Here is a 72,089-nt window from a genome sequence, read left to right as displayed (position 1 = left end):
GCCAGCTAAAACATTGTTTGACAAGAAGTTGCCATGTTTCAGCAAAATAAAAGAGAACCGTTGACTGCGCTGGCACGCTAATAGTGTCAAAAGTTTAATGATGAAAATGTAAGAACACATCGCGGTCCATTTACGTGCACGTTGCATCACTTAAGTTAACTGTAGCTCGACCGCTTTGGGTCGTTCGCTGGCTGTCTGACTGTGTTTGTGTGTGTGTGAGACTGGTAGCACTATGTCACCTGGTTGGACAGGTGTCATTGAATTTTTGACATTCGTGGTTTGAATTGCTATTTTGCAGATTTTAAAAGGGTACACAGCAAGTGTTGTTGTTTTTTAGTTAAATACAAATTTTATTTTTAAATTTCGAATTCCTTTTGGAGTGATCACATATGGTGATATTGCGAAATTCGGACTAAGTATTTGAAAGCATGCTGAAAAAAGCTGGGTTGTTTTGATTGGTTCTATAACTCAGAGAGCTGGAATAATTGTAATAGGAAGTAGCGAGGTTGAATGTCTTTCCGAAACAATCATCAGATATGAGTCTTCAGAAAAAAGTATGTTTTCAGGGTCCATCTTTACTATTACCCCTCTTTGCTGACCTAAAACTACCAGTATAGTCCAAAATTGGTCATAGTTTTAGTTGACTTGTCTTACTGCGAACGATTTCGCTTCTATGAATTTTCAAATAAAACACTGAAATGGGAAGCTTTGAGTTTATAATTGAGTCTTTTCATAACATGAGTGTGAGTATTGGTAAAGTAGAAGAAGTAACCAAGTAAAACCAAAAAAAAAAAAATTAAATTCAGAACGATGAACTGAAACTGTAGCTTCATATCCATTAGATGATTGGATCAGATCGTAAAAATTCGGGTTCCACATGATAGGTAAAAACATCGGTGGGTGCCCCCGGGGCAGTAAGCTTCTTCAATGGTGGGTAAAAACTTAGGGGGAAGGTTGGTGGAGGAATCTACTGTCGGGAGATCTCTATCAACTACAGTTTCAGACTTCCTGACTATTGCTGTGTCTTGCAGGCCGAGGTTACAGCCATTAAGGTAACAGTTAATTTACTGCTCCGTAGTACAGATCGGTGGAATGGGAGCGGATCAAATGATGTTCTCTTGCGGTCTCACTAAATAGGCTTCACGGAAGCTTGGTCAGCGCTGGGACACAATCGGTACATGCGCTGTCGCAAAAGCCTTTTGGCCCAAGGTCGATGGCTAAAGATTATTATTAAGCATATACCCAACGTTATGAAATGGCTTTCAAGATAAATTGTATCGAAGCCACAATGGATTTTTTTTTATTTTGTCAAAAAACTAATTTATTTTCGTTCTGTGAGTACACATCCCTTTGCACGAACTTTTATCAAACTATAGCGCTACAGTCTTACAAAGCATTTGCGCAAGAAAGCATAATTCAAGATGCCGCCAAATTGATACCAACTCATCACACAAAAGATGCCTTCAGCGGTGCGCTTATAGAGACCCATAAGTAAGTATGTATGTACGAAGGTTTGTCAAAACCTTATCGCGAACATCTCGTTTGCCAACGATGAGCGCAAAATATATGCGTAAGTGATCTGCATGTCTCCATATACAAGTGAGCCAGGTGTTGACAAATATACCAAAGAAATATGATGTCGCGGCATGTCAAGTAAACCACACCTGGCATAATCAACGCTGTGAAGTAAGATGGCGTGGATGTGAGCCCAAACGTAGACACCGACAAGCTAAAAGGTAAAAAAAAGTAAATACTCAACGCAGCGCGGTTGATGAGCCAAGCCGCGTGGCAGCTAAACCGAGACTTAAGATAATATCATTGCATTTGTTAGCGGAACCGCCTCCAAGCACGAAGTAGGCTCAAACACAGGCTGGCACTGATACTTGATTACAAGCGAGGATTTGCCTACAAATTTGTTAGAGTCTCCTTAAGCGCTTTTACCACGAAAATGCGATATGTAGCATAAATATGTGTCTGCAACACACTGCATGTCAACAGGCGTCTGCATTTGCGCATGCGCAGAACTAGATCAGCGCAGTGAGATTATCGATCGATCGCATTTGCTGTGAGAGAAAATTGATATTTTCCTCATGCTTTTTGTGCACATTTCTTCTACGCCGCATCACTTTGCCAGCTACGCTGTCTGCTGCGTTGGCTGTGCGGCTAATGATACGTTTGGTCTGTGCTCGAATTCTGCTCAATTGCAATGCAACAAATTGCGGTTGACAAACCCCAGCAAATGGCATTCCATTTCGGGCTTCATTGGTTTTGGTTTACTGCAGACAACATAAGAGTTTGTGAAATGGGCAAAAGTAAGAGGCGTTTACAAGGCTGTGTGTGTGTGTAGACGTCGTAGAAAATATTGTATTATTGTTTCGCTGTGTAAAGAAAACCAAAAATTGATTTTAATCAATTTCTAGGATCACTCCTTGTTTCTACGCTCCTTCACTCTATTCTTTATTGCCACAATACCAATACAATCTTTTGTGGTTAGCATTTGCTAAAAGTGCTTTGCGGCTCACATGTGTGTGTGTGTGTGTTTGTTTGTGTGATTTTGTCACACACAAAGCCTTGCGGCGAAGATAGGTTTGGGTAATGGCTCTTTGGATAGATGTATTACGAGCTGCTTTGACAATCACCAAGCCTTCGGGCCGCTCATTTCCATAGGTATGCCTTACACATACAATATCTACATGTGTGCTGTGTGCGTTTGGGCGAGTTTGTTGATTCTCATCAGCATGCGGCCATTGTCAGACCCTTTGTCACAACGTCTGGCCCTTTGCATCTATTGTTCTATCACTTATCGATCATTAGATCTCGTTGCTTGCGACAATCCAAGTTTTTTTTCTGTTTTTGTGTGTTTTCTTGTTTTGTTTTGTGGCGCACATAATTTTTTCCTCAACTATTATTTCATCGGTTTTGACAATATTCTTGCCGTTGTTGCTCCTGCAGCAATTCGCTTATTGCTTGTTTGTTATTTATATGCCTCTTGTTCTACACACATATATCATCAATTATTATGTAAGTTTTTAATTTGTTTCCCTTGGCCTTTGCATATGAGCAGGGGCCCATTTCATATTGGCTTACTTGTAGTGGTTATTTTCGGTCAGTAGCTCACGTTTCCAAAAATTGTTTCACGGAATTCCTCGCTCGCTCCTTGCCAGCCAACGTTGGTCAACTAGTTTTGTACGAAATATGTTTGTTGACATGTTGTATTATTTATTTGAAAGGACAATCAACGCATGATTAAATATTGGACATTGTTCGTGCTCGGTTTTGTATGCGTTGCCGAATTGATGTGGCATTGTTTTGGTTATAAATGTTTTCCGTAAATTGCTGGTTACTTTATTGTCGTTGTAGAGTACTTTTATGCGTTTGTTTTGTGTTTTGAGTGCTTGATTTAAGGCTTGACGTTGTTTGGACATATTTTCGCTTTGTTCGTCGTAGTAACTACTCACTTATTATTTTATTCTGCGTACTCGCGTGTGTGTGGCGCTTAGTGTTGCATGCCACCCGGTAGTTCTCTATTGATGTTATGTGTGGAAAGGGATTGTGAATTTTCAGCAACTGAGTAGGGAAATAGCGAAATTATACCCACTTCGGTGTTATATTAATTACTAGTAGCTCTATTTCGGAACACTACTATAAATGATATTTCAAAAAAATAACACATGGCTAATGGATATCCCTCTACAACTCTAGACCTGTACCACGTTACTGGTGGCTTTTCGAACAGTGAAAGTTAAAGCAGAAAAACATGGAAGGACGATGTCCCTTGCCATAACAATCGGGTCTACGTAACCGGAAAGGACCCGGAATTTTTATCCGACCAACTAGCACCAGTTGGAGATTCCAAGTGAAGCCAGGTCCTTCTGGTATTTGAGTGGAGGTCTTCCTCTTCTTCTTCTTCCCCCGGCGGGTACTGCATTGGAAACTTTCAGAGCTGAAGTGTTTTCGTTCATTCGGACGACATGACCTAGCCAGCGTAGGAACGGTGGTCTAGGAACGGAAGTCGTGAGCTGTGTGAGCCATATACAGAAATCTAAAATGGTATGAAATAAATTATTAGTAACTGCATCGCCAGAAAACGCATATTTTCTTTAATCGTTAATCGCAATCTGTAATACTCAGCTGGTTTATGAACTCTATAAATTGTATTATAGACCATTTACTACTCACAAACTGCCTTGAGAAATTTTCCAATATTTCGCTAAGCTCTTAATAAATATATTATGCATTGAATGATAAAACATTTTAAGTATCAAGTAGAAAATATCTGCGTACATATGTTTCCTTCTCTGAAATCTGTTTGAATAGCTATCAGCCTCAAATAATAATACTACTTTGAATAGAAAGCGATAGACAAGAAATTCATCGAGATTCTTATCAAGAACAGCTGTATTGTAAAGGTTATCAAAATCTCACATATTCTATTTTAAAACATATTATTAGCGAGGAGATCAACTCTTACCTTCGACCATATGCTTTGCCTCTCAGAACGTATGAACACAGTTCGTTTTGAATATGCAGTGAGCAGAAAGTGCAAAGAACAGTTGTTAAATACCACAAGAGCACGCAATTTGTGGTCTCAAACAATAGTTATTTGTAGTGTGCTGATTATTCAAGAAACACAAGTTCTATATGAATAAATTCTGAGCTCAACATGTGCAAGCGCATCTTCAGATAAACTCGTATGTGCTCATCTCCACATGTTAATCCGTTGCTGGTGTCTCAAATAGCGGCTTTGTGACAAACAACAGTTTGCTTTTTATCTAGATTTCCAGCGTGTAAGGAATGTTTTGGCATTTGCTTTCAAGGAAAGTGAAATTCCAATGTGAAATGTGTGGTGATAATCAGGCAAGTGAGCTGTTAGATTGGAAGATACGGCGACTCATGTGCGGTGTGAATTGTCAAATGAAGTGCAGATGTGAACTTTTCCGGTTAATGAGAATGTCATATGTTGTTTTTAGAAAGATTATTTTTGTATGAAAGCAGGGGCTTACGAACTGGTTGTCATTCGTTGAAACAATGGCTCCCAGAGATATACACTCGTTTTTGAAATACATTTTTGTGTTTGCCAAAAAAGTCTAGTGTAAGTTTCGATACGAAAGGAAGATGAAGTGGTGTATAGTACATAACCAGCTTCACCAAAAGATATCTGAAACATAACTATGTCGGATTTTACTGATTTCTAGCACATAAAGGTTAGAGAAACAGAGCACAAAAACACCGAAGCTTAAAAACCGTTTTAAGATGTATTTTAGTCATAATATTTTCTATGAAAAATATTGTAAAACTGGTAGTTTATCAAGGATAGATAAACACATCTAAATAAATTTTCAAAATTTGTTTCTTATATTTCACAATTGCTCTCATTTACGCTCTTTTGCGGCCTTTCAAGCTTCAAATATCCAACTCATGCCTGTCCCAAGCACAAAAGTCACTTGAATCCATCACTTCTAAGTGTGAAGCGGTATTTGTGGCTGTTCGCCTACACTTAAGCTATAATTACATACATGTACCACATACGTGCCACTTGAGTTTGCCACATTTGGGGCAGGTGTCAAAACAATTTGGCACAAACGAGACAAGCTACACAAATTTAGGCGAGCAAAATTAAGCAAGTGAAAAGTAAAGACCAAGCAAATAACTCAAATCGTAAAAAAAGTACTTCAGCAATGGAATGAAATGCAAAAACCTGAGAGCGGCGAAATCATATAAATGAACTGTCTGCGAACCGGCAGTTGAAGGCAATAAAAAAGTGAGGTTAACGATGGCTGTATCCACGCGGCAGCATCACAGCTCCTTCAAAATTTATATTTAGCGCTTTCCTGTTACTTCGAGCGAAGTGCTGGTTATATAATTATAGGCAACACCTTGAATACGAGTAAGGTGTCATGATATGTGTGGCAACAACGCCGACAAAAGGTTTTTTCCATACGCACAGCAGCTTGCTTTAAGTAAAGATTTTTTGTAATTTTTTTTTATTTTTATTTTTATTTTTTTTTCTGCTGAATGAGTTTCGAAAAGCGCGCTGCGAGTTGCAAGTGCATACGACTGTGTATGGGTGTGAAGGTACATTAAAAATACAGCTAATTTACCGACAAGGCGCCAACGTTAATTGCCGGTTATTATAGCGCAGGTGAAAAAAATAACAATAACAACGGCATCGCACCGAAAAAAATTGTTTACAGCAAACGAGATGAGCTGCGCGTTGTAAAACCGAAAATATACCCATTTCCAACAGGATCATGTCGGCGAAGGTGTGTTGTTGTTGTTGATGTAAAAATCGTAATTGTTGTTATTCGAAAATACATTTTAATTATAGCTTTTGACCTAGCCACAAATGTAATAAACAACCTTGCTGCATAACAGATACATGCCTCAACAAGTGGCTAGGGCAGGTCAGACAAAAAAAATTATTGTGTCAATTTTTTCTTGATTACTCAAAACATAACGCCGTTACCTGTAGTTGTTGCATAAAGTTTCAAGAACACTTCCTCGTTTTTATTGTTATTTTATTCAAATTGTTGCACTATTTTAGCAGTGCTGAAGCGTCGCTGGCTGCCGTTTAACGCCGCATGACTTGGCACCTTACGCTTTGCGGAGCGAATTCAGAGCACTTGACGCGCGGCACTATTTTTCAGCGCCTACCCGAACAGCGGGGGTGCTACGCCACAGGTGAATGTTGACTTTGAATAGTAGTTGTTGCATTTTTAATATTCTTGGTATTGTTGTATTTATAGTTATCTTGGCAAGTTTTTCCTGTAAGGGAAATGCAAACTCATCATTAAGGGGCGTTAACGCAATTCCTCAACCTGCGCGCTCCGACTACCTTATCCCTTGTAGGTACTTTCTCATGCATGGCTAGCTGATTGGCATAAGCAGGAAAGTGGAATGTATAATGCGCGCATAATAAGCAGTTATATTACAGTTAAAGAAACAATCAATTACATTAAGTATCAGCAAGCGCATTTAAGTCATTGGAACCTGCCTAACGGAAGCCAGCAAATGTAAGAGCAAAGGCGCCGATATTGTAATTGCTCCCTCTACGTGCTTGCAACACTTGTTGCGCAGCAGGATGTGGCACCTTCTTCCTACGCACGTTGCTAGAAAGGTTTCCTCACTGCGTTGGCGTCAATTTCTCCCCATGCGGCCGCTGAAAGGCATGAAAATTTTACACTTTGAAATGTTTCAGCTGCAGTTTTGAAATTTTTCTTGGTTTGATTGGGTGCAGATTTTCTTAAAGGATGAAATTAATTTGATGTTGAAATAATTATAGACAGATTGAGGGGCTTAAAGGTATAAAAGTATGCCTTTTCAATCAACTAACTGAAAGTAGTCATGGCTTTGAACACCGTCGAGCATAGAATAACACTTTTGGACATTGGAGCATGATACATACTATTTGCGTCCACAACTAAGATTTTTTACTTATTTTATGCATTCATGCAGCGTTATATGAAAAGAGGAAGACTTTTCAAAAGGATTTTTTATTAGCATCCTCAGTAAAGTTTTTCAAATCTAACAGACTTTAGCCCAGCTGCGCTTCATACCAAATTTGGGATGCATGAATAGAAAGGATAATTTTTGCCAGAGATTTATTCATATCTTAGAGAAAAAAATCCAACAAAACATATAAAACTTATTAGCTTATTGGTGATGTACGTATATTACCACATATTTTTTGCCAGACAATTTACTTGGAGAAGTTGTTCAGTGTTAAATCTTATTGGATTTGGCCGGAAGCTGAAATTAAGTAAGACAAAAAAAAAGTTAACTTCAGTTCATATAATACCCTTTACAAATGCAAAATTTCCTTACAAGAACTTTGTTCAGTCAGTTTGTATGACAGCTATATGCTATAAAAACTTCATCAGAACTATTTCTTCGGAGATTAAGCAGCTCTTTTAGGCAATAATTCATGCTGAATTTCGTGAAAATATACGTACCTCATCAATTGAAAAAGCTTTCCACACAACCACCGCATTCCGATCGTTCAGTTTGTATGATAACTATATGATATAATTATTCGATCTGAACCATTTCTTCGAAGATAGCACAGTTGCTTTAGATAATAACTCATGCAAAATTTCGTGAAGATATCTCGTCTAATGAAAAAGTTTTCCATACGACTACTTGATTTCGATCGTTCAGTTTGTATTGCAGCTATATGCTGTAATAGTCCGATATAGGCTGTTCCGACAAACTAGCAGCTTCTTGATGAGCAAAGGTCGAGTACAAAATTTGAGATCGATATCTGAACAACTGAGCGATTAGTTCGTATATATACAAACGGATCAACGGACGGATAGACAGTAAGACAGACGCATGGATAAATCGACTTAGCTTGTCACGCAGATCATTTACATTTATACTTAATATAAAAAAAAATAAGTTAAATTTGATTAGGAATAGAAAAAGACTTTTTCGACTACCCAATTTGATAGCTGACGTTATCTTTTGGATCTCACAAACATCGTGACAAATTTAATATGCCCTGTTCAGTGCTCAGAAGGCTGAGTAAAAAAAAGAACTCTCTTAACATCCAAAATCAAAAATTACCACAATTAATTAATTCACTCTCTGGTCTTGCCTTTTCTTGTTTCAAAAAAGTAACGAATAACTTCCAACTTGCGTGTCAATGCCAGCGATAAGCCAATCCACGAAGTAATACATATGAGCGTGCGGCCGAGAACTTTCAGTGCCAATTTCTATCATCAAATTTCAGTGCATGCCATGTCAGAAAGCATTAATTTATTCACATGCCAATGCCAAAAGCGTTGAAATTGAAGTTTGGCTTTAAAACGAAATGTTGCTGCATATATCCATATATCGGTTTACAAGCTTAAGTGGCGCGCATGTGTCGCATGTGCTGGCGGCCAACAAACAAAGCTTACATAAGTAAATAAATATAAGAGTGCAATTGCACAAGTAGGCTTGGCAAGTACCCAATCGAAGGCCATTAAAAATGGTGTTGCCTGCTGATCTGTATCGCAGGGTTTGAAAAAAGTCGAAAAATATATCCAAATGCATATAAATGTGTTGCCCAAGCTGCAGACTTGCACCCATTTTACATATTCAATCATTTAAATGTCACTTGCATTAGAGCCCAACCAACTGTCTACACTGCTTGTCACCCACTAATCGAAAACCCTGCCTCTAGCTTACTCTAATCATTTTTTATGCGCTCGTTTATTTACATAAAAGCTTGTTGTTGTTGTTTGTGTTTTTATTCACTCATACGTCATCGTTTTTTCGCCGCATTTACACTAATTACAATATCAAATATTTGAACTTTTTAATTTAGATTGATGACATAAATTTGTCTGCCCGCGAAATCCGACAAATGGAAATGCCACGACAAACATTAACTCGGGCGGTGCGTTTGCCTTTGTAGCTGTGAATGCTTATACATATAAGTATTTATATAGTAAATGCTTGTAAGCACAATTTTGAATGTGTTTTGTCTTTTTATGGGTTATCCACACCCTTCCATGGTGTTGCTTCGCTCAAATGTCTATTAGTCATGTGGAAAAATATGATGAATGACTTTGGTGGCATTTCGAATTTTTACGATCATCAAAAGCCAACAACAAGCGCAGCAACAGTAATAACTGCTTCGAAGTGTTGCGGGTGTTGGAAATTGAATTCAAGTGTGCGACAAGCGTATGTCAGCGGTGACGCAAAGCGGAAACAATCATAGCAGCATGAAGGAAATACATAAGTGATAAATGAGCAAGCGACAGAGCAGCGCGTGAAAAGCAGAAAAGTCTGCTTGCCATAAAAGCTTAGAATTTATGAATATTTAAGGCGAAATCAAAAGAGCATGAGTTGTAAAAATGTACTATGTTCTGGCAAATTTACTAAATTCTTTCGAAATGGTGTCACTTGAAGAGCAATGGAATACTCATTTCGAATGCGATATTATTATTGGACAATTCCAGAAGCCTTTGAAAATCATAGAAAATAAACAAATGCTTAAAGGATAAAAAAACAATAACAAACCTTAAACGAAAACTAATGTATGTATGGTCGATCTGTGGTCAAAAAACGTTACGGAAGGCCGTGTTTGAATTTGTAAGGGCTTAAAACGGTTTATCTCGATTTGCGGCAAAACTACGTGTCCTAAAGAAAATAGTTGTAAGGAAATATTGTAGCTGATGAAGAGTTATATAACTTTTGTATATTAACTTTGTTTACATAACCCCAAAATTTATGTTTAAAATTCATTTAACCAACCTTTGGGTTTTTTTATATTTAGCTGATACAAAAAATTTCTTTCTTTCAGGATATTTGGTGTATCTAAAATAGAAGTATGATGAGTTGAGTCAATTTAGTCATGTCCATCTGTCGGAACATACGTGAACCAGATCCTCAATTTTTGAGATGCCGCTCTGAAATTTTGCTCACGTTCTTTTCCCCCCAAAAGCTGCTCTTTTGGGACCAAGTGCTTGTACGGAAAACCTTTTCATTTGACGAGATATCTTCAAGAAATTTGACTTGACTTATTGCCTACGACAATGTTTCAGTCTCCGAAGAACTTATTCAGACCGGATCACTATATCATATAGCTGCCTAAATGATCAAAAGCAAGCACCTGCGAGGAATATTTTGTTTATTGGCTTCGCTGCAATCACGTATTTTTATGTTTCGTATACCTACCGTGCCTCGATGTGATATGATTTAAAAGTCATGAGGTGACCTCAGGGGAAACTGGCTGTCAGCTGGCTCTATATAAGTAAAGAAGGCATCGTTCTGGCCAGTACTTAGGTGATTATTCTGCCTCGATGTGTTTTGGTGTGGAAGTCGTAAGGTGACTTCACGGGAATTATTTAGGTGACTCACTTGCCTTGATGTGATGTGATTTAAAGGTCATGAGGTGACCTCACGGGAAACTGGCTGTCACCTGGCTCTATATATGTAAGTCAAGCGTGTCTGGTACTGCTAAGGTGACTCTTTCGCCTCGATGTGTTTTGGTGTGGAAGTCGCAAGGTGACTTCACGGGAAGGTGGCTCTATATAAGTAACGTAGTTTTGCCGCATCGAGCTTGGCCAGTGCTTAGGTGACTTTTGTCCTTCAATTTGATTTGATTTAAAATTCATGGGGTGACCTCACGGGGTAACTGGCTGTCACCTGGCTCTATGTAGTGACTGGCCAACGGTTAGGGAACTCTCACGGGTCGATGTGTTGTGATGGTAAAGTCATGAGGTGACAAAGGTTGTTGACTTAGCAAAATCTAAATAAAGGTTGTGAACTTGGCTAAATGTAAACAAAAGTTTCATTGACCTTAAAGAATGTAAACAAAATGGTCATTGACCTTAAAGAATGTAAACAAAGGGGTCATTGACTACAAAAAAATATTATTACATTATTGAACCCAAATGTAAACAAAGGTTGTTGACTTTGCTTAATATCAGCAAAGGTTGTGGATTTAGCTAGATATAAACAAATGGGTCATTGGCCCATAAAATGTAAACAAAAGGGTGTCTGAACTTGGAAAAATGTAAACAATAGGGTCAATAACCTCATAATGTAAACAAAGAGTTGAGATTCATGGTTCATGGTACCACTCTATACATATGTATATAGTATACCAACATTTTCCATCGATTTCGCTTTCACTTCTCTATTCATCCAAGTCTATCCTCGCAAGTTCCAGTGAAGGGTATTAGAATAAGGCTGAAGATTTGAAGTGTACTTCGTGTTAAGGTTTTTTGTTGGAGATGTTATATGTTAACTGAAGGAATTTTCCAGTAATGAGTCGTTTTCGATTTGCTTAGTGGTTTTATTAGAAGCTGATCCTCTAAGAAAAACACTGCGAAATCTGAACAGTGTAATAGTGTTCGTTCAGAGTTTGAATATGGAACATATCCACTCCTAAACTTCTAAATTTTGCACAGTTTTATTTCAGCTTACATCCTTTGTAATATAGTTGAGAATTTCTGTATAAGTTCCAATAAGAAAATCAAAAAATAATAGGAAATGAAGCAAAAATTTAAGAGTAATAAACTCAGCTTTCACTTTGCTTCTCTGTCTAAAACTAAACTTGTATTGAACTTTATTAATGAGAGTATGTGTCTAAAGATTTCGAATCACAAAAAAGTCATCAAAAATCTACAAATAACTAATCATGCCATATTAAGGATATATAAAGCACCTTATTAAGCCATCAAAGAAGAAGAAAACACCTTACTCAACCTCACTTCTCATAACATCTACTTTCATTTATACTTAAGCCATACTTCTCTTTATTCTCCATGCAGCCGATAATCGCCTAATTTCCTACATATGCCATTGATGAGGCAACGCAAAGATCTCAAAAGCAGGTGCTTCAACGCTAATTCCATGTGACAGCTATGAAGTCCTGCTAGCAAACAAAAAAAAATAGAAAATTGAATAAATTGAATTCCACTACAACTAATCAGCTCATATAATTTCATATATGCAATCGAAGATAGACCCACATTAAGGATTTGAAGGAGCATAGACAAGCAAGTAGGCAAAAAAAATATATAATTCGATCAATTTGGAAAACAAATTCTACCACTAATGAGCAACAAATTCCAACAAAATGTCAACGAGAGGTAGCTGAAGACAAAGCAAATAAGAAGGACATAAAAAATAAATAAGATGATCATATAACTAATGCATTATAATACGGTAGTGAATGCCTCGGTGAATCCAAAAATGTATACATAAGTATGTGTGTTTGTTTGAGCGCCCGAAATAGAAGCAAAGTTCATAACAAAAGCGAGACACGCCAGCAGCCATCGCAATGCAGCGCAGGATAGTGTGCTTATAGCAGCGAGAAAAGTGAATTTATTCAAGTAAAATGACAACAATTGGAGGATTTTATGCTTACGCTTATGCTTGTCTGTATGTGTGTGCGTCCTTTATGTCCGACATCAGCTGCTTAAAAAACTGTCTTGACAAAAAGGTGCATAAGGACAAATGTGTACAGGTAAAGCAAGCGCATTTTTATTTCATATCAACATTTTATTTATTTTCGTTTTCCTTTTATATATTTCATAACAACAACTAACACTATGGAGCAACGTGTATGAGAGTAAGCTGCTGCTGATCGTATGTGTGGTCTTTAGATGCCGAAAACCAAGCGATGTATACAAATTATATGCCATAATACGTGGACGAAAGGATAAGAGCGAATAAGTAGCCACATAGAGACACGCCAACTATGTCAACACACAACGAAAACACACATGTATATACACATATGTATATGTATAATACATGTAGGTATAAGTCCACAAGCATTGCAGCCACGACCTTATATCGCTATCAAAACCACTGACCATAATGATTACGTCAAGCAGGCGGAGGATCACTGACTACCGTGTGGATATCTAATAATAAACTGTAGGAGTAGCCAACCACAATGACTACACAGTGGCTAAACTAATGATGACACACATTTCATAACGAAATGCTGTCGAGTGTTTCATGTGTATGTGTGAAGGAAGTGTGTAATAAAAAGTATGCAAAGGAAATACAGTCAAGAAAGTAAGGCAGTGAGTTTTGAGTTTAAGACACGACAAAATGTGAAGATGTGAGCCACAGCATCGCTTTATGACTCTTCTTAACCACGAAAAGACACTAGTCTTGTTAGCTCTAGACTACATTTTTATATAAATGCATCGTTATGTACGTGTGCCGCTGTGACGTGACGTCCAGTCACGCTTCGTATTGAATACGTTTTATTAGCAGTGAATATCTACGAACACATAAACACTTGTAAGAGCACTAACAGGACTTACTTAAGCACTTTGGTACACTTTCTTAAGCATACTCGGCCATGTCACACACACACCTACACTCTCAGTGCTCTCTTTACTTTCTTATTAGCAGCGTGTATTTACTCGTCTTACTGCACGCTGTCTTGCTCGACTTCTAGTTGGCCTAGTCAGTGTACTTATGCGTTGGTGTGTATGTAAGTGTTGTTGCTGCTTCGCTTTCGGTTATTTTGGACACAAATAACAAATAGTCCTGAGACACCACAGCTGCCTCAACACGAGCTTTTGGCTGTGTTTATTTGCCAGTACACATGTGTGTGGGTGTTTCTAGTATGCTGACCAATAAAATGCATAATAAATGCTCATGAATGTGTGGCGCATTTAGTCCTTCGTCTACAACAAACATATCATTTCATTAAGTTGTTATCCTGTTTATGAAATTATGAGTGCTTAGTGTATAAATTTGTGTTTTTATTAGTGGTGCACGAGTGTTTTCTTAGACTAGGACTTCAATTGGTTAACGGAAGACGTGACGCTTGATTTTCTTCTCTTGTTTTTTCTTGTTGTATGTAGTTGTGATGAGATTGGTTCCGAAATTGTTAATATTTTGCAGTTCGATGGAATAAACCAAGCTCTGAGTGTCACTGAGGAATTCAAGTCCTGTGTAAGGGAAATAAATTAAAAGAAAAGCTGTCGTTAGGTGGCGCTGTAGTGGAGATCTTGAAAACTTTCCTATGTATGAAAAACTTTCTTGAAATTGGTTCCTTGCTATCTAGGGACTGCGATTACTGCCACCTTACGGAACTTGATAATTACAAGGTTTTCTCAGCTTCCCAGAAAGCTTATTAAATTAGTCTTCAAATCGCACATTATGTATTTCAGCTCTTTTGACCGATCAGGATATAAATTTCTAATTAATTTAGTACATAATCGGAATCGCAGGAAAAGAAGCTTGAAATCAGTATTATAGGTATTAAGGAAACAAACTGGAAAAAATAATCCGATAGATTACACAGACCGTTTTGACAGCTGTTTCATCAAATTTTCCCCCGAAATTCGTCTGAGCGTCGCAAGGCTTTTGAAAAGCTTTTTTGTTAATGAAATCCTCTCTTAGATATAATACAATATTGACTGTCAGGAAATCACACTGTTTTTGACAGCTGTTTTACCAAATTTTACCCCGAAATTCAGGTGAACGCCGAAAAGCTTTTTCATTATTGAAATCCTCCCTCGATATAATACTGCCTCTCAGGAAAGCACACCTTTTTTGACAGCTGTTTAACCAAATTTTACCTCGAAGTTCGGTTGAACGTCAAAAAGCTTTGAAAAGCTTTTTCATTAATGAAATACTTTCGGAGATATAATACTGACTGCCAAGAAATCACACCGTTCTGACAGTTGTTTTACCTCGAAATTCGGTTGAATGTTGAAAAGCTTTTGAAAAGCTTTTTCATTAATGAAATCCTTCTAAAAAATAACAGAAAATCACACCGTTTTGACAGCTGTTTAATCAAATTTTTACTTCGAAGTTTGGTTGATCGTCGAAAAGCTTTTGAAAAGCTTTTTCATTAATGAAATACTTTCAGAGATATTATACTGACTGCCAGGAAATCACTCGGCTATGAAGTTTATGCTGATATAAGTAATATTAGTGAATACTATATCGCTTGAGCAGCAGAACTTCACCCACAGTGTTGACGAGCTTACGAACTTGTGATTTGAAACCCTTGGAATATGTTATCTAAGTGAAGCTTAGCGCAAATTTATTTCCCAAAACCTGCACTACCTTGTGAACCTGTATATAATTTCACTTATCATCCGGTTTTTGTAAGCAGCTTACGCTTGTTACGTAATCAAGCAAAGTTTGTAAGTTTTTGTCATGTTTACCCCCCAACATTAATCCCCACGATGCCCACACACACGCACACAGTTATCAGCAGCAAATTATCGAAACCCTCACAGATAGTTGCATGTCAACTAATTGTCCGGGATTTGAAAAACGAAATACTCGTCAGCATGCGCTTTTGAAGCTGTCAAAAAATGTCGCTATACGCTTTGACAATTGAGGAAAATCGAAGCGAGCTGTCCGCTGGCACAAGCGCTAAGCATAGAAGCTAAAGCCAGCCACATTTAGGAAAACCACAGCAAACATTTTGAAATGATTATGCACATGAAATGTTGAATTGTTTAAATAGCCATGCAAGGCATGTGTCTATATGCATACGAGTATAAGCCGTTACGTACGATTTTCGGGCATTTAACGGGATGATGGATTACATTGCTGACTTTTGGGCCACTAAGCAGCAACCGGCAACACACGATGAGGGATTGACTGGTATTAACAACAACAACATATACAATATATGTATGTTGTTGTTGTTCACGCGCATAATTTACGTAATCGCCGCGCACAACGTTTTCGTCATTGTGCTGTCACTATTTGTCAAATCAGTCAGTCAGCGAGTTAGTTTTGATAGTTTGTGGCAATTAGTTACAACTACGTATGTATGTATTTGTGTGTGTGCGTGTACGACTGACAGCAATTGCACTTGAAGCTGTTAACAATCTCCGAACGTGCTGCCAGTTGTTGTTGCAATAATAATTGTATGCCGCTGTTGGTGCTGTCATTGGCGACAGATTATAACGATTTCGCTTTGGACTTGAGTGGGGGGCAACAGCATCAGTCAGCAAGCAACATTAAATAAATGGCAGCATTAACAGCGCTCGTCAATTTTATGTATACGAGCTTTTATATATATATGTACATATCTGCGTATATACACAAAATTTTGTTGATAGCATTGTGGCATGTTCTAGTTGAGTTTTAAGTGCTCTAAGCATTTTATGTGCGGCCTTTATGATACTCATTGCAATTAATACCAATTTGTTGATAATTGTTCATCAAAAAAGCTGGTCTATTTAGAACAAAGCCGTGAACATATGTTGTGGCTAACTGTGTCAGTGATGACTACTCCATCATATCAACACATAATGATGTGACGCCCTCAAATTCGGTGCGCTAATAAATGATTGCGGTAATGTGACTGCTGCTGCCTTTGTCACAGTTGCGCTGAATTATAGGTTGTGCTATTTTACTATTTTTATACACTGGTAACATACTGTAGTGAGTATATTTTTTTTGTAGTATACCTAATAATATAATTTTGGATCTTATAGCGTGCTTTTTGCTCAGTTTAATAAGACGGAGGCGAGTTGGCCAAAGCTACCCGAATTTAAGCGGAAACTCTGTTCAAAAACTACTTTTTCAAAATCTTCATCACTCTACAATTCTAAAACCACACCCTATATATAATGTCTTATCTTATAGAGACTGCCTTTGCGATTAGAAGTCGACGGCTATGAGCTCTGTAATACTATATGCTGCTACAGTATGGATACAGGCACTAGACACAAAGGCGTATGCCAGACCAATAGAGGCGGTGCGTAGACTCACGATAATAAGAGTAACAAGTGCTTTCCGAACAAAATCCAGCGAAGTATTTGAAGTACTAACCACCCACAGACAACCATTCTCGAGATTATATGAGCTAGCAGCGTGAATTAGAGAAATCAAAAAAAGAGAGGTAAGAAAGAAGAGCATAATTATATGGCAGCAACGGTTGCAAACGTCAACCAAAGGACGGTGGATCCACAGGCTTATACCTGACATCCATACGCGGATAACTAGACAACATGGGCACCTGGATTTCCACCTGACCCAAATATTAAGCGGGCATGGGTGCTTTAGAAGCTATCTATACAAATTTCAAAATGACTTCAGTCCGTATTGTTCGAAGTGTACGGAGTTAGAAACTGCATTTGGCGGTAGTTTAAGGTGAAAAAAAGGTATGGATCTTATGTGGCAGTCCTCTGATAAGAGGAAGGCAGTTCGCGAAACGGCAGCTTCCACTAAGACTAAAGACATTTACAGCAGAATAGGCGTCAGTCCGTCCGCGCTATAAAGGAGACGTAAAATGTCTTGACATTCCCACGAGCTAACATCTTATCTGGTGGTTTCGTGGGAGAGTCTTGAGTTGGCAGTAGATTAGACTTAGCGGATTAAAGTTCCTGGTTTTCCAGACTTTTTTTTATACGAAAAATTGTTTATGCCTTGAACAGGGTATATTAATTTTGCCACGAAGCTCATAACACCCAGAAGGAAACGTCGGAGATTCTATAAACATATACATATATAAAAATGATCAGGTTCATTTCAATCCAAACCGAATTCTTGTTTGGAAATTTTTTAATTATGAAGGGTATAAACGCTTTTTCTTATTTTAATTAATTTTAAATTTCCAAAAGTATTTTCAGTTCGGTTCCACTCAATTGCAATTTTTCCTTACTTATTTGCTCTATATTTAGCAATTCCCTTTAATTTAGTTCACAGCACATTTTCACACTCTCCACACAATGAGCCATTCGTTTCGCTAGTCACTTTATTACGATTCGCTCACTCATTAATGCATACTTCTATTCATTAGCTGCATATTTCGTTTGTACTGATTGACTTTTACTGCTTTTACTAATTAGTGTAAATTGTACTAAATTTTGCTATGTTGCATGACACAATTGCTACGCTGATAAGCACATACATATACGGTATAGTTGTAGATGTGTGCGTGCTTCGTGTCATTCAATTAGTTGCCATGTTTTGCGTGTTCTTTTGGGACGACATCTAGTGACCTCCTTCTGCATTAAATGCCACTCTAATAATTATTGCAAAAGTCCAATAAGAATTTGCGGCATTCTTGTTATTACACACATACTTATCTAACTGAATCAAATGGATTCTAATTAGAAATGAATAGTTACAAGGTCAAAGATCAGAAAATATTCCATTTTTCTAATATGAAATTAGGTCAAGTAAGAAGAGATTTAAAATTCTTTCAACCGAAAATTTAATTTGTCACTTTGGTACTTGTTTATATAAACATAATAAAAAATATTTGCATGTCAATATTAGTTGACACACTTCTACAGCAATATTTTTCTAAAATTTTGTTTTAAAAATGAAAATATTAAATATATCATAATATGCACTTCTAACTTTCCTAAAAAAATTTTAAATTTGCCGTCTAGCAATTTCCCACAATTATTTTTAAAACTTTTGAAAGTACGCTTTTCCATAAGTATTTACATACACACATTCAAGCATCTGCACATCTTCATGTTGGCAGCAATTTCCGAATCAGTTTTCACCCAGAGTTGACAGGTAATTTTGAAATATTCCCACAATTTTCTGATTATCCAAAATGCACGTAGTTAGACAATTATTCAATTTTCACCAAACGACACTGAACGTAAATTTTGAATTTCAGGCGATTACCTGGGAATTATATAATTTGAAAATGGTAGCTACGTGCGGTTAATTTTTGTTTGATGAAATCTATACATGTGGTTATGAAAAAATTATGTGAAGAGCAGCAATCTAGATTTAATTTTGTTTTATATTATTTTTAGAAGATATTTTATGATAACAATTTAGCAGGACTATACCCTCATAATATATTTATATAATCGCTCGAACACTGTAACCAAATAGAGCCAGGGCAGATGTGAAAGGAATAATGGTTGGAGAGATTTTCGTATAAGAAAAGTAGAGAGGGAGTCAATAGCCTTTTTTTGACAGATCACGTGTGAGTCGTGTCAAGCTGTCATGTTGTTTTTGTTCAGTACAGTTTGTCATTTTATCATGGAGGGACTTATGTCTGAACAACGTTTATCAATCCTTCAACTTTATTACGAAAATTCACGATCTGTAAATAATGTGTTTCGCGAGCTTCGTTCACCTTACTGAGCGTACTATCTGCGCACTAATCTTGAGACCCGGCATACATTAATAGATAATATTCGATCGAATAGACCACGTCCAGTATGCAGTGAAGAATATAAAGCAGCCGCAGCTAAGAGTGTATACGAAGACCGTGGAGCGTCGATTCAGTGGTGCTTCCAACAACTCGGACTGACGTATGGAACGACTTGGCGCATTTTACCGCGAGATCTTAAATTGGAAGCGTACAAAATACAGCTTGTGCAAGAAATGTAGCCGCTCGATCTTCTCAAGTGACATCGCTTCGCTCCAAGTTCCAAGAAAATTCGACGTTTTCGAGCCAAATTTTGTTCAGCAAAGATACTTTTTTCTAGCTCAATGGGTATATAAACAAGCAAAATTGCCGCATTTGGGACAAAGAGCAAACCTGAAGAGATTCAAGAGCTGCCATTTCATCCCAAAAAACAACGGTTTGGCCTGGTTTGAGAGCCGATGGAATCATTGGCTCATATTTCTTCAAAAATGGTGCCGTTAAGAACGTAACCATCAGTGGTGACCGTTATCGCGCCTTGATAACCGACTATTTGATGCCTGAAATTGAAGCTTGTCATGTTGGCGATATTTACTTCTAACAAGACGGTGCTACTACCCACACATCGCATCAATCAATGGATTTATTGAGACAAAGCTTCGGTGAACAGATAATTTCACGTTTTGATCCAGTCGTTTGGCCACCAAGATCGCGTGCTATCACATCGTTAGACTTTTTCTGGGGGAATATAAATCCAAAATCCAAAGTCTTCAGTTCATGGAAAATTGGACTTAATGGATGGACCATCTGAGACGTAGCCGCCGCCAACATTTGAAAGAGATAATCTTCAAAAAATAAATGCTAAAGAATGTTCTTTCGAACGATAAGTATGAGGTTATGTTTCTTTGTTTTTTCTTTAAAAAAGTAGGGAACTTCGAAGTGGATTTCCCTTTATAAGTAGTCATAAGTAAATATACATGTTTTAGTAATGTATAAGACATAAAATTGTCTTTCTTTTTTTTATAAATATTAGTTTATATTAAAGTTTTTCTATTAAAGACGTATACTGATATAATGTTACAACTGTAGACAGAATCTTAAGATTGAAAAATGTTCTAAGCTAGGTAGTTGTTTGTATTTCCTACTTTATTCAAATACTAAATACAAAATTCTTTCACTAAGATCACATACTGCTGGCTTAGCTGGCTTATTATCTCATTTGGTTGAATGAACCGCACCGGTAGCCACACCCAATGGGGCAGAGGAAGCAAAGCACAGCCAAAAACGTTGCACAGATACACCTACAAACAGACTAGAAGATATTCTAAAACTTTTACCTAAGTATTTACATACAACTATAAGCATATTTAAAAATTCATAAAATTCATTCAAAAGCCAGCAAAATAATTTTCTGCACGCACTCAACCAAAAAGCGTTAATTACACTTGATTATGGCTGCGAGTGAATGACTGACTGACTCATGTGCTGTGCTAGAACCACATAGAAATAGGGTAAAAGCATATAAATCAAAAATACTACAAAAAATTGGCAGCCACGAGTACAATGGGCGAATACATATTTCAAGCTGCAGCATTTTCGTTGTTTACACACATGCTTACAAACTGACTTGCTGGCGGCTTCGGAGCTTTGAAGTTGCCAAGCAGAGACACACCTCAGCAAATAGCTGGCATAATAAATAATAGAAAAATATGAAAATTCGTGTGACTATCAACACAAACAAAAGCAACAACACAGCCAATAATTAGTGGTTATTACTTTTACGCGCAATTATCTAATATTTTAGAAACAATCTAAGCTGCAGAACGCCTTTAGAAAGTTGGACTAAATAAAAAGTAAAAACAAGAAAAAACGTTAACTTCGGTTGTACCGAAGCTAATATACCCTTCAGAGGTGCATTTCTTTTAGTAACTAAGTATGTGTTCAGTTTGTATGGAAACTATATGCTATAGTCAACCGATCTGAACATTTTCTTCGGAGATTACATTGTTGCTTTAGGAAATAATATATACCAAATTTCGTGAATATATCTTGTCAAATGTGAAAGTTGTCCATACAAGAACTTGATTCCGATCGTTCAGTTTGTATGGCAGCTATATGTTTTAGTGGTCCGATATCGGCAGTTCCGACAAATCTGCAGCTTCTTGAAGAGAAAATGACGTTCGCAAAATTTCAAAACGATATCTTAAAAACTGAGGGACTAGTTCATATATATACAGATAGACAGACAGACGGACAACAGACGGACATGGCTAAATTTAGATCATTTATATATATAATAAAGTCTCCGACGATTCCTTTTTGTTACAAACTTCGTGACAAACTTAAAACCCTGTTCAGGGTAAAAAATATGGAAAATCGACGCATTCACACGCTTGCGCAGCGGCAATTCATAGCTTATTGGCAGCGAATTGAACGGATGTTGTAGACTTTCGAATTGAGTGCAAACAAATTTAATATATTTTAGAGAAGGCGCGTCTAATAGATTCTAAGTTAATCACCGGCGCGTTTTTGGCTAAAGTGCGTTTAAAATGGGACCACCTTGGTTGTGTGGCATTTGTATGCTTTTCTTGTAAGTAGAAAATTGATAAAAATATAATTTCGAAAGTATAAGCGCTGACTACTGCATAACGAAAAGATGCATATGTGCTTTCATAACAACAAATTAACCTTTCTAAAATCTCGAAAAACAGTTTGTTTCGGTTCATTTGCCTATAGCTGGTCTGGTCTGGACAATATCAAAAGCATTTCAAGATTCACTCACCAACTTGTAGTACTGAAAAGCTTACTACTTCGGAGGATGGTGCCATGTGTAGAAGTTGACGCAAGTGAGAAAAGTTCTCTGAGCTCCATTCACTTTGGATTGGCCAGGAAAAATTCTTTTACATGTGGCTCAAGCAGCTCCCAACTTCCGGTCTTAGTCAAGGTATTCTCTGGTTAGCCAAAATCATCCATTTAAAGGCGAGCTAAAGTGAAAAGGCGAAATATTATTCGCCAGGGTTGTGCGCTGGGTTTGGGATCCGCCACATAGAAAACATCACCAGTAAAAAAAAACAGTCACGGCTGAAAGTTCAAATACGGCGGCGAACAACTGATAAGGAGCATGCATCAGCTTCTTTGCAGAATATTGTCGGACGAAAGCATGCTCGACGATTGGTGTTTCAGTATGCTCTACCCGATCCATAAAAAATGAGATCACGCAATCTGCGCCAACTACCGTGGGATAAGTCTCCTCTACATCGCTTGACTGAAGCCCACAGACAACAAACTGATAGGACCTTATCAGCGTGGCTTTGGATATGGAAAATTTACAATCGACCAGATTTTCGCCATGCCCCAAGTGTTGGAGCACAAACGTGAAAGGAAGATCTGCACACACCACCTCTTTGTCGATTTTAAAACTGCCTCAATGCCGCTATTTCGAAAAAGTCTTTTCGTATTTTGTTAAATGTAAATTTCATATGTCGTATTTTTATACATAAAAAAAATAAGTTCAAGTTTGATTAGAAATACGAAAAGTATTTTTTGACTATCTAATATTTCAATTTGAGAAGAAAGATCTGCTTGCATTTTTTCGCCTGTCAACAGTAATATATTTATTTCGCCAGCTCTCAACGAAAAATCTGCATAATGGAAGTACAAAGTAAAATTGTAACAACAATAAAGAATAATTTCAAGTAATTTTGGCACACACAAACATCACTCAATTTGCAAACTCTTTCGTGAGTTGAGGCCCAGCACGCACCCTATATGCCACATACCGCATGCCATCTGCCAGCCTTCAACAAAGTCGTCAGTTCCAACACTTTCTACACAATTTTGACGTGGCTTCGCATATTTGTGATTTTTTCAAACAAAAAACTTCGCTTCCCTTTCTAAAAGTCCTTATTTTTGTTGCCACAAATAGGTATGCATCTACGTTGCACTCACTCTCACTTTAGACACTTTCGCTGACTTTACTTTGGCAACTAGTGTTGCTGTTGTGATTGTTTGCATTGCTCTTGTTGCTGTTGCTGTTGCTATTTCCCAGCTAATTAGTATTGCTTTGTCAGCATGTTGGCACATGATGAGAAGACGAAAATTTTACACTAATTGTTTGCACCAACGTTTTTGTATATTAATTGCCTGACTCGTAGCTTCGTCGATGTGCCCCAACGCAGTGGTGCACGTAATGTGGCAAGTTGCATGCCACCATTACTGTCGTGACACCATCACACATCAAATGCCAAATGGCAGTGTTGGCATGTGGTGGCAGGTTGCCAGTTTGGTGGCAGAAAATTAATGCAGCGCAGTTGGCGAAATTTAACGTTAAATTTTCTGGTCTGACTGCGGCAATTTGTGTAATCGAATGCAAATACATAGACAATGAGGCGTCTAGCGTGCATTAAGACTGTATAACGTGAAAGAAAGAAAGCATGGCCTGGTGGGAAGGAGCTGCTCATTATTATATTGTTGAAAAAATTCTTTCAAAAATTTTCAGTTTTCCATGATTTGCAATTTTTAGAAAATTATTGTGGGAAGTCTTGGTCTCAGAAGAGCGAAATATATTTTCAAATAATTACTTGTTTCCAAGAGCGATACAAATTTCTCCACAGGTCTCTATTACTAAGCTATTAATTGTGTATAAATGAGTTGAAATTGCCAAGAAATCAAAAGCAAGGCAATTAGGTTGTGGTAGACTCAACTAATTGCTCTGGAAGTTCAGCACTATTAATCGTGAGTCGTCCGTAATAGAGCGCTTGCATATGTGAATTTCATTTAATGGCGAATGTTGTTCGTTTTTACAGAAAATTGGCTCAGGAAGCCAGAGAAAAGTGAATCCGTCTGCCCAAAATGTTAGAAGAGGAAGGAAATACGGCTTAGGTTAATTCAAAAAGACTTAATTCGAAGCTCTACATTGAATGGACTATCTTAGGCTATCCAAAAAGTATATAATCTTCTAAAGCGTGTTACTTTTCAAAAGAGAAGATTAGTACTTCTACAACAACATAACATCCCGTCACGGAAGGCATTCATCGGAATAGCTTGCTTGAGTTCCCTTTGTCGTCTCAAAATGCTTGCTTTTCATCAGCGTTTTCAGGCTAGGAAACAAAATAAATAGTCCGGGGGCCACATCTGTATATATATACAGATACCTAGGCGGCTCTAAGGTCACTTTGAGGGTTTCGCCTAAGTTGGTGAAATAATGGTTTGATCTCTTAGTGGATCTGACGACTTATAATGAGTATTGTAGAAACTGTCAGGAGATGGAAGAAGAGGAGACTATCAAACATTTTCTTTGAGATTGTAAAGCTTTAAATAGGAAAAGAGTCATAACTGTCAGTCGAGGGTTTCTCGACGTCGTCTCGGAGGTTGCTCAGATAAAACTTTTGACGATGAAGTTCTTCAGAAGCATGGGATGGTTTAGAGAGTAACCAATAGTGTGCGTGGACTTTTTTTCCGGTGGTGTCACAATAGGCCTCCTAAAGGCTTAGGTGTGTCGTGAGACAACCACTCTACCTACCTATTTTGGATTGATATACTTAGTCTTCGACTATTTGAAACTCCGTCGGAGGATTTGAAAACCTTAATGAAACTCATTTGAATGAGAAAAATATCAAGCCAGTTTCTTTTAACATTGTTGTAACACCGCTAGATGGATTTACATCTCAACTTTAAACTGAACACCCAACAGCATCTAAATGGAATCAAACGAAGCAAATTTGCCCGTACTGTTAACGAAGTCAAAACCTTTCTTCGGGTCCACTTTAATATTCCTACATCAATCTTTGTTTACTAGATTTCCAAAGTATTGTGTTTAATATCCTTCTGCAAAAACTCTGAAATATTCATAAATGTGTGGATAGACCTTTACTATTCTTACTTAGATTTTTAGCCTGTTGCTGTTTCTTATTTTGATACTTCATATCGCAAAGCGACAATATTTCAGCGAAAAGCAACTCACACTCGAATAATTTATTTATCTAGAGAGTGATATGCAACATCTATAGCTGTTGAGTATACTTGACACTTTTTAGACGCAAGCACAGCGTGGAATGGGATTATGATGAAGTTCATATGTGGCAAAGTAAAAACATATGTACATTTATATACTTGTGGATGTTGTATGCAGCGCTCCACCGAAAAAAACAAGAGCCTCTCGCGTTAACAACACACATTTGTCTACGTAAAGTTGGGAGCTTGCGGTTTACGCTGACAAAGTTGGGCAGAGAAATGGAAAAGTCAAAGCTTGTAGGGGGCCTGAGCGTTGTGTGAGCATGCAAACAATATGTTTCCACGCACACACATACATGCGTACATGTGTAGCAATCAGCGCATATGTTGATTGGCATTTAAAAAACAAGTGATGATATAAATCATTTTCAGCATCGCGCACTCTCCTGCCAGCCAGCAAGCGCGGCGGCGAAAAACCGCCAACGAAAACGGCAATCATGACACATGCGATACGCGACTGCGGATGCCACCGAAGCTGTTGATGCTTTTGTTGATGGCTGTTGATGTTGTCATATGAGTATCGCAACCAACGTTGTTGTTATTTTCATTACTGTTGCTGCCAACGAATTCAAGTAGTATGTAGCTGCCGCTTCTGCTGCTGTTGCTGCAAGTGCGGGTGTCAATTGCATATTGTGTCAAAAATGTCAAATTTCGTGAATAACTAAGTGAGATGGTGGTGTGAGTGAGCCTGTGAGTGACAAAGTGTTGAAAGGGCGAATTCCCACTGAGGGCTTAGAGTATGCTAAAGCAGTATATTTCACGCCCCAGTAGCACGTTTTAAGAGATAGAACATGAATAAAAAAAATATGTTTACTGGGCAGTAAGGGAACGCTGATTTTATAGTAAACAGTACAGCATTCACTAGTGGACCTCCACTTACACTATTTGAAAAAAGTCTTTGGATTGTTTTGAAAATACGAAATTCCTCGCTGAACCTTGCTGCCGTATCAATTAACACCAAACTCCACTCTATTCCACTTATTTTAATTATAGAAGCGTGGCCGTACTCCAAAGAAAGACTTTCCTTCTTCTATTATCGCTTATCTGGTACACATTAATTTGTACTTACATATGACTCTTTGTATGCAACGACACCGAAATTCGATACTTATACGATACACACCCCGCTGAGTCTTCACACATATTTATATCTCTACTTACATCCATATGTACCGAAACTCCTTATATTTTTGACTCATACGACATTATAGTACTCAATTTTTTTCTCTAGCGATATCCTTATCCGTCAACAAGTCATTTATTTCACCGACGTAGATTAAACCTGTCAAAGCAGTGATATTTTTGAAGTGTCACACAAAATAAAATTAGTTATTTTTGTGGCATTGCAGAGATCAGGGAGGTCTCAATGCTCTCATTTAAATGGAGTTGTATGCGATTTAAGTGATACAGTTATGAAGCAATTTATGGGTCGAAGTGTAAAATTGAATAAATGGACTTTAGATCACACAAAAACCATATTTCTCATCTGATATAGATTAAAGCTGATAAATAATGGGTAAGTTGTACGATATACTCTATCAGAGAGCATACTTCCAATACTCATAATTCTTCTGCAAAGTCTTGGATAAAAATATCGAACCAAAATTTTTTTTCAAATTTTTTATTTCTAACCAAATTTGGTACGAGAAATCGTTGCGAATTTTTTTAAACGCTTATGGTGATTCAGGTTTATCAAAAATATAAATCTGCGAGTGGTACAAAGGCTGATAATATTAAAAAGGTAAAGAATATAGTGTTTCAAAATAGTCAGGCAAGTGTTAGAGAGATGAAAAGAGAACTCAACATCTCTTACGTGTCCCTTCGAATGATTTTGGTGGATATTTTGGGTATGAAACGCGTTCTGGCTTGACTCGTCCTGATCAAACTGAAGATTTTTCAAAAAGTTTACGATTCTGACCGAATTTAAAGCCAAAACCGCAATAAATATCATTCGGCCACATTTTTACCAGATTTGGCTCCGTGTGATTTTTTTCTTGTTCCCCAAACTGAAATTGCCGCTCCGCGGAATCCGATTGAAGAGCTAAAACAAAATTCGCTGAGGCCATCCCAAAAAGTGCTTATGGAAAGTAAGTATAGGTTTCTTTTCATAAACCAACTCTGCTATATTAATTACTTATAGTATCTTATTAAACACACTTAAAAAAGATCTAAAACCGGTTTGCTCGGGTTTTTAAAACAAGAGTCCTATAATAATGCATTTTAACCTCAATATTCTTCGAAATTCATATAATTTTGCTATAAAGAGCGTAGTGATGATATTTTCTTGAAACAGTAACTCATATTGAGATAGTTGTTCCAGCTCAAAAACTATTAGGAGAACTCTAAGAATAAGTTGTACATCAATCGCCGGAGAATGTTGAAATAACGATCAGAATATGTGAATAATAGTTGAAACATTTCTATCATCTTTTTACCCAACCTAGTTCGAAGAAACTTACTCATTTAGAGGAGATTTCACAGATTTTTATATAAAAATTTCACTACAAGATTGCTCGCTTACTCATACTAGTACTAACAAATCTCAAGTGAACTTATGTAAGCTTTCTAATCACCACCATCTTGATTAATCTTCTACAAATCCATATTCCCTTGACCTCAATTCGTTAATCTGAAGTATGATTGGAATGCCAGCAACTGCTACATGTCATATCAAACCTAGAACTTATGAAAGCAACACTTTCTCCATACTATAAGAGTAAGTAAATAAATCAGGACCAAGCGCGATCTCCAGCATTTGAATGAAGCGAAAATTTGCACAGGTGGGAAAATAAACTAGTGACACAAATCGCACATAGCCGCACCTATTAGAAAGGCATTTGTGAGGGTCTGGCTGGTGAACTATTGAACACGAATTCAGTATAAGTAAACGTCAATGCGCGAAGGAGAAATGAATTGGCAGAGGTGGATGTGGGCAGCGATGACAACAGCAACGAATCAATTAAAACTGCAAACAGCAGAAGGAAAGCTGTGAGCCGGCGATTGAATTGGTTAAAGTAGGTTGGTAGACAAGCAGAAATAGCAGCGGTTGCAAAACAAAAAATAATAAATAAATAAATAACAGTAAATAAATGAAAAGCTTTAGAAGAAGATACACCAAATCTGCAGTGACATGGGAAACAGTTACTGCTGACAATCTTCACAGGTCACTTCAGTGCGATAACGTTGATAGTTAACAAAGGACAGATGAGCACAACAATGTTGACTACAAGCCAAAATAGACAATAACAAAATGACGTACACTCAAGAGCAATTGGATATGCCACCCACCCATTAGCTAGACTCGAAGCTTAGAGTCTGTAGACCGTAGTGTGTAGCCTTGCTTTATGAGAAAATACATGCCACAAGTATTTAAAGTATCGCATTGCGAGCTTGTTGCAAGAACACCAAATAGAAAATTACTTGTGACAAGAGTCTACGGCGTTAGAAGAAAGGCGCGTCAGCAGGCAAGAATATAAAAAGAAATAAGTAAAGGAATTGTGGTGAAAGAAAGGATCGGCGCTGAACCGTGTACAACGCCCACGCACTCATGCACCTGAGAAAAATATCAACCACAAGCAGGAGGAGAAAAATAAGTTGCGCTTACATGAATAAGCTTTGCAGGTACAACGTGGGTAGCCAAAATATGTGCAACATCCGAAAACCATTAAGAATGTCTAAAGAAAATTTCAAACAAGTCGAATATATACATATTTTCGCGCTTTGTAAAAAAATCGGCGATAAACAGCTGGTGTTTCACAAGTTCATAAAAAGGTAGTGTTTCACAAGTTCATAAAATTTGCATAAATTGTCGGTATTTCAGTTTATCAACTTGTAAGTATATATTTTGGAATCAGTACGAGATTTTTAGGTAATGTTAACTATCCTATATGTGTCTACAATGCCTTCTCCTTATCTCTCTAATTCCTTTATCAATTCTTTGTCATATTTATTTACTGCGAAAGGTGCGACGCCGCAATTGAGTTAGGCCTTAGCTCCAAGTCTTTTACTGAGAAATCTCTGAGCTAGTAGAAGTTTATAGTTGCTGAAACACTGTGAGAAATTCCGGTAAGGGAATCAAATGAAGGGCTCTTATTATGTTATAAACATTTATTTGATGGAACTTCTAATATAATTGGTGTTTTTTACATTAACATTTTTTTATTGTCAAAACCAAAGTTAATAGAATTTCAGACATAATTTAATACTTCCCCACAGAGGCAAAAAACTGGCTACTTTTTAGTATCTGGTTAAGAGTATCGTAGATATACTAAACCAAAAATATTTGATCTAACAATGTGGAAGCGATTGGAGCGCTAGAAAACATAACCTCAAAAGCAAATATTTATCATACAAAAATCGCAAATACCTTAACAGTATGTTTATATTTCCCGGCTGGAATATATTTTTCACAGTATACCCCTTAGAATGCCGCTCCATCCATTCCCACTCGCGGCCCATCGATAGCGTAGCTTGTTTCGTCAATTACCAAATGTTGCGAACGCGGTTTCGCGTGATTTTTTATCTCGTCGCTGGAATGAATGCACCGTTAATTTTACAGTTGACGAAAATTCCTCACTTCTTATTGCGAAAAGAAAACAACAACTATTGTAACTATTGGTGGAACGCCAATAGTGGCTGATATGTGCTGGCGATCAAGAGATTTGACATGCACATGACAGCTATAAAATATCGCGATGTGCGACGAACAAGCTGTAGGAGAGACGAAGGAGTGCGCACAGGAATAAGGTGAGGGAAAATAGGTGGGCTAAGTGTTAGATAAAGCGCTGAAATGTGTGTCAGTAAGTGAGTGAGCGTGTGTGTGTGGGTGAACTTCAACCGCAGCTTCGTTCCAGCTAAGTGTGAAACTACAAAGATATCCTAATATTGACTCTCGGTGTGTGTTGGTGTGGCACTTTTAGTGTTGGCTGGGCTGCAGTTGCCCTAACTTCGCTTCCTCTTGTACTTCGCACATTTTCTTTCCATTCATTAAAGGCTAATTTCACGCTTAAATATTTTCCCGATTCTCATCAAATTGCTTGTTGAAGTCAAAAAGTAGAAACAACTGCCATGGACCAGCCAGAGAGACAAAGCTGACAACGACACCGCTGTTGTTAATGGTGTAGCGCATAGTAACCAGACACCAACAGCAGCAATTATCAGTTAAAGCAACAACAACAACAGCGAATATTTTGTTGCCTGTCGCGAAGTACAACATTTAGAAATTGATTTCTCCACCCTTTTTTCAATTTCACATTTCTAATTGTTGTTGTGGCAATTTGTTGCCATATGCAATGCTATTGCCAATTTGTTGTTATTGTTGTCCAGAATTTTTGCTAGCATTTATTATTTTATTGTTCGTATTTTACTTCCTCAGCTCTGAAACTTCTCTCCAGATCACTTGCAGTACCATTTTGAGTCAGTGTGTGCATAAAGGCTTGTCTTTTAATTGGAAAACATGCTGAAAAGCTTTTGGGAGATATGTGTGGCGCTGTGTTCGGACTATAGGTACAGCATTTGCCCGGCAAGTAAAAGGACTAATGCAATTTAAAAAAATTTGCTAAGCCATCGTTACAATTTTTAAAAACTTTCAAAATAGGCTCTTTCTTCGTCGATGCAGCACTGCCACCACGATTACCAAGCATTAAAAACATCATTGAAAGCATTCTCTGGAATAGCCTTGAGAGCCGAGGTGCATGCTGCTTGGATCCATTCTGTCATCTCAAAATGCTTGCTGCAGGCTGCGGAAGTGTTGGGATGCCGGCCTTGGTTACAGCTACGTTCACAATAAAGGCGGTGTGAGCCGTGGCGTTGTCGTGGTGCAACTTTCAATCGGCTGCGATGTCTTGTCGAACCCGATTGACCCTTCGTTTGAGCCTCTTGAGGACTTCCACGTAAAACCTGGCATTAACGAGTTTTCCAGAAGGAACAAATTCATAGTGGACGACAATTAGCATCGTTTTCGCTCTGGATTTGCCGGTCGCGGGTATCCCAGCACGGTCTTCATCAGCGACCTCTTCCCGGTGCTCCAATAAGTCCTGGTGCCACCGAAACACACCACTTCTTGCTAAAGGAAAATCAGCATATGCCTGCTTGATCATATCAAACGTTCTGTCGTAGATTTACCGAGTTTCACACAGAATTTAATCGCGTACATCTGCTCTAACGAACGCTGCATTTTCGGCTTGCACCACTCACAGAAAACACGTCGCGCGAAAATGTTTGTCTTGACTATCCAGGTGCTCGGAGACAACTGACCAGTCGTTCGATCGTTAGCTAGGTATTTCCTCTAAAGAGTCCAATCGGTGCGCGCACGCTCCGAAAAACAGTCGCGGCGGCAGAAAATCACTCCTATTACTTTCCGGACAATCCTGTATAGATTTTATTGGGACATGCTTTCCAGAACCCAAGTCAAGTGAATCGAAGGGGTAAAGTATGCAATATTCTGTGGCTAGACCCTACAGTTCGATGTCTAAAAGAGTGCCGACCAAGTTTTGCAAAAGGGATACGTCTTATCCATACATTGACATACTTCATATAGCAGTATGGCGATACAACTGAGAGGCCACCACTAAGTAGAATCGAAGAAACGCGGTTGTCGATTGCTTAGGTATCTGAAGATCTTTTGAGAAGAACTGACTGACTTTATGGCTCCTTGGATTTAAGGTATTTCTAAAAATATTGACCAATTTTGACTTCGTTCTCAAGCAGAAACAAAATACCGAACTTACGAGTAGGGAATATGGTGAATAGACAAGTTATACAAATCGTCCTTTCTTCCGCTAGATTTTCTGTGGTATTATCATATGAGTAAACTGAATCAACTTATTTATAGCCCCCAAAGCTACCTTTTACACATTGCCTCGTTCCCTTATGGACATATAGGCAAAAATTGGAATAACAGCATTTGGTTAATAAGCGCCTCCACCCACACGGACGAAAAATTAAGCAAAGGTGCTGTAAGCTAGCAGAACACCTCAGTGCGGTGGCAATGACAATGAACGAATATCCAGAGATCCGCTTTTTGCTGCGCCCATCAAGCGCTCGATGGCAAAACCAAAATCTTTCAACCACATCCGCAAGCCGCCGCACTGCCAGCAAACCGGAAAAACAAACGCAAAAAATGCAAAAGATATTTGGTGCGACTCACACGCCAGCGCCGTTGCCACAACGCGACCTACAAAGTTCACGAAAAAGATTAACTTTAACGCTTTAGCCCACACCTTGCCCAAGCCACGCCGCCGCGCTGAAGTGTCTTTTATGCATTACGGTACGCTTTAATTTGTCGGACGCATTGCGCGATACAGCAACACGTACACAAACTGCATGCAACATGCAACTCAGGCCAAACTGATGGGACATACATTGGCAATGATGGATCGAGAGGGGGGGGGGGGGGCAGCAGGGAGCGCCAACTGCAATGGAGGGCGTGCGAGTACGACGTTGGTAATGGAACAGGAAATATGCATTCAGACGCATTACTTACCAACACCTATGCATATGTGTGTGCGTATGTCTCTGTGCCATTAATGTGGCAAGTTTGAGGCAAGCAAATATTTTCTCGGCGCTTTTCGATTCATTCATTGCTGCCGCGCTTGTGGTTTTCATGCTGCTCTCATTCACTTCTTTCTTTCTGTTGTCTTTGCTGTTGTTGTTACTGTTGTCCTGTTTTTGCGTGGCAATGCCGCAAATTATTGAACGAGAAATGCTAAATGGAGATCGATGACTGAACGTGGCCTCATTAATCAAATGACACACGCATTGCAGCACCGCCATGCATACATATTTGTATAAAAACACTTGCAACAGCAGCTTACATACATATATACAAGTTTATATGTATTGCAGTATGTGCAACGCAGCTTCATATAATGTTGCCTTCATACCGCCAAAGCTGCTTATACACATGCATTAAGATATAAATCGACCGCAATCACACATACAAACACATATATTGCTTATAAACACACACACACTTCTATGCATGCCACATGCTTACGGTTTGCAACTGTTCAACGCATTGGCTATACTAAAATATATGTATTTGGTCGTGAAGTTGCAACAGGTTCACGAATCGCAAGTCATAATATTCTTTCAGGTATAACAAGACAAAAAAGCAACAACAACAACACAATTAATACCGAAATGCCGCGCATTTAAGTAGCCGCGATTCTTCGCTCCACCAAATTAAAAAGCAATTTCACTTTGTGCCAGAAATGATTTTTTGCCGCACGTCTCAAAATTTATCATTTCTATTTATGCAGGTATGTATATATGTTTATATGTATGTATGCGTGTGTGCATCTCGTTATATGTCATTTCCGCAACTAATTGCCTTCGCTTAACAATCATTGCTTTTCCGCACCTTACCCACTTATTTTCAACTTCTTGCTACATACACATTCGCGCGTCCTTAATTAGCAAATGAAGCATGCAACATAACTGACTCTTCGCCAAAATATCATTGCAAGACAATTTCACTGCTGATAAGCGACGCCTTTAGGTTGAAGCATGCAATTTTTGACAGTTCGTTGTCGAAATGAAAGTTGGCTCTCTTCGAGGTGTTTGTCCTTTTGATTTTACAATATACATACATACAAGCTTATATATGTATGTATATAGAAATTTTGTCTTCTTTGTCGCCTTGAATGAATCAAAAATGAAATTAAATATTCCTCGTCTTATGTCCAGTTTCGGTAGTCGATGAAACCACTTGGGAGTTGCTGGAAATATGCTCACATGGAATTTTAACTTTTGTAGATTTGCTCAGTGATAACTTATTGCATACATCTTAGGTTAGTAATGAAGCAATTGTGGAATTTGACTGAATGCTGGCAAAACTCATTTGTCATTTTAGGTATCTACTCGGAAAAAAGTGTGTCCAAAGACCCTTTATAATTGTATCTTCACATAGCAGACATTTTTAGAAATGAAAAGCTTTCTGCGCGGTTAAATGGAACATCTTATTATTTTTCTTGACACCAAAGATTTTCGTAGAGCATACATAGATTCCCCAGCATTATCATATAAATTTGTCAAACATTCGGGTTCTGAGTCTGTTAGGTTGTACATTCTAGTTTCCTTTCAGCCTCAGCTTAACTTTATGGTCTTTTCAGTTTTTTAAATCATTCGTTGCATTATATGGAACTTTTAAAGACTTTGCCGAAGTAACGTGTTTAAAGTGTTTCGATTCTAAACAGCGACACCTAGCGTAGCGCTTCCTTCAACTTATGGTGAACATGGCGTACTATTCGCAACGCCATCACCAAACTTGAGACCCAGCATTCATTATCGGATAATATTCGACCGAATAGACTATGTCCAGCAAGCAGTGAAGAAAATATAGCAGCCGTAGGTGAGAGTGTACGCGAAGAACGTGGAGAGTCGACTCAGACTCGTTCGCAGCAACTCGAATTGACGTATGGATCGATTTGGCGCTTCAGCTTACATAAGAACTGAAGCCGCTCGACCTTCTCAAGAGACATCGTTAAATTTTTTGGGCTCTTAAAAAGACGTTTTCGAGCCAAGTTTTGTTCAGCGATGAGAACTTTTTCGAGCTCAATGGGTATGTAAACAAGCGAAATTGCCACATTTAGGACGAAGAGCAAACTGAAGAAATTCAAGAGCTGCCATTTCGTCCAGAATAAACAAAGGTTTGGTGTGGTTTGTGGTCCGATGGAATCATCGGTCCATATTTCTTCAAAAATGATGCCGGTGAGATATAGTCATCCGACTATTTGATGCCTGAAATTGAAGCACGTAATCTGACAATATTTGCTTTCAACAAGATGCCGCCACCTCCCACACGTCGCATCAATCAATGGATTCATTGAGAGAACACTTCGGTGTGCAGATGAGTTCACGTTTTTTGTTGATCGATTGACCACCACAATCGTGGAGATTTGTGAAGTCTAAAGTCTATGCGGACAATCCCAGTTACTTGTCGAAATATTCGAACGAGCCATCGAAAATTGGACTCAACGAATGGACCAACCGAGACGTAGCCGCGGCCAACATTTGAAAGAAATAAACTTCAAAAATAAACTCGAAAGAATGTTCCTTCGATTGAAAATAAGCATTCCCCATTAAATTTGAAGTTTCTGTGGTTTTTCTTTAAAAAAGTAGGGAACCTCGAAATGGATCACACTTTAGTTCTCTATGAAGTTAAATACCCTCTTTCTTTCGAAGTAATATTATGCTATATCAAATCTGTCTTTATGAACTCCGACTATACCCTTCAGTAGTTTACAGAAGATGTGATATAAGCACAGCTTTAGAAATTAGAAAAACATGTATAAACCCGCTCCTCCGTTTAGCTTTTTCTATACCAAATCTGTACTTTTAGCCGGAACTAGTACCATTCTGGTGCACTTCTCGAAGTCAATGAAGAAAAAGCGCGACTCAAGCACTTCCATGTCAATCAATATTTCGTTCAGCAACAGCGATTCCCCAACATAGTTAAAAAATCACAAACAACAACGCCTTTGAGCTCCTCCAACAACTGTTAGTCTCAAAATTGTTATGAGTTTTTTGTTTATTTGCTGAAATCAGCGCTAATCAACAAGTTATTCATAACCAAGGCACGTGACTTGCATACCAAATAACTATGCAAAAACAATTTCTGTTTCTACACACAATACTGCAAGTATGCTTGTTGTGGCATGCAACGAAAATAAAAGAGCGACGCTCGCTATTTTTTTACTTTACTGAAGCTGAAAAAACAGCTAAAAATTTCATAATAAACCGCTACAGCAGACAGCACAAGTTAGATAGCAGAAATCTCGTTGTTTTTTTTTGTCGAAAACACACTGGCTAATGAAAGCTCAAAGCTATGAAGGGGGAGTGAAAACGAAAAAACGCCGAAAATATTAGTGCAGCGGGAAGTGGTCCGCAATCGCTTAATACGCTCGCCATTTTCGAGAACTGAAACTGCATTTCATTCGCCTTTCTGCGCTGCTTCTTAATATGCAACTCAGCAAAGCTCGCCGAATTAACAATGAAATCAAGGCTATCCAACTAAAACCGAAATGCTGTGGCAACTGAAATAATAATAACAACAGAATCTGGTGTCTAAGCGAAGTGTTGCAAGTCGGAGTGGAGTGCATGTGATTTTTTCTTTACAAAATAATACAAATATTTGTTAGTTGCAATTTTTTATTCACAAAAATATGTACAGAGTGTCAGCAAGTGAAGTGTTTTCGTAGATCTATTCCTAACCCACAAATAATATATACACATGTATATATGTCTACAATATTATAGATATACAAATCCGTATACTAGAGGGTTCCATTTTGCTTACACATAGCATATCGTGATTTTTGCATATCTTCGCGCATATAAAGAAGACTTTCTTTTATTATGCAAATTTTATATTCCCATTGTTTCAAACGCCAACATTGCATTTTCGTAAACATATTGTCGATTTTTTCCGCTCGAGTTCAGTAGCGCTACAGTGGGTATCATAAACTTTGAGATTTGTAATATTTTGCAACATATAGTTGTTTATGGAGAAATAGTTTTGAAATCAAAGTGAGCTTTCACAAATATTCAATATAACTTAAGCTACTAGCAAACTGTAAAATTTGTCAGTTAGAGCTTTCCTGAAAATTAAAGTTGCGTTCAAAACATACTTAAAAGCGCGCAAAATGTATCGAAAGCTTCAAAACTTTAAAGTGAAAGCTCATTTCGCAGGTCAGTTGATATCATAAACTGTGAAAATTTTAATATTTTGCAATTTATAGTAGATTGTGATAAAAATATTTTTGAAATCAAAGAGAGCTTTCACAAATATTCAATATAACTGTGAAATTTAACAGTTAGAGCTTTCATAAAAGTTAAAGTTCCATCCAAAACACCAAATCGCGCAAAATGTAGCGAAAGCTTTTAAGCTTTAAAGTGAAAGCTCTTTAGGACATTTTGAATTTCAAAATAAACATGACAACTTTAATAATATTTATCACCTTCATTATTTATTTCATGTTTTTATGAACTTTCAGCTTCAGTTAGAGAAAAGTTTTATTTTTATGAAGAAGTGCAAGCTCATGTGTAGGTGTGAAAACTGCTGTAGACTACTATTAAGCGCGCGAAAGCTTCACACTAGTCTTATCCGTGAAGTATAAAAGACGAAATTTTACATAAAATCCTAGTCTAAAAGTACTTTCGGCCAATTTTAAAGAGTTAAAAGCTTGATACTTGGCTTGATACTAACTATAGCTCACTTGGGTACACATACTTATTACTTTAGCAACTTCAACGCCGTTTTGCATATTTTCACTGCAACTAGTAGATTCATAGGTTGCACTCGTATTACTACCATCGTTTTCATTTTCATCCCAAGTTCCATAGTTCTGCCTTTGTTTTACTCCTTTTGTCCCCTTTATTCATTCCACTTCCATTTTTGGCCAACATGCAATTTTGGTATTTTTCACAGTTCAATGCGAAGTCTTCCCTGATTGTCGAGTTACTCTCCGTGGCAACTATAAAAACTACATTGTTGCCCATTTTTTATTACATTATACATTTGGTTTTCGTTGTGGCCTTTTTCAGCGTCGAAGTGCTAATATGCAAATTGTTAACTTATGTGGAAAAAAAGTGTGGAACCTTTGCATATTTGGTTTTGCTGCTTTTATTTTGCGCTGTTTTTTCCTTAGCTTTCATGGCATGCCAAGTTGGTAATGTCAAGGCGCGTTTATCATGTCAATGAACAATTCAACTGCTCGAAGGTCAAATGCAATGCTTGAGCTTTTGTCTCGAAAGGTGCCTGCAATGGCAGGGTACGAAGGAATTTATTTGTATGCGCGAAGAGTAAATTAAGCGACGAAACGTGTTGGTGCGGGGCTTGTCTGGTTGTTATAGGTTCACATAAGTTTCTATGTTGTCAAGTCGGAGTGATCCCTAATGATTAACTGTCTGTTCGTTAATGATATGTCTTTATAAAATGTTTCGCTACTGACAGTTAGAGGCATTGATACATGTTTGTGTATTTTATTTGGAGGTGGCTTTGAGATATCTTCATATATTTTCACTGAGATATTTTCTGTGAAACTAAGAATTATTTACTGCCATTTAAATACAAAATTTTAAAATCACAAGTCCATGTTTACGGAGTATTTTCGTAGTTCCTTGACGATGCTATGTTTCGGGCTCATTGGGTTTATTGTTTTAGCTACAAAAGTCTACCTGAAATATCTCTTCGAACCCTTATCATACTATCACTAAGATTAGTGGGTATCAGTATTAATTCCAACAAACTTCTTTTTGTCCAATTCGATAATTAACCCTGGAACAACTTTGGCTACTGAATTTCACAAATTTCGGGAACACTGCTGAAGTTTATACTCTCGAAGCGACTACTGCCACAGAACATTATAGGCTGTTTTCGTAGGTCAGTGCCACATTACTCTTACATCGTTTTCTATTAAAGACTTCGTGGCCTTTCGGGTTAGGTTGTTTTGATGCCTTCTTTGCGGCCGATTTAACTATCAGCGTTAGACAAGAGTTTCTGTTCGATCTATCGAAGATTTTAATTTTATTCAAAAGTCTGTCATTAGATTCGATTATCGGAAGTCATGAGCAGTGAATGGCATTCAGAGAACTTTCCTCACTTGAGTGAACTTCTACACATTCCATTCTCCATCTTGGCTCTTCTTTTATCTTGGAAAAAGAATTAAAGACCAACAACAATGTCAGCCTCGAAATCCAACGCAGAATAACTCTTGCCAACAGGTGCTACTTCGGACTGAGTAGGCAATTGAGAAGTAAAGTCCTCTCTCGACGAACAAAGACCAAACTCTATGAGTCACACATTATTCCTGTCCTGCTATATGGTGCAGAGCCATGGACGGCGGCAACATCTGATGAGTCGATGTTACGAGTTTTCGAAAGAAAGCTTCAGCGGAAGATTTATGGTTCTTTGCGCATTGGCAACGGCGAATATCGCATTCGATGGAACGATGAGCTGTGTGAGTTATACGACGATATTAACGTAATTTAGCGATTTATGAGACAGCGACTACGCTGGCTTGGTCATGTCGTCCGAACGGATGAAAACGTTCCAGTTTTGAAAGTATTCGACGCAGTACGCGCCGGTGAAGCACTCCGTTGGAGTGTTCGGGTGGGGAAGGACTTGGCTGCACTTGGTATCTCGAATTGGCGCCATATTGCGAAAAAAAGAAACGAGTGGCGCGCTGTTGTAAACTCGGCTATAATCGCGATAGCGGTGTCTATTCTAATAAAGAAGAAGAAGTTAACAATTTTTCTATACGAGTTGATTTCTTTTCCTTCAAAAATTTTGAAATAACCCAAATTTCAATACTCCTAAGTTATTAAGCCCCTAATATTCATTCATATATTCACACGCCAGTATCACGGCTTCCACAGAAACGATGTCAAAAATGATTTTAGCACTTTGCGGCAACCCTACACCCGCTCTGTGGCACTCGTAATTGCAAATTAGATTTCAAAATACAAATTTCACCAAAAGCACTTACACAAATATTGTGAATTTACGATTTGAAACATATTTATCGTCTGCGTCTGCATGTGTACGTGCTGAATTTTATAGCCCCAGGCAAGCGGCACTCGATGTTCAATACGTGTTTTTTGCGATTTATTTATACATTTAATTTATTACGAGTACTTATTTGGCACAAACACACATACTACACACACACATGCCGACGATTAGTTAGTATGCATGTATGCTGGCTACTTTTGGGTGTTCGACTGTGAACGACCACAGCATTTTAAATCACCACAAAATGAATTGAATCCGACTAATTCGCATGCGGCCAATAGACGGCGTTGTGTGTATGCATGCTTTCGGTGTGCTTTTTCGCATTCATGAGGGATGAGCGTTGATGCTCAAATAGTATATATTTTATATGGTTGTGCGCATTAGTAGCCATCTGTATGCAGCGTATGGCTTTGGCTATTAGCTGATAATTAATTATTTAATAGGCCATTAGGCAAATTGACTTTCAAATTTCATGTGCCGCCGCCGCAGAGCGTGCGTATCTGTGCGTGTGTGTGAGTGCATAACATTTTTGGTCAAATAATTGCAAATAATGTACAAAAAGCAAAAAACCATCTAAATATTTGTAAGTAAATAATCGCCTGCTGTTTACTTTGGCCAAAAATGGAAAATCGCTAATAAATAATTAAAATATAGAGTTTGGCTGTTCGCTATAAGAATGTGTGAGTGCGTAGGTGTTGTGAGGAATTTTTGGCACAAATGAGCTTTTAAAAAGCGCATTTTAAGTCAGGAATTATTAAAACAGGTGAGAGCGCATTAAATCGATTACGTAATCATTAAAGTATGGGCTACTTTTAGTACTTTAGGTACTTAGTTCCTTCTGCTATTTCGAGAAAATAATCGCTAAAACCGCTCTTATAGCCATGCGGTCACAGTTCTAATAGTTTTTTTGAATACCTCTTTTTATGGCCTTTCATCGAAACTACGGACCACACTCTAACTCATTCTAAAGGCTTTCTGTAGTTCTACCCCTGGATACAATGCCCTAATTACTTGCCTGAGAATAGGTTTGGTTCTTTGCGATACCAGTTCACTTGCTATGTCTGCGCTTGAAGCGATTTTTAACAGACTCTGCAGCCTATCTGTCGGTACCTCCTCCAGTGTATCATAATGTGGGGACCTCAGATGCTTACAGCGTAGTCTTGCCAATGCAGAACAAGTGCACAAGAGATGCTCCATTGTTTCCCTGGTGCCTTGCTCTAGGCATTTCCTGCAGTCTTCTCGATCTGTCAGCACCATCTTGCGAGCGTGCGTCGCCACCAGACAGTGACCAGTTAGTACTCCCAACATATTCCTATAGTCTCTTCTATCGACTGACAATAGGAATTTTGTGTACTTCCGATATACCGTGTTGCACATTACTTTTGGAGGTTTGCATCCAGGAAGCTCGTTCCGTTAGGTTTTGATTTTCTTCATTGGTTTCCCAATGTTGATCACATTTTCGGATGTTAGCCGGACATCATTCTTGGCAAACTCGTCCACAATTGCATTGTCCTCACACCGTAGAAGTGAAGTTGCTTACTTCTGAGAATAATTTCTATATAAAATTTCTTCTGACGGTAAAGGCCTTAACCAGATTTAAAATTTAAGGAAATTATAGTTTAGTGTGGGTAGAGTTAGCTTACAAGGATGAAACCAGAAACAAAATCAGGGATTAGTTTTTAAGTGCCGCCAAAGACCCCTGTACCCAGTTGAAATCAACTTAAGCATGTAATTTCTATTCTTAGCAGCTCAATTCAGCTCTTGATTCTGCAAATCAGAAATCAAGATGAAAGTGTTTTGTTGTTTATATCGCATATTCCTCCAAACAACTTCTGCAACTGGCATTCGCTGAAGTTGTTAACCTTACCGCGTGGATACCTATAGTATAATATCCAGTTATATCCCCTAAATAAAGGAAATCTAGCCTTGCAAAGGGTTCTCTTATCATTGTTTTTGAGTCAGAACGAAGAATTTTTGACCATATATTCACCGTCACTCCAACGCTCAAAAAACTTCCCTCCGACCCCGCTGTATACTAATATTCTGTAAAATCGAAGCTCCGACCCATTTTCAATCCGCATACAACGAATCTAAGGTGCCCTTCCTTGTCAACATATTCGCTTTGCAGTTGCTTACAATTTCGCTATCATCTGACACCCAAACTAGTTGTATCCAGAAATAACCGGATGCCTTTCACAGTCGTTGTTGCTTTTAATCCCGAAGTTAGAAGACACGAACCGCTTGGCCTGGTTCAAAGATTATATATCAATTGAAGTCATTCAATCAATGCCTTTTCGCTGAGAAGTATGGCTGCTTGCGGAAATAAATATTGGATCACTGGACTGCAGGATACGAACATATCCGAAGAACTAAGTACTGCGAAACCAGCAGACAGATTATCTGGTAGATTTTCAACTAGTCCAAAAGTGTGTTGATATGCGTTATTCAGCGTCAGAAATGGAGTCGTCAAGGAACAAGGACAGTCTGGAATAAGAATAATGTTGTAATAGATGACTTAATGTTAGGCCTGGTGTCAGTTTAGAGATTGTCAAAGCCGATACTCGATTCATCCAACCGTTAGTCTATCGAAGTGTTATCATTTAGTCAACTAATCGAGTATATGATTGCGTCATCGATATATTATTACTTGATTAAGTATATACACATAGTATTGGCTTAACAATTGCGCCATTAATTTTGTGCGCCACCCTTTTTGTGACAAGATCTTTTTCCATGTAGCTCTAGACTAATTTGTCATGCGCCATTTATTGCGTTAACAAAGCCAATAATCAGCGCGGCACGCTTCAAGCCGTCACTCAGTAAATATTATATGATAAGTGATAAAAATCCGCCACAAAAGTCGTGTATTAATTAGAGCAACTGTGGCGACAATTGTGTGTGGCATGCGATAAGAAACCAAAAACAAATCGAAATAAATTGTATTTCGCTAAGAGCAAACATACTGTAGAGCAGAACAAAGCTTTCCAGCGGCACTGTGAGTGCGGCGAATGGGTTCAGCCCAGCGACCACACGCCGCCGCCGCCAACGCCTTGCAACAAGCAGCCAAATGATATGCAGTTAAGAGATACTGGAGCAAGCGTGTAGGCATGCTAGTGTCAATGAGTCCGCGCGGTTGCATGCGGCAGCTGCATATGCAAGCGCTGCAAATTATCGGTCAACTGCGCACTGACCTCGCCCACAACAACAGCGAGCTGCCGCCTGATATGCCGTTTGTGCCACCAAATGACACATGCCGCTTGCCATTCCGCGCATACGCTGTGTCTGTATTGCGCATAACTGTAGTTGCAAATGGTATGCGGTTGCATGTTGGAGAGTGGGTGGCGGCGTAAAGGGCTGTGGCACACTGTGAACTGCTCAGCTCATTTTGCGTCCATTTCGATTTTAATCTGTCCGCTAAATGCAATCAACAGCACACATTCGCTTACTGTTGCATATTTCCTGGTGCAAAATTTGTTTGCTTCTTCTGCAAAAGCCACGGCTTGGCAGCGTGCAACGTTGACAAGCTGTGCGGCTGTGCGGCTGCGCGTCAAAGCAATAAGCGCGTTGTCGCGCGACGTTTTTGTGGCGTAATTGTTTATATCATTGTTGTTGCTGTTGTGACAAGAACTGTGCTCACTCACACTTGGCTTTTATTCATTGCAATTGCCGCGTCATTGCAACACATAATGTTGCGCATAAAATTTCTTGACACAATTTCCAAGCGCGCCAGAAAAAGTTGCTTGTTGCCTGTGGACCAGCTTACATTCTGGCATATGCTAATACTAACATTATCAGCTAGTAGAAAATAAAGAAGGAAAAACAATTTGAAGCAGTGTGGATACGCCAGTACATTTGCATTACGCAGCGGGCGCAAAGCAGATAATTTACCAGTAACGATAAGTGCCAGTGCCCAACACAGTGAGACACAATAAAGCAGCTTGCATTTGGCAAAAAGAACGGCAACAATAACAGCTGTATTGTGCGCTGAAAATTACGAGCTTCTGGGCAGTCAGGAGACGGACGTTTATTACACTTTGACTCACGGACCACGAGCGCTACTTGTCACAGCATTGCGCTTGTAGAGTTTAGGGCTGTGCGGAAAACGTTCTTAGATACAGTGGGCTGACGTTATTATAGAAAACGTTAAAAAATTATAGGTCGCCACTTGTCTAACTCCAAAACTCCAAAAATTTCCACTGATAAGATGATGGCGAACCTCTATCTATGTAGGAAAGAAAAGGGGATAATAAAGACTGATACGAGACCTTGATTTGTTTTACTTGTGATCTAACTCCGCATCGCTGAGTTCTTCTAGTATATTCCTCATTCTGAAGTCTATTAATTCCCGCATGATCTCACTTTGATAGCAAGAGTCCCAAGGGTTAGAGGAATAGTATAAAAATCGCTCTTCTTTGACTCCGTTTTTTTGGATGGTTAGAAAACATTAGAAAAGTACCAGACGTAGAAACACCCAAAGATATCATTGCAATTCTCTTGGGTTTCACTTTTGAGATCTAAGAAAATTTAGTCCGAAAACTCACATTATCCTACCGTCAACTCCGCTTGGCTGCCTTTATGGCACGCTTAATTATCTCAGAAAGTTGTGCTGCAACACTACCTCAACAGCCGTGCTGCTCTTTGAATCCACAAAGACAATTTCTATTGCCAAACTCGTGCTGTCAACAAGCGATATCATGTCTCGTTGACAGTTTCATGATTACAATGCCGCGAAACACATGCACGCACACGCAGCCACAGCGATATAAGAGGAGCTAAAAAAGCATATGTGCACACGGCCCAACGGAACCGATGAACAGGCCAAACTTCGCACGACGCACACAGCAACAGCAGCATGTGACACTTCAAATCGCGTTACGCCGCTGCGATACGCATAATTTTGTGGACCTTTTCAGCATTGCAACGCTTGTCATAGTGGCGCGCTGAACGACGAAAGCAACAACATCAATGAAAATAACAATTCAGCGTACAACAATAAGTGCATTGTGCACTCATTTCGCTTTTATTGCACGAGCCAAGCGCTGTTTTACATGGGAAGGGCTCAAGAGTTACGTATAAATTGCACAAAAGCGCTGGCAGGCGTAAACTTGGCTTGCTGGCTGGCAGCCCGATTGAGGCTGCTCCGCTTGATTGAGGCAACATTATTGGCGCATAATTTCGCATTCCGCGCGTGTTACGCGTCGTCGCGCCACAAACAATTTCCACCATGCAGCCAGCAAGCGCGTTTTTGTTGCCACTGGCTATAGTTTATCCGCTTCAAAATTGCTTCGGTTTGCCTGGCACAAAGTGCTTTACGTCAGGGGTACGCGAAAGAGTGAGGTGTCGCGCCAAAATATGTTGCTCATAACATTAGTTAACTCAATTCAGATTGACGGTGCGGTGTCGCTGGCTACAAGTCGCAGTAATAATTCGATACTTTCGCCGGGGTTGGCCCCTTTACTTTTTGTTTTGATCAGTTCCACGGTTCGGCTGTGATTTACTGGTGTTGACATTCGCTGTAATGTAAATGGATTTGTTAAACTGCTATAATGCATTTGTTGACAGCGTTAGGGGTTTATCCGGTGAAGTATAGGATACAAGTTGAAAGAGATTTCAGTTAGTGGTACAGACAATCAAGTTTTTTAAGCGATATTTCGACGTTAGTTGAACTCTCAGTCGTTGCAGGACTGGTTTAAAACTAAACAGCGGCTGGGAAGTTTTGGCTCACCCGGCTTATTGTCCAGCGCTTGCCACTTCCGACTACCATTTGTTTCGGTTCACATCAGAACAGAATATCAAAAATTGGCTTGTTTCATTAATATCATGCCATACATAGTCTTTGAAGCGATTTGAATCCGCGATTCCCTGAAATATAGGAAAATGTGATAGCTTCAGATGGGCAGTGCTTTAATCAATCACCTTGTTCATATTTTCTTAGATAAACGTTCAAATTTTGAAAATATATCACAGGAATATAGTAGATAGTATCTACCCGATTCATATACCCTTATGTAACGGGATTTTCAATAAGAGTGCTACAAAAGTTTAAATAAAACAAAAACGGTTTCAAATATCAAGGAAAGTCTTTACTCCTGTGAAAGTACATTCGATGTCATTATGTATGGGATTTGATTTCTTTTGCATGGCCACCACAGGCGCGCTTGCAGAAGTCCAAAAGCTGAACTCAAATTTCGACGGTTTTCAAGCATAAATCGGCCGATACTGCTGCAAATTCACTTTCGATATTAGTACGAAGTTCGTCAATCCGCGCTGGCTTGTTGGCATGAACTATATACTTGATGTAGCCTTACATGAAATAGTCTAACAGTGTCAAATCGCACGACCGAGGCGGCCAATTGACTGGGCTATTGAGACAACACGTCAACACGACAATCGATTGTGACATTCGCTGAGTGAGTCGTGGCGCTCTTCTGTTGGAACCACATATTATCCAAGTCTATATCATCCAACTTGGGCCAAAAGTATTGTGTTATTATTGAGGGGTAGCGATTCCCATTCACAATAACGTGTCGGTCTTGATCATCACGGAAATAACGCATATTTTGCTTATGGACGAAGCTATTCAGCCAGAAATGAGCCACATCACTGAAGATGATTTTTCTTTGAGAATTCGAATCCTTTCAAATTGTTCCTCAGCACAAGTCACAAACATACAACGATTCTGGCGGTGGTCAAGCGGCTTCAGTTCTTGCGTCAATTTGATCTTGTAAGGATGTAGGTCAAGATTTTTTCGCAAAATTCGCCCCAACGACGTCACAGAGATACCCAACGCTTAAGAACGACGTGTGAGAGACTGATTTGAATCTTCCTCAATTAATGTAATAGCGGCAGCAATATTCTCACCACTACGGACACTTGTTTGACTCACTGGCACAGGAGCATTTTGTACTGTGCCTGTCGATTCAAGTTTTTCCACTAGACGCTGAATTGTTGATCTGACAGTATGATTATGACGATTTTTTAATAATTTGGACTCGTTGTTGGATCGTATATCTTTCCATGATGAAATGGCAGAACTTACTGAAGAGAAATGCCAAAAGAGCTGGAAAAATATGGCGCCGTTTGCTATCCTTATCGGTCTACTTTTATAGCGTCCCTATTGAAAAACTCGTTATATATATATTATAACATAAATCTTATGTGATTATAAACTGAATTGCGGCTTAAAACTAAAATCAATACTTCTAAAATGTAAGGCGTTTTACAGTAGCTTCAACAGCAAGGCCAATTATTCATACAAAACGGCACATAAAAATCAATCAAGAGCAATTTTTAAGCAATATATGTACCTCGAGAGATTAGCAAACTATCTAACTAAACACAAACTTAAGCAACATGCTAAACAACCTAAGCAGTTTATTGCTATAAATTTTGCAGCACTTGCTTAAGTTGACTGTAAACATGAACAACACACGACGGCAACAACACAACTACAAGCATACAAGCATATATTCACATACACAAGGCACTTAAGCACATTTTAGGAGCATGTTGCATGTGTTGCAAGTGTTAAATATTAGCAGCACACCAACGAAATTGCGTTGACGAGGAGTGCCAAGTCAAAGGGGTTACGCCGTGGTGAGGGCGAACAGCCATGTCAAGTCGTGGTGTTATTGCCATTTCGTATTACAATTTTATTATAGTTATTACCAATTCACATGTTTTTGTAAATGTTGCCATTGTGTTTGTTGTTGCAACATATGCAGCGCCATTAAAGAGTGTTGTGCTTTGATTTTAGACTCAGAGTGCTGGTGCGTTGGTGAACTGTGTATACCTTCAATGAGATAATATTTGCAAAAGTGTTGAAAAACGAATTCGGTCGGGTGACTCAAGAATCAAAAATGTGAGTAGAGTCTCGCAATTACTTCAGTGGCAGCTATGAATTTTTTTTATATACCACTGGACTTGCGCTTGATTATGCTTCCAAAAAAAGTGCTTCTCCGCTCGTATCCAGTGACGTTCTTACTCCTCGATATTTTTGTTGCTATTTTTGTACCCTCCACTCGTTTTCTATTGCTTTCATTTCTGTGCTTCTAGTACTTGCTGCTGTTTTTCTCCTTTTCTGTGCTTTTTTTGATCGCTTTGGCCATGGTATTTGCCATTTGCCTGACACATAATTCGTAGGTGGCAGCTTTGACGCCTGCAACAGCAGTCGAGCAACATAAATACTCATATCAACGCAACACCAACAACAACAACAATTTGCGGTTTGGACGTTTTACGAGACTGCAGCAAATCGTTACTCAGCGCCAAACTGTGTGCAATTTTTGCCTTTGTTGTTGCACTTATTGATTTATCATATTTTGTGGTTGTGGCACATTGCATTGACAGTCTATCTGCCGCTGCTGCCGTTGCCGTTGCTGCTGTCTGACTGGGTTAAGTTGCACTCAAACGCTTTGCATAAGTGCATACAAGCGCTGTAAATAGCCAGTAAAATTTGGGGGTGTGTGTGTGTGGGTGCTTGCATGCGGCAGTGGCCTTTGTGTCTCTGCCGTCTGCCATTTGTTGCAAACCGTATCGATTGCCCTGCCATTAAAGGTTGCTGCCTAAATTGCGGTTGTTGCATATTTATCGTGTCGACGATAGTCTTGTTGCCCTTTATGTAGTCGCATGCATGCAATATGTTTCTCTGTGCTGCCAATATTTATGTGCGCGTGGAAAATGTGTCGCTCTGAAAGTAATGCATTATTGAAATTTGTCAAATGTTGACAAAATGTATTTATTTTTGCACTAGCTGGCCAAATGAGGCATGCTCGATGTATGTATGTTTGAAGTGGAAGTGGGAAAAAATGAGAGAAAGACTAAACTCCTTTAAGTTGGTTGGCTATGGTTTGGTAAAACTTATGAGCACATGGTTATGACACTAACATGCTTCCAGATCGTGTTAATGTGCCAAAAGATTGGCATGATTAGTAAAATGTTTAATTACATAGCAACATGCAACATTTTCAGTGACTAAAATGACACTTACTAAGGTCATGCACTTAAATACGGGGGAGATTTGTTGTGAGTTATAATTTTTGGTCTGCAAGGTTTGTACTTTTAGTCGCTTTTGCCGTCGTCAATACCTCATTTTCAACGAAGGAGTGTGAAACCAAGCCTAGGCATTTCTCCTTTCTCATCCCTTCCGTCTACAACTCAGAGAGTTCGTTGCTATATATTTCATTTAGAAACTCATTTGGAGCATGTTATCGGTAGTACGAGCATCGTAGTTACTCAAAGAGTTTCTCTATCGTCCCTATCGACTTTTCAACATCTTCCAATACTATTCTATTTATTTTACCAATAGTATCCAATTTTTTTTTCAAACCACCAATATGGCTTCCGAAATATGCAGAGTACCACCACAGTATTTCCCGTCATAAACACCCAGATAGTTCGTGGCCCTAATCCTGCGAGAGAACGATCTTAGTAACGTGGAACTTTTCAAAAGCCTTTGACACAGTCAATCACACAACGCTGCTTGAGGACATCGAAAGAACTACCTAAACGGTCGTCAATCATCCGTACTATTTCGGTAAAAACTCAAAACTGAGAACACTTTAACAAAGTGGTGGTGTACTCTCCCCGTTATTGTTTAACTTCTACATCTCGAAACTCCCGCAACCACAAGAGGGAATTTGCATCACCTCGATTGCACGATAATGACGTGCTCAAAGGTAAACCGGCACCTCTCCGACTTTTACGCTTTCTCGGTGCACGGAACCTAATACTCAGCCCCACTAAATCCACAGCGACCATATTTACTAACTGGACGAAAGAGTACAGACTTGACCTTTAATATTGCAGTCGATGGCGTTAAAATTCCGACTGTCGAAAACCGTAAGATTTCACGTGTGATATTCGACTGCGATTATTGATAAAGTACAGAGCTTCAACAAAATCCTCAAGTCGCTAGCCGGCAGCACATGAGGTAAAGACAAATAAACCTTGTTGGCAAGATACAAGTCAACCGGCTGATGGGCCCTTAATTACACTGCATCAATATGGTGAAACGCAGATGAGGAAGCTACAGACATGTCAGAATACTGCACTTAGTACTACAAGAGGATACCTCTTGATATCTCCCATCGAACATCTGCACAGTGAGGACCGCATGCTCCCAGTTAAGGAGCAGAATGAACTCCTTTTCAAGCAGTTTCTGCTGGGGTGCTTTCGTAAAAACCACCCCTGCAGTCACTTTGGAGCATTAAGAGGTCTTTCCTCAACTACGTCGACGACATAAAACAATATGCTGACCAGACTTCAGACATGCACTGACCATCAGTCACAGTGGAGCCCTAAACACCTTCACTGACTCCCTCTCAGTGAATAGCGTGCTTGGAGTCAAACCACTACCCATTGCGAACGACAAGCTCGAGTTGCCGCAACAATCGAGAGTGATCCCTGCGTAGTTTCGTTCTGGATATTGTAGTATGTTACGCTCCAACTTATTTAGAATCGAATTTACATATCAAATATATGTCCAGCGTTCAACGAGCCCACGCATGACACTAACCGCCTCTTCGCTTGCTCAGCTAACCCTAGGCATCAAGATAGACAAAGACTTTCACTACCTCGAACTTATAATTGTCAAAATCGATGTGGTCTCATCAGATTCAACTGCTTCGCATCTTTTCCTAAGCTTGAGAATGCGTGCAGCATATGGAACTTTTGTCGATATTGTTGGTAGCTAAGGTCAATTGCTGGTGACTCTTTAAAAAGGTAGTGCCAGTTGGGTTAAGGACTGCAGCGCCAATTATCTTCTCAGGAATTAGATTAAGGAGATCGCTGGAAAGAGGTTAACCTTGTTTGCTATCGAACGGTTCGGAAAGGTCTTTTTCTATTCTGGCAATAGAGCTCAACGTCATTTTACATAAGCTGAAGCCATTTTGAAGAGATTCCAAAAAAGTCTGTATTTTTACTTAAAGAGCAACAGAACTCCGAACTCGACTAAATGTCACATTCCTCCTAATATAAGTTTGAAAACTTCAAGATGATTTGCATTAGAAAGTATTTTAAATTACTCCAAGATACCACCTACTGTAGAAAATCAACCATTGTTGCCAACATCTTGTAGTTCTTCACTTAGCCGCTTGTACTGCAGCTGCACTGGTCCTCGTCAGCGAAGCATTGCTATAAAAAATGGCAAACAAACTGAAAACTAACTAATATTTTAGCAGCTAATCCTTCTAATCTCTAATACCACTTTTCTTCAAAGTGAAGTCATTGCAGCGCAACATGCATATGCACGTTCGCGTTTGGCCAACAACCGCATCTTCCGTTCACATAACTTTCAATTAGCTGGAAGGTGCAAAGAAAAATTAATTATTTTCTTACTTTCAGTCTTTTCCTGCTTAAAGCATCTCAAGTACTCAAGCAACTTGCACTGCCACCACTTGTTGCACTAAGCGGCAGTAGCGCTGAAACTAGTAAACTTTTGCACACAACACCAACAACAACACATACAGACTGGGGACGCAATGGTACCTCACGGGCCACAAACCAGCGCCAGCAGCAGCAGAGTTAATCGAGTAAAAGTTAGTTAACTTGAAATTACTAGTTTACCGCCAGTAAAAGATGAACTAATTTTGCGACGTGCAACAGTTGCTATGCATACGATGTGGTTGCTGCCACAAAGCTATTTGTGTGGTAGCCAACTTTAAAGTATGTACACTGCATAAGCTAGAAAGCAGCGGGTAGAGGGAAACACTAAATAAGCGAGCAACAACAACGAACAGTGCCAGCAGCGACAGAAGTGCAGCGCTGCGGCAACAAGTGTTGCACGAGTTGTTCGACGATCGCTTTTACCTTCATTTGCAAATCGTAATGACCGTCAGCGGTGGCAGCAGTCACCAGTCACTCGCACTCCACTTGATGAAGACAGGCCGACAGCACAACGGACTGTTGCACTTGCATACTGGCAGCATAAACTATTTGCTGCAAATTATGTATAGTATGACTACTTGATCGCATGGAATGAGCTTTAAAGGCTGTTAGTCATGAGATTTCTATTCATATATTTTCACTACTACTAGTTAAAGGCTTAGAGGCTCTTGGCTCAGAGTGCCTACAAGTTTTGAAATCGCTGGTCTATTCATCTTGGCGGCCGCTTCGGCTAACCTGTCGGTTTGGCTGTGTTTTGCAAATGAGTAAATGGCGAAAATTAAATCACGTACAAGATTAAAAAATTGCTCATGAAATTATTGCACACGGCGTGCAAGTTTTCACTATCTTTCGGCCCCAATGACGGTTGCTATCTAATAGGGCTCTTAAGTTAATACTTCTATAAATATAATATGTATAAGCAGGCATAACTTAGTCACCATGAATAGTATTGGGTTACTGGTTTATAGTTACTCCAACTAGGGTTTGGGGGCTAAGCATAGACAATTATTTATCTATGAATGAAAATTGCCAGTAACAGCGTTTATGTAGCGATTCTTCATCATCTTCTTCATCCAGTCTGTAATGAGCTTTTATGTTTCATCTTCAATTTTTTATTATACTCATGTGAAAAAGAGAAATATGAGAAAAAAGGCATTCCACTAGTATCCGAGGTCCTATTTTGATGTCGGTATTCTTTGACGAAAGCTTCTCAGGATTCCCGGCCTATTATACGGCGCAGAAACGTGGACGTGGAACATTCGAAAGAACTGTTCTTCGCAAGATTTTTGGAGCTGTCTGCGTGAGCGATGAGTATTGAATAAGATGAAACCACGAACTGTATGAGCTATATGGCGACATGGATATAGTTAAGCACATGAAAACTCAGTGGACAACGGAAGTAAGGGCGCCCACGCATCCACTTGAAAGACAACGACCGCCTGCACTTAGGATGTCGTGACCTCGCAAAGAAAAGAGGCAACTGATTTCATGTTCACGCTTGTTGTGCCAAAGAAGAAGAAGTTTCTTTGATTGATACCCAGTTTGCAGATCCGTGTGCTCATCGAATAACCGAATTATCGAATTTTGTCGTTCTAAGCCTTGAGCCAGCAGGTAACTGATTTATTGGGTAGTCGAAAAAGTATTTTCGTATTTTGTTACTAGATGTCGTTGCAGTCGATATCTCCAGTGCTACCAATTCCATTGTGTCATACCATCCAGTGTTGGAAAGGTGAGAGTTTAAGCTTCATTTTCAATTTAAATTCGGGGAAGACGAAAAATATTTACAGCTGTTCAAAAATGAGTGAAAATAATGAAGAAATTCGCTATATTTTGAAATTTTTTTATAAAAAAGGTAAGAATGCCACGCTTTGCCTCCAATGAAATTTGTAAAGTTTACGGAGACGATTTTGTGTCAGTTCGTGTAGCACAACAATGGTTCGCCCGCTTCCGTTCTGGAAATTTTGAAATTTCGAGTTAGACTAATGAAAGCTTTACACTGATGGAATAATGTCTCTAGCGGAAAAATGGCAAAAAGTTGTCGACCAAAATCGTACATATTTGTTTTTCAATTTATTAGTAAAAATATGAAAAAAATAAGTTCGAAATACGATAAGAATTTTTCGCCTACCAATATTTGTAAGCTTCTCATATATCACGAACCAAGCCTTTGAGATAACTGTACTCTACCGTCAACCTAACTGCATTTTAATTTACCCCATAAATCGATACAATATCTACCTTAATTTTTAAATAATTGAATAATGATCAGTGATTTACTTCTGTTTAATACAAACTCCTAACTTTACCTTGAGCATATTTCACAAGAAAATACCAAACACCTGTCCTCCAGTTTCGGGGCAAAAGGTGCGCTGGCCAATTAGAATAGAACTCACGTGCGCAAAAATCATAAATTTGCTAAACGCGCTCGGCTAATGAACCAAATTGAATTTATGCACCGCAAACTTTTGGTAACAAAACTGCCAGCAAACAAGAGTGCATGCAGTTTACCGGCGCAAAATTTGCAACGTAAAATATTGCCGTCACTAAGCATAAACTAAATCGCTTGGAAAACGCTGATAATCATAAAATTTTGCAGCAATGACCAATCAATTCGTCAATCATGCTTTTATTTTGCCGCTTCACGTGCATAATGGCCAACATATATATATAAATAATTAAAGTGCCTTGCTTCGAACCAATCAATCGGTTGCCTGGTCAACAGTCAGCGGTCGCCAGTCACCAGTCAGTCACACTGTCAATCGGCTAATCGGCATTCGATTGTTTTGAAAGGCGCATTGTTTGCTGGCAATTAGCCGCAATCAAAATGTCATTAAAAATTCGTAAAATTATTTTGAAAAATTTGTGCACAAAACAATGTTTACGAGCATAACTGCGACCATGTGACGGCTAAGGCAAGGCGCACAAAGTGCAATTCATTGCAACGAATCGACTAACTCGCTGTGAAAATGTTTTTGGTTTTGGTTTATGAGTGGCAAATTTGAGCAGGAATCGGACAGATGCTTTCGGTAAGCTGAGCTATGATTAAATGACATTTACTGCAATTTTTTTTACATTTTTGGTATTTTGTATGTTTAGAACCGAAATTCTAGCGACCAACAGCTTCAGAATTGTGTAAATTACAACAGCGAAAGATGTTATAAAGAGCCAACCGTGTTGAACTTTTTAGATATAAACGAGAGAAGTATAAATAGCTAACTTTCGAACTGCTTCGATATGTTTAAGTTCTCTCTTTCGCTCTTTTGATGATAGATTCGCTAAATTTGCGTTATATAAGCCCTTTGAATTGCTAATCGGTACTTTTAAGGGCTTTGAGTATTAGAAAAGTTTTAATATTAGTTACTGTAAAGCTTGCTGATGGAATGAAAAAGGTTATTCTAGTTGTTAGGCAAGACTTCAGGACCTATCAGTAATGTTTAAGGAACATTTGAGACCTACAAAATATAAAAAAAATCAATGTCAACTACAAGAACTCAAAACAGGTCAGTTGGACTATACCTATCAGATTTATACCATAGTTGCCATTTCTGCCAAACTAATTAGTATATATCAGCAATTGTTGCAAGTTTATGTTAAAGTCCGCTGCATAAACCAGTTATGTTGCAAAATATCAACCATCAATCAAAGGCAACCGCAACGTCGATAAGCTAACTTCAAAGCACGTTGTGGCATACGGCTAACTGCCTGTTGCCAGTAACTGGTAGTTATCGCGTAACTGCATATGAGCGCATGCGCAAATTTCAGATATTTTTTCCCACTGCCACAGCGTACATTTGGCTGCACCACAGCACTTGTGGCATATTAAACAAAATTACTGTTTTCATTATTATTTGACTTTTAACTATGCATACAAGCTGGCTATTATTTTCCACATCAATTGGGTACTAAGTTTTTTGCAGTTGTGTGGTTTAAGAAATCGACGAAAAGTGCAAAATGCTGTTGCAAGCGGCAGAAGAAAAAACGTTTGCAGTAAATCAGCTTGAAATGCCCGAAATAGTTTACAAGAGTCCATAAATTTGGACAGACATTTTTTTTAATTCTTTGCTTGATCGAAGTGACCTAAATGTTGTTATACATAGGAAATCAATCTTAATCTAAATTAATAGTTTATGTAGATAAGCAGATTTGCTCACTCGCTCGTGATTATTGTTAAGAAAATTAAATTTTATGTTGAACCCAATAATTTACTGACTTTTTTCTGGCATTACAAATGGTATATTGGATAGTTGAAAAAGTCTTTTCGTATTTATTTATTTATTTAAACAAATATGTATGTACCATTTTGGTCGACCAATTTTTGCCATTTACCCGTTAGAGACATTTTTCCATCAGTGTAAAACTTTCATCTTTGTAAATGGAAATTTCGAAATTTGCAGAACGGAAGCGAGCGACCCATTGTTGTGCTACACGAACTGATACAGCATCGTCTCCGTAAACTTCACAAATTTCTCTGGTGCCTTGCGTGACATTCTAGTACTTTCTTTTATACAAAAATTTCAAAATATAGTGAATTTCTTCATTATTTTCACTCATTTTTGAACAGCTGTAACTTTTTCCAACTTCCCCGAATTTAATTTATTTTTTTGGTTAAATGAAGCATAAAATCTCACCTTTCCAACACTATATGATAACACACAATGTGATTGGTAACACAGAAGATATACGACTGCAACGACATCTATTGACAAAATACGAAAAGACTTTTTCGACTACCCAATATTTGCGGTTTATGTCCCTTGCAATTCCTTAAGAAGCAAAAGTAAGGCATTGCTGAGCTTTTTGTATTAGAAGAAAGCTTGCTGAAATCTTTGAAAAAAATGTGGAGGCGTAAAGAATGTTATCAATAAATAGATGATTGCTTGAAATGTTAATGAAAAATAGTTTGTTAATTTTTTTTCTTTCGTTGATTTTATTAACATGTAATTCTCGGCAGGGTTATGTAAAAACTATTACATATAACACTCTTACAAGTGGTTTAGTGTTTAAGTTGAAGCACCATTTATTTAATGCTGTTTTATAAAAGTAATCAAACATACAGTTAAATCTATAATGCCTAACAAAAGGGTCCTTTTTTGCTTGAAAATAAAGTTCGTAAACTTCTGAGAATTGAAGAACCAGTGACTTCTTCTTTTATAGTGTAGCTTATATTCTAATTTTTCGCAAACTGGAGGCACTATTTATCACATAATGCTTTTTCTCGCATCATGCTGCACAAATAGTTTTTGAAGTCTTAGACGCTTTCTCACTCTCAGCAAAATCTGTTGCCTTAACTCTTGAGACCTACGACCCTTAAGTACTTTGGCAAGTTAATTTACCTGTAAATGACCTGCGATAAACTCCAACTTCAATCATCATCAAGCAGGCCTACAAAGACCGCACAAGCAACCATGTATGGCGCAAAGTACACACGTATGTATGTACCATATACATATGTATATGTGTAGGTATGTGTGTTGGTCAGGCGGCGGCTGCGCATTTGCGCTAATCGCATTGCATATTAGCCCATTTAGCAGCTTTTGTTTCGCAGTTGCAAGGCAAAGCATATAAGTCAGCACACACTCACATACACACACATGCACACACAAATCTCCAAGCATATTTACAAACAAAGTGAAGCGAGTGATGTGCCAAACCATGATGTGCCGGTATCTGCAGCTTTGCATCGGCTCGGTCAGCACCTTCGCTTGCCCTGAGTGGGTTCTGCACCATTTTTAAATATTCCATTTCACGCTAATCAACGCGCGATTTAAGCGATTTAGCGCTTTGCCACTCCAGCCTCTAATGCCGTTTGCTGATTGTCGGCGGTTGTTGTTATTATTTTTGTTGTTGGCGGTGTCGGTTGACTATTCGCTGGCGGCTTTCGACTCAATGGGTTAGTCAGCGCGCGAGATGTTAAATGCCAAACGCCTTGAACTTGCCAACTGTGGCAACTAAATATATACGCACACACACAAACACCTTCGTATACCTTAAAAAATATTACTTGCGTTCTTTTTTTTTGCTGTCTGACATTTCGCAGTGATTTTTCAACATTTCAGCTCCACAACCGTTTTGTTGCTTTCATTTTTGTATTATACTCTTTTATTTGCAACATTTGGTGCATTGCCTTTTACGGCTATGCGAATCGCGTATTGCAGCGCATTTTGGCTACGTATTTGTTGCTGTTGGTGCCGTCACACAGCGGGAGGAAGCTAAGCAAGCTAAGCGGCAAGCCGTCGTCGCGAGCTGGCAGTGAAAAATAGTTTAAAAGTTGGCGGCTTACGTTGATATTGCTGCGTTTATTGTTGTTATTGGCGCTGCTGATGATGATTATAGCGTTGCTGTTTGTGTTGTTGCTGTACGTGTAGTTGCTGCTATAGTTAGTACGCGTTAAAATCGCTGGATACAATGGAGGTGTCGGCTTCGCTTGCATTATATGTGATATTAGGAGGCCATTCTTGGTGATCTCTGGCTTGCACTGAGAAGAAAACTTACTGAGATAATAGTACATATGTATGTTCAGGATCCGCTATATAAAGTAACAGAAATTTCGGTAATTTTAAATATTTCTTAGAAAGTCTAAATTATTTCTCGAAAACTACGAATTGAGCTTTCTTTTAAATAGGAGAACTCGCGGAATTTATAAAACGGTTGGGACTCAATAGAATAATTTGTGTTACTAAAGCCAGACTGAGAGATGTAAAGAAAGCGGAGTATGTGCATATGAAAAAGCAAGTGTGAGATTAAGTTCTCGATCAAGTTGATGCACTCTGAGGCTGCCTCTTGCACACATTGATACTATTTGAGGTTCAACTCTACTCGGAAAGAGTTTTGTACAGATGACACATAGTAAGGAAGACTTCTCTCAGCGGCGGTAACCAATACATCGGTTAAGGTCAGCAAACTTGATTTTTAAATAGAACAATAGACTCTTACTTGGTGTTGCTGTTGAGTATGTGAATGAAGCTACCGGGTCTCCATGCCACCAGTACAATGACTTCATCATTGATTCATTCATAACGAATAACTCAAGCGTTTCAACGCAAGTATTTCAAAAATAGCTTTCCACAACTTTCTATAAATATTTGCTGCAATCTTCTTGCATATTTGTTTTACACTTTACTCACATCTGACCATCTGTTACTCCATTTGCCTTTGAAATTTTCTCGCACTGTACCCGCACGCGAATGATTATGATGCATGACTGTGTTGAATGCTACAAACTGAACACATGTGGTGCAAATGCGCTGCCTTGCAGGGTAATAGTGTCGAGTAGCTACTACTTGCCACATACGGGTGTACGCGCACATAAACCAAAGTTAGTAAAGTGTTTGCCACAACAGCAGTTGTGAACGCTGGCACAGTGCGCAGACTTATTTCGCCACCAACGCCAACAAATGCCAAAAGAAGAGCGAAAAAAAACCTGTGAACTGTAAAATGTGGCGATGCCGTCACCACGATGAACTTTGCCATGCAACGTTGGCTGGAAAACAAAAAGCTACACGGCCATAGAAAATGAAGTCGAACGCTGATACAGCAATATCAGCAACGATTGTTGTTGCAATGCAAGCGTGCAAAATGCAGAAGCTGTTGTTAAGTATCCTCTGCATATTGATGTTGCAAGTGCAGCAGTTATATGGTAATAATCATGTAGGGGCATGTCGAAAGGCACTCGCCATATAAGCGTCTGTGTATGTGCGTGCACTGCGTTCCCACCCGCTGCGCTTTGCGTACGCGTAGTGGTGTGCCATGTTGCATGCAACAAATGCTTGCCACAATTGCCATGGACATAATAAACGCTATTAATCGCATAGACAACGTCACCTGCGGCACAAAACAAAAAGTTGCAAAGCAAAAACTTCAACTGCCGCAACGAAGGATCAGCGTCACATACACACCCATACATGTTGCAAGCAGCTATGCAAATGCGCAAGGCGCGTTGCGCACAAAACCAGTACCATGACACTTGCAACAGGCAAGGTAGCATAAACCAGCATCAACTCAATTTGTGCGCGCACATCCTTTGCATAAATATTTTAAAATATAAAATAATATATTTTTCACACTTTTTCTCATATTTCTTTAACACATATTTTCCCATTTCACATAAATGCTCTTAGAGCGTGCTGAAAAATATGTTGCCGCGCCAATATAAGAGCACGTTATGCTGCACACACTCATACTCAGCCGCAACCAAGGTCAGCGCTGATTGCCTCGCGTGCGCCTTTTTTAGCAGACATCGCTCCCTGCACCATTTCACGGGGCCGCAGTAATAAAATTCTCAGCCGTCAGTCGTCGGCACGAGGCCCAGCGGGCTTTTCAACGCGCAGGCAACCGCGTCTTCAGCGCTCCCTTTGTTGCCACTGCTGCTGCTGGCATTCCGGCTGTTAGAGTAAAGTTTTAATTTCTACTGCAGCAGTGTTCCCCATTTACTGTTGTCATCTACTGCTTCTGCTTGTTTCCCATCTTCTTCATACATTCTTTCTAGCGCTTTCAAGGCCTTTCATCAACTGGCTGTTACTAACTGGACGGTTTGGAAGTGTGAATTTATTATCTTGCCATTAAATTGGTCTACAGCTTTCGCTTAGTTTTCGCTTTAGCTTAAAACATATGGTCCCCACAGAGGCTTTTCGTCATTGTTTAGGCATAGACAGCTTATTATTCCTTCAAAGACCTGTTATAGTTGACGTTTGAAGGAATGGTGAGTTCTGCATTATAAGAAGGATGGAAGAGATTGACTAGGACCGTCACATATGCAGCCATGACATCGCTAAGGAACTTAGCATTATGATCAAACGGTTTTGAACCATTTAAAGAAGGATGGCTCCAAACAGAAGCTCGATGTTTGGGTACCACTTGAATTGTCTGTGAAAAATTTAATGAACCGAATTAACATCTGCGATTCTTTTCTGAAACGAAATGAAATTGAACCAAGAAGCGAATGGTAATAGGAGTTGAAAAGTGGATCAAATACGGTAATAATTTGCGAAAAAGATCATGTTCCAAGTGTGGTGAAGCTCAACAAATGGTCGCAAAGCCAGGATTGACGCCTCAAAAGGTTATGCTGAGTGTTTGGTGGGATTGGAAAGGAATCATCCACTATGAACTGCTCCAGACTGGTCGAACGATTGATTATACATATATTTTACTGTCAACAACTGATGAGATTGAAGCAAGCAATCGAAAATAAACGTCCAGAACTGATCAACAGAAAGGACTTCGACTTACATCAGGACAACGCTAGACCACACACATATTTGATGACTCGACTGGAAGAGCTTGGCCGCGAAGTTTTAATGCATCCACCATATAGCCCAGACCTGGCACCATCGGATTACTATTTGTTTCGGTCAATGCAGAACTCTCTTAATGGAGTAAAGTTGGCATAAAGAGAAGCCTGTGAAAAATACTTGGCGCAGTTTTTCGCAGAGAAACCAGAAAAGTTGAACAATGATGGAATAATGTCTCTAGCAGAAAAATGGCAAAAAGTGGTCTACCAAAATGGTACATATTTGGTTCATTAAAGTTCATTATAAATATAAAAAAATAAGTTGAAATTTGATTAAAAATACGAAAAGACTTTTTCGACTATCCAATATGAGAACCTTCTTGATGAGAAAAGGCCGAGTGCGAATCAGCTCGATATCTCTAAAACTAAAGCACTAGTTCACAAACATATATGCAGACAGACGGGGGACAGGTGGGCGTGGCTAAATCAATTCAACTCGTCACTCTAATCATTTATATGCTGCTTTATAGGGTCTCTGACGTTTCCTGGTGACTTTTACAAACATCGTGGAAAACTTAATGTGCTCCATTCAGGGTATAAAAATCTATAAGCAATTGATTGATTCTTCAGTCTCATTACTTAGCCTATTTAACTGCCAAGCGTCATGTTCTTGTAAGCATTCGTCCGTCTATTTATCAATCAGTTTGACTGCCGCAGAATGGTTTTTACATAAACTATATAAATCCTACAATTTCTATTCTCCTCAGTGCTCAATACATCCACTCACTCGCTCATTCTTATTTGCTATTTTTTGTGTCATTTGAACTGGCTGTCACTTTTTCATTGTCGCCGCATAAATTGTCCCTGACAAAAAGCATTGCGCAATTGATTTGCGCAGCACAGAGTTGCACAGCATTACACAAATGTTCAAATAAATTACTGCTTTATATTTACTTGTCGATTTTTATTTGTGTATTTATTTTTACCATTTGTTAGAATATTTTTTTCGCGTACCTTTTTCATTGTACGCGCTCGCTGCAATTATTTGCTTATTCAGCGCATGCGCTGCGTGTTGCGTAGCCAGTCCGTTCGGACGCAGTTGGTATTTTCTCGCCACATATGCTTTGACATTTATTTGAAAAATTTAATGCAATTAAATTTGACCGAAAATCGTTTGGTTTTTAAAATTTCTGAACTATTTGTGGTATGCACAAGCGAATACTTTACTAATTAAGGTTTTTTAAAAAAGAAAATTATTTTCAGAATAGCAAATTTTATGAAGAAATAATATTGTATTACGGATGTCATGGACTTAGCGTGCTTAGTCTTTGGAGCTTTCTAATAGATTTTTCCGACACTCTTTTCATGCCGCCAAATATTATTAAGTAATTTTTTGCTAATTTTTATGAAATGTTATGGGTAATTTCGATTACTCATTTCAAAAAACTGGGGTGTCAGTGTATTTTGGTTCCTAATCTACTTTTATATAATTAAATAAATCAACAGGCTTATTGCTTCGATCAGACTATTGGATCTACACAAAAAGAACCTCATTTCTTCGTGTCTCGGGATCATACTTAAAGATCCATGACTCGTAATCTGTGATTACATTATTCAAAAATTGGGGGTCACTATCACACATGTTCAAATTTTCTTGGCACACTTCCACTTCCCACAATTTCTGGTTGAAAATGGGATTGCACCATTCAAAGAAACATGGCGCGCGAAAATGTTTTCCTTACTCTCCAACTCGGAGTCAACTGACCAGCCACTCGTTCGTTAGCTAGGAACGCCCTCTACCGAATCCAGTCGGTGCGCGCACGTTCCGAAGTACAGTCCCGGGCGGAAGAAAATCATTCCTATTACTTTCCGGACAAACCGTGTACAGTGAAACTCAGTTTCATACCATAGATATGGTATATGGGAATAACAAAGGTGATGCAATCTAAGTCATAGTATCAACAGGCTCATTATTTTAGGCCATCATATTCGACCTCGTTAATGAACTCGTGCTAAATTGTCAATGCGACCGCGAAAGGGAGTCCCAAGAACAACGTTTTCATTCCCCAATAAAGAAGAATGGACAATGGTTCTGTGATGGCCAGTTCCAACGGCGACATATTCATCAACAGATCAAAGGGTGAAATAGAAACAGGAGCGGATATTTTTTGTAGTTTTGTACACAGAAGGTGCGTTAAGCTAAATGACTACAATTCAGTTTTTCAGGCCGAAATTGTGGACTTAACAGAAGCTGCTCAGTAGGCTTCTGCTCTAACCACCGTACAGCTTCCAGTGTATAAACAAGCGGCAATGAAGGAAATAAATAGATAGACGAGTTGGTCCGCTCGGGGCAGCTGAAGACAAAATTTCTCTAAGCTGCCACAATTCAGCTCTTTCAAGGGTTGTTTGACAAAAGGTTAATACATCTAGCAAAGGGGAGCTTAGCAATATTGTGGGGGTTAGCAAGGCGGCTAGTTTTAAGATTCAAGCTTCAGTAAATGGGAAAAGTGGAGTCGACGGAATCCAGAGCATGCGCGGAGGAGATGAGATGCTGAAACATTTTCTATGCGAATGCCCAGCCTTTCGCCGTATGAGACGGGACATATTCCACTTTTCCTAATGCTCTAACTAAATAGACTTTGGGCACCTGAGGTGATAATGAATAAGTTTTTTTTACCAAATCCACAGAGTTGCTAGCTAATGATGGCCTAAGTGCTGCCACTGAGGTTTGGAGCTCACGCGGCTCCTTTCCAACGAACCAACCAAGCAAAAAGCAAAAACTATGTACATAAATGAATATACGCAGCCCTAAGTATTTCTGAAAGCACTTAGGATCCGAGAGAATTTTTAATATACTATTTCTGAATTTTTATTGATGCCTTTAGAAATTCCAGAACAAAGAGCACTAAGCAAATTTTGACTGCTAGACAGCTAACCAACACTACTTCGAATATTTTTCCATGCAGCAAATTAAATATTGAGTAGTCGAAAAAGTCGTTTCGTATTTTGTCAATAAATGTCGTTGCAGTTAAATATTTCCAGTGCTATCAATCACATTGGGTCATACCATATAGTGTTGGAAAGGTGAGAATTTAAGCTTTTTTTAATTAAAAAATGTCATTAAATTTGGGAAAGTGGAAAAAAAAGTCATAACTGTTCAAAAATGAGTGAAAATAATACTAAAAAAATTAGTTGAAGTACAAGTATGATTAGAAATACGAAAAGACTTTTTAGACTACCTAATATATCCAACTATTGACTACTAATTAAATTATTCAATTAGCTTATGTAATGCATAGCATTACAATATTTTATCACTTCATCACAAGCAGCTGTAATTGTATTTAGTTGACACCGAAAAGGCGCTGAACAACTGTTGCTTCTTCCGCAGCGCCGCCAGCCATCAATCATTTACGAACATTTTATTGCAAGCGCAACGAGCGCGAATTTTGTGGCATAACATTGTTGTGTAAATTTTTTTTGTGACTACATTTTCTTGTTGTTTGAATACTGTTGTTGTTACGGTGGCAACTAGCAACCACATTTGCCGCAGCGACAATAAAACACACGAAACCAATAACTGTTGCCGCGATAGCGAAATTCCCCAAAGTCATTAAAAGCGCGAAAAAGTAGCAAACGAAGCGGTTTGATGCAATCGCCGCACACCCCGCTCTCCTTAACTTTGGCCGCTGCCGGTTAGTTGCAGGTGCAAGCGGTAGCATATCAATTGCCGTTTGATTTACACATTTACGAGCACAATCAGCCAAACATATGCCGGCTGCAATTAAATAGTAGCGATAACAACAACCACAATAGTGCAACAACTGCCAGCTAGCGGTGCTTTCAGCGAAATAAACGTCAAATTTCACTTGTTTGTTGGTGTTGTCAAGGCGGCTTTAACTATTTGCCGCCTAATATCATTTATTGCTATGCGCTATGTTGTTGTCATTTGAATTTTGTTGTTTTAAGCGCATTGCCAACTACTTATTATCATTGCTGTTGCAGCTTTTAAGTGTAAATTTGCCGCTTACAGCGCTTGTGGCAATGGAGCGCAACACAACAACATGGCAATGTCGCCTGCAACAGCGGCGGCAAAGAAGCCTGTGAGAGTGCAAAAACAACAACGAAAATTTCATGTCGCACTAACAACAACTAATGCGTTTTCTGCAATTGCACTGCGCCTGCGCAACTTTTTCGCGGCCGCCAAACACCTTTAAAACTTTCATGTTGCACTTGCAACGGCTGCTGTTGCACCAACACCACTCACTGTGCCGCTTCTACATGCTGTCATTGCTGTTTAATGGTGAGCGTTATTGTTATGGCTGAAGGCAGCGTTGCCGCCACTGCTGCTGCTGTTATTTGGTCATTGAGTGTTGTAATGCGCGTTGTAATTGCTTGTTGTTGGCGCTGGTAAGGTTTTGTTGCTGTCTCTATTCATTGCCAACGACATTTGCCAGCTCCTACTGCCGCTTCTCTAAATGCATTTAGTATGTTGTCAGTTATTGTTGTTGTTTGTGTTGTTGTCATTATTACCATCACGCTGTGTCGTCTGCCTGACATTTGATGCAGCTGTTGTTGCCTGTTGCGCTCTGCAATAACGACCATTGCTGCTGCGTTAAATGTTGTCGCCGCCATTATTGCGATTGCCTACCGGCTTGTTGTTGCTTAATTTATGACTGCGTCCTTTGCTGCTGTTGCGCTGGCTGCTGCTGCTGCTGCCGTTTGCCATCATTACAACTCGATTTTCGCTCATTTAATTTAATTGAAAGACACTATTGATTGGCCGCAGTTACAGATTTGATGTTGCCTCATAATATAGACATTAAAAATCCACCACTTGCCGTGCCTAGCGGCAGCATTGCTGTTGCCTTCTTTACTGCTTGCTGCTGCGGGCATTGTGGTTGCCATTAACGCTGTTGTTTTAACTCCTCGCTGCCGTTAAGCTCCCTACGGTGCTGCTTCTTAACTTTTTTCTTTGCAATTCTCAACCTTTTTCTCACCGCTTACTTGTCTGTCTTTTTTGTATGTTTCATGAGACATACAATACTGTTTTCACATGCCAGCAGCAAAATTTTTTATGTTGCTACATTCAACGCACTTTTTTGTCTCCATTCCATAGAGTAGCAGCCCCACAATCTGTGAACCAGTATTATCTGAGATCGTTGCTGCCGATACTCACCTTCATTGGTCCGTAGAAATATCTTTATCAATATTCGTATAGATATATGTATGTACATATACCATACCAAGATAGAGGCATGCTGCTTCCCTCTACTCCATACCTTGTCTCTATAGTCATGAGCAAAAAAGAAAACCAAAAAAATAGTAACGAGATTTCCCAGCTTCTTTAGCCTCTAAATATTTCATAAGTGCATGTTATTCAACAGTCTCTCTTCCCAGAAGTCAATGGATCTGTCAGTTTTTGTCAACAGATTAGAGTTTTTCCATCATGTTTTCTGTATGCTTCTCAATTCCATCGTAAGTTGTAAGTCAGTTGGATTAAATGAAAACATTATTTTTTATGCTTCAAAAAATCTGTATAAAGTAATTGAGCGTAGGGTTGTTGTCCTCGCTAAATGTAAACAAAAGTTGTTGTCCTCTCAAAATGTAAACAAATCGGTCATTGACCTCACCAAAAGCCATTGACATCAGGGCTGTTGACCACAGTATTAGTGTTAACAAAGGTTGTTGACCTCGCTAAATGTAAATAAAGGGGTCATTGATTTCATGAAAGGTCATTGAACTCAGGTTTATTGTCCCGCTGAAGGTGAATAAAGATGATTGACTTTGCTAAACATAATGAAATGGTGTTTGACCCCGCTACAGTTAAAAAAGGTGTTGAAATAGATACATTTTGACAAAGGGGTCATTGTTTACACCAAACCTCAGGGTTATTGATCTAGCTAAAGGTAAACAAAGATTATTGTCCTCGTAAAAATCTCAAGGTGGTTGATCCCGTGAAATGTAAAAAGGTTGTTGACATCGTTAAATGCAGTTCACAGCTCGGTGTTTTATTATTATCTGTTCAGTATCTCATGATTTCTCATTGCCATCAGGGGTGCTTTCAAAATGAAAATAAAGAGAGTTTCGCCTCAACAATAATTTTCTAGTCTTTCTATAGTTATACGAGCTAAGGTAGGGCGAGGAGTTACCCGGTAGCTAATCATATCTAAGATCAAGCTTACACTATAACTGATTTCTGTGCTTGTCTCCAGTTCGGTCAGTAACTGCTTTGCATATTGCCAATTTTCAATCACTGTCAAGCAAAATTTGCCATAATTTGTTGTGAACATTTTGCGCGCTGTCAGATGTTATCAAAATTGCTTTTCATTGCATTTATGGGAATAAAATAAAAATCATCGCTGATTGCCGCTTGATCACACAAAAATTACCGTTAAAAGGTTAAAAAAATATTTTTTTTTGAAATGTATGTGTGTGGCATGTATAAATAAGCAAGGAGACCAAAGATAAAATTCGAACGCAAACAATATTTCCCCAAGTCTAATGTCGGCTCGGCTGATCGCCGATTAGGATCAACGCCGGCAAACCGAGTTGAAGTTTCACTTTTCATGGCGGCAGTCGTACAGTTATAGCAATACTGCGGACCACAAAAAGAACTGAGCGTACAGTACCGGAATAGTGCAACAATAACTGCAACATAACGCTGAGTAACGGTAGTTGAAACTGGCTGAGAGACCTGCAACTGTCACAATCACTAGACGACGATCAGCAGCGCAGTCAGTCTGTCAGCAAGCCGACCGCGCGTGTCAGTTCGTGCTACATTATGCAGCAGCAGCAGCAGTGTGGTGGCGGCAACTGCATGCGTTGCTTTTGTTGTTTCGCCTGTAGTTAATTTGTTTCCTACAAGACGCCGTCGTGTGTAGCCCACAAGCAAGAAAATGTGTCTGTGCTGATTGCGTGTGTGTATGTGCGTCTGTGCGCCATGATATTGCCGCGCAACATGCGAGCTACAACTTTTACTTTTTTTCGGCGCCGCAGAATATCAAAGTGTTTTTGTGGCAAAATGAAAAGTGAAAGGACTCGCGTTAACTTTTCGTGAATTGTTTGCGGTTTTCTTGTCACCATTTCCCCGTCCCTGCTGCATTATTGCATTATTGTGTGCCGCAAACCAAAAAAAAAACTGTATGCCCCAGACGCTGGCTGCCGCTAATTTCCCTTTTTGGGCAAATAGGCGCCGCCGCCAACACTGTCGCGCTTAACTGTCTGCCACGCTGACTTACTGCTCCGCCAGCTACTCCGGGCCTCACCACGGTCCGCGCCGCGCAGCTTATTCTATAGCTTGCCCGCCTGCCACAGCGCGTTGCATGTCAAATTAATTGAGCTTGTGCCCTGTTGCTGTGCATGCGTCGCTTTTGTAGTTGATGTGTTGTGCAGCAGTACTTGGCAGGTGTCCGTCTGTCTGCCTGCCTCTATTCATGCAACAATGATTTTTGTGCTTTACATTAAGTTTCATTCCGTCTTTTTTATGCATTTACTTGTTTTCTTTGTGTCTCATTTTCGCCATATTTATCCGTTTCGCAGGCGCGGCGGTGTGATTGAAGCTGAATGACGTTGACAGTAAACGCCGACTTTTCTCCTCAATCGCCATTTTCGGCCTGATCAACGCGCTTGATGTATACCGTGGGATATCTGCCACAATAGTTGGCGTTAGCCGTGTTGCATGTGGGAAATTCACATTATTTTCGTGGGTGAGGAAAGTAATTTCACGAAAATTAAAAAAAAAAAAATTATAACGGCGGATGGAGGTTAGGCAGAAGTTAGATCATTTATTTGGTTGAGATCTCTTATCCATTAGTCTTGGAAGAAAAAAATTTATCATTCTTCGCTTTAAAATTGTTATATACCCAAGTTCCGCACCATGCAATGAATAAATGTTGTATCGCTGATGAAGATTAAATTTGTAGCTAAATTTGTTGAAAATTGGTTTCATTAATTCTTTTTATACCCTGAACAGGGTGTATTAAGTTTGTCACGAAGTTTGTAACATCCAGAAGGAAGCGTCGGAGACCCTATAAAGTATATACATATATAAATGATCAGTATGTCGAGCTGAGTCGATTTAGCCATGTCCGTCTGTCTGTCTGTCCGTCTGTCCGTCTGTCCGTCTGTCTGTATATATACGAACTAGTCTCTCAGTTTTTAAGATATCTTTTTGAAATTTTGCAAACGTCATTTTCTCTTTAAGAAGCTGCTCATTTGTCGGAACGGCCGATATCGGGCAACTATAACATATAGCTGCCATACAAACTGAACGATCGGAATCAAATGCTTGTATGGACAATTTTCACATTTGACAAGATATATTCACGAAATTTGGTATATGTTATTTTTTAAGGCAACAATGTAATCTCTAAAAAACTTGTTTAGAACGGATTACTATAGCATATAGCTTCCATACAAACTGAACACATAGTTACTAACAGAAATGCACCTGTGAAGGGTATTTTGCTTCGGTGCAACCGAAGTTAACGTTTTTTCTTGTTTCTATCTAAATTTTCTGCACCATCTTATAAAGCATCCTGTTGCTCTCAGGCGGCCAAATGAGAAAATTTCATTAGCTACAAAAATTTAAAGCTTTCGACATAACTATTTACCCACATCATTACTATTTACCCTCACAATTTACCTATTGTGCCTTTGGTCAAAACTGCTTCTCGGCTTCAAATTCCAAGCGTCTTCACTTTAGCGGGTATCCTCCGTCACTTTGCGTGCTTTTTTCGACGCTTTTTTCATTTGCATCCTTCGCGTGAACGCTGTAATTATTCATGTATTTGGGCGTTTGATGCGCTTGTTCCACAAATCATAAAACCGTGTTGAATTTGCATTAGACTGTCGCGCCCTGCTGCACTCTACACCACACGGCCAATATGATATGCGCAGGCAGCGCTTAAGCGACACCTATGATAAATGATTGTAGAGCATCGCGTTCTTTGGACATGGTTGGCTGCACAAGGAACACTTGGCTTTTTGGCGTCACAAAGCCGGCATCTTGTGTGATCCGTGTCGCTGTTGTAATTGTTTGACACCCTGCAGCGCTGATCATTAATAATCGTCCGCGGCGCAGCGGCTGAGAAGTGTTGTTTAGAATGTTGGTATTTGAAGAGCAAATTTATTCCGCCCTGCTATACACATACACATGTTTACAATGTCGGTTACTTTCATTCCTCACTTCCTATTGGTTTTACTGTAATATTTTTGCATGTTGCTTGGCCGCGTCAAGTTTAGATGCCTTTTTAATTATGATGTTGCTTCTTTGGTCCATTTTCGTACCTCTAAGCTGTCAAGTATCTCTATTAAAGTTCAGTTAGCATGCAAGTCGGTGATGGAAAATTACATACCGTAGAGTAGTAGTCCTTAGAAATTAAGCAATTATTTTCCTTAAAAGCTTTGTTTCGAGTTAGCGGACCAACATCTCTAAGGTTAGCAAACAGTGAGTTAGTGAAATCTGTCTAAAACCGCTCTAAGCAGCTTCAGTAACATGCTTAGACATTTACAAATTTTTTTAAAAATGTTGAAACTTGATCTTGCAAAGGCGATACGTTAAGCAGATCGGTTAGCACTACTAACCTTTCCGCGAGTCAGCTGATCGTTTAAAACCCCTACAACTCAGGAAAGCGAAGCATTTCGATAGCTAGCAGCTCAGTAGGTGTATATAGAAGTGTAAGGTGTTAGTCATCACTCGTCAAGTTCTCTTGAAGTCCAGCCTTCCTGTTCTTCGAAGTCTTTTTCAGCCAAGAGTCAACCAATGAAGTCCAGCCTTCCGATAATGAACAGCAAGAAGTGGAGCTCCAGCTTGGTTTGTGTCTTTTCAATTCTTAGCTGTTCTTCGAAGTCTTTTCCGAGGGACTTTCATTTCGACCAAGAGTCAACAAATTTAGTCCAGCAAAAAAGCTGAGCTCCAACTTGTTTTATGTTCATCCTGTTCTTTGAAGTAATTTCCGAGGGTCTCTTATTATGGTCAACAGTCCAAAAATTACTCTAGATAGTTTTGAAAGCTTTGTTGATTAACAGTTACCGAATTTGTCGACAGTTCGAGGGTCAGTGAGCGTCTGTTACCGAGGGTTTGAAAAATATACTTTAGAAATACCTTCTAACTATATCAAAAAGCTTGCAAACTTGGTTCGTACGACAAGTTGACGAGTTACAAACTGTTTTCTAATGTTATTCTAGTCTTTAGCTCTCACAATCTTAGTGTCGCTGATTTAAATTCCAATTTTAAAGAGTAAAGTACTCGCCTCTTTAAGAACACATATCGACTGAAAGCGAGCCACAACTCCTCAAGTGCGCTCGTTTAGCTCTCCACGGAAGCGTACAACATGCTTCATCCGCTGATGAAGCGCATAAATCTCAAAAAGTAGTGTCCTTTGGTTGTGTTGTGCTGTTTACTGTGGCGGCGGCGGCAGCAGAAGCAACTATTTTGGCGCCATCTTTTATTGTTGGCAGTGGATGCCAAAGTAATTTTTTGCTTGCGCACAAACAACAAAATGACAAGCAGAAGAGTAACTCAAGTTGCAGCAGTTCCTTATGGTGTCGGCAATAAAAAGTGCAACCGTATTTTTTCAATTTTTTATTATCTTCACGAGTGGGTGACTATACGCTTATGACATAGCGTAGCAGCAATCACACGCACACACACGTCTATTTGGCGGAGCTTTTTCGTATTTCAGGTGGATTTGGCTGCGTGCATGCGACTATAAACAATGACGGCGAAGTTTAAGCACCAAACAATAACAACAGCAACAACAAACATCATAACAACTATGAACAATGAGCTCATAAAGTAGCAGCTGCCTTACTGACTTTGCTACCGGTGTAGCGCGGAGTTGAACCGCGCTAAGCTAAGCTAAGCTGAGCGGAGTGGAGTGGCGTTAAGATACGAATGTTGTCATAACTTCTTTTAATGGTCGCACAGTTGACAGCATATAAATTTCTGCTGCGCGGCGCTCCTCTGTGAGGTGGGTGTGTCTAGTGTGCGGCTACCTGTGCCAATAGTGCTGCAATGCAGGTGATTTCCCTTACAACAACGTCTTGGCAACGGTGAGATGCGACAAGTTTTGAAGACATCTAAGTTGGCAAGTGCGAGAGCGCTCTTCACATGCATATGCATCGCGTTGAGCTCATTTTATTGCCAAAGTGTTTAACGTGGCGCTTCGCCAAGTGGTGTAAGCAAGCTTAAAGTGCAGGTTTGAAGAAGCCAAAAAATGCTTTAGAGTTACTTTCTTTAGAAATAAATTCTGAACATGTTTTTTTTTTAATTAGTTTTTTCTTAAACCATGAACCTCAGGCACCCTCATGTTTAAATTTTGTGCCCATGGTTTATCATATACTATACAACACATTTTTAGTAATTAATCTTTTGCAATTCGCAAGAA

This window comes from Bactrocera neohumeralis, chromosome 4 (genome assembly GCF_024586455.1).
Source record: "Bactrocera neohumeralis isolate Rockhampton chromosome 4, APGP_CSIRO_Bneo_wtdbg2-racon-allhic-juicebox.fasta_v2, whole genome shotgun sequence".
In the NCBI taxonomy this organism is placed as follows: Eukaryota; Metazoa; Arthropoda; class Insecta; order Diptera; family Tephritidae; genus Bactrocera; species Bactrocera neohumeralis.
This window is presented reverse-complemented; position numbering follows the sequence as displayed.